Consider the following 69,375-nt stretch of genomic DNA (forward strand, 5'->3'; position numbering starts at 1 on the left):
TTTTGCATTGCATTTTATTCATTCATAATCATATATATCATAAATATCAGCGATAACAAAATGACTTTGTGACAGAGTAATACTGAAAAATCCCAATCATATCTACAGAACCAGGAAGAAAGTTATGGAAGATAAACTTGCCCAAATTGATAAGGCTCAGTTGGAGTTACAAGATAATATCAAGAAAATGCAAGAAGATATGATGAATGCCCAAAAAGAGATGTTTGCTAAGTTTGCGAGTATGTTAGAAGGAAGAAATCCATAACATGGGAAAAGCCCTATGCCAGAAGGTGTAACTGAGGACCCACTTCATCATCCAGGGTTAACCCCAGAACAATCTCATAACGTTCAAGTGACCCCTGTTCATGTTGGGAATGTGCACATTAATCCAGTCGGTGCTTCTGTTAACGTACATCATGGATCTAGTTCATATCAGGAAGAACATCAAAATTATCAAGTTCCGGACCTTGATGAAGAAGCCAAGAAGGACCAAAACAATCTGTTGGAAGAGAAATAGAAACAGCTAGAAAGAGAAGTCAGAGCCATGAAATAAGATACTAGTGTCTATGGATTCGACGCAAAGGAATTAAGTCTACTTCCGGATTTGGTTTTACCTCCAAAATTCAAAGTTCCTGACTTTGAGAAGTTTGATGGTACTAGGTGTCCCTCTGCGCATATCATAATGTTTTGTAGGAAGATGACCGGATACATAGGGGACGATCAATTGTTGATACACTGCTTTCAGGAAAGCTTAACTGGCTCGGCAATCCGGTGGTATAACCAGCTAAGTAGAGCTAATATTAAATCATAGAAAGACTTGGATAAGTCCTTTCTTGAGCAATACAAACATGTAAAAGATGTTAGACCTAACAGGATGATGTTGCAAGGAATGGAAAAGAAGTCTAACGAGAGTTTTAGACAATATGCTCAAAGATGGAGAGATGTAGCGGTGCAAGTCCACCCGCCATTGGAAGATGAGGAAACAAATATGCTTTTTGTCAACACCTTAAAGGCTCATTTTTTCTCGCATCTTATCGGTAATCCTTATCGAAGTTTTGCTGATGTAGTTACGACATGAGAAATGATTGAAATGGCAGTTAAGAGTGGAAAGCTCGAGGGAGGAGAGTCTAGTAAGAGGCCACCAACGAGGAAAAAGGAAAATGAAGTCAGTAATGTGAGGCAGTACGATTCTAATTGTAGATGCTCATTTCTGTCCGGGGCTAAGTCAGAGCAGACCCGAAGCAGAGCAGCCCGAAGCAGAACAGTTGGAGGCCCAATTCAGCGACCCAGTTCAAGCCCAATGACCCAACAACATTATCATCTAAGCCAGTCCACGTGAAGTCCGGGAAAACCGAAAAAATGATTATTGGGAGTTAACCAAAACAAAGTGGGGGAGGGTCAGTTTTTACTGGAAATTAACCACTGAAAACGTGGGAGGAGAGAGCACAGGAGAATAAGGGGGCTCAGTTTTGAAACGAGAGGGGGCAGGAACCATTAGCAAGAATTAACAGAACAAAAGACTGAAAACAAGAAAAAGGGGGGGAAGAAAAAAAAAGAAAAGGAGAGCGTATTGTAAATGATCTCCAGAACATTCAAGAGAAAAAAACAAATTTTTGTATCTTCGTCGATTGGAAACAAAAAAAACGAAATAGGTTTGAAAGCTTGCTAAGAAACAGCAGATTAGAAAAACGAGGGCCATCTGAATCAACAAGGTTTCAAGCACCAAAACAAAAATACAAGAACAAATCATCAATCATCATCCAAAGTGCATAGCAATACAACAACGGGAAAGAGAAGTTTTCAAAGGTATCAATTTTAATCTTTCGTTTTCCGTATTTTTATATGTTCAAATCAAAACAGTAAAGAGAGAAAGACAGAGTGAAGATCTTTTACCTTTGTGTTGAACCCTCATCAGTGTTAGTACTTAGGAGGAATTGGTCGAGAGAACTAGGCTTTGGTGTCGGGTGAAAAACAAAATGAAGAGAAGGTGAGGCTGGAGTTGTAAAGGGGTTCGGGTTCGTCAGTTTGGGTCACCGGACCGCCAGTTGTAGTGGTCATAGGAGTGGTTGAAGATTGATTCACGACCAAGGATTGGTGGCCGGTGAGGAACCTTGTTTTTTTTGTGTATTGCGATGCGAGGAAGAAAAGAGGCAGGGAGAGATTGTAGAGAAGTGAGAGGCGCCAGATTTGTTCAATTGGGATTAGATTTAGGTTTATTTTAGTTAATTAGATTCTATGTTAAAATTGTTGGGATAATTAATTTTTGGCCATCAAATTTGTTTAGTAAAATCAGAATTCCAGTCCCTAAGAAATTGCATGTTTTCACGTTTAAATTACGGAGTTGTGTTTTTTATATTATTTGAACATTAGTTCGTTAGTGTTATATGTGTTTACATTGAATATGTTTTAATTATTATGTAATGCATGTTTTTATTTGAACAATTGTTCGTAAGTATTATATACATATTTATATTGAATATGCTTTAGCTATTATATTATACACTATTTCTATGTATCCTAAATTACATGTGTTTAACTTATATATTATATTATTAATAGGTGTATATAATTTTTGTATGAATTTGTTACTTTGCATGATAGCTCTTTGTGTAATCTTTAATTTATATGTGATCATATGACATTTTTACATGAATTGCATGGTAACCTCATTAGCATAACTCGACATATTGCATAATTTAACTAAGGGTAATATCCTTTTAATTTAAAATTGTTGAAGTGGGCAGTCATAACTGATTTGAGGTCCGCTTTTAATGATTTTAAAATAAAAGTGTATCCCGAAAGTGAAACCAAAAAATTGATTCGTCACCTAAAATTTGGGAATGAGAGAAAAAGAAATGTTCGTTTATTTAAATATATCGAGAAAAGGTTGTTATATCTTTAAGATCTAGTCTCGATATTTGTAAATAATCGAACATTCTTTATCTTTCTAAAACGACTTGGTAATTTTAATTTAATTTGTTCGAGTGTTTTTGAATGTTTTTAAATTTACGTCATTGTTTTATGGGATCAAAAATCAAATAAAGTTCGAATTTGTAAAATTCAATGCAAAGACGTTAATTAATCGATTAGGTACCGATTTAGGGCGTTGTGGGGGTGCTAATCCTTCCCCATACGTAACCGACTCTTGAACTCGGATTTTGGTAATGCAGACCTCCATTTGTTGTTTTAATTAAAATTAATTTTTATTTAAAATGACAAAGCATTTTTGGGTGCCCAATCATACCCTAATCAAAGATTGGTGGCGACTCTTCGAACCGTATTTTTCGATTGTAAAGGAAATTCAAATATTTTCGAAACGAGAGGTCTTTTAAGTCGCATATGTTTTTAAATTAAAAAGAGATAATTAAGAATTAATGTGGTTTTCAAAATCTCACATTTTCACCTTTTGAGAAAAAAATCATTTCGACAGCTTGGCGACTCCGCTGGGGAACTTTTTTAGAGAGTCAAGCCGATAGTCGATTAATTAATTGTCTTTGCAATTGAAAATTACAAATTCGTTTTAATTTGATTTTTGATCTATTGTTTGGTTTTTAATAATTTTTGTTTGTTTGTATTTTGATTTCTTTAATTTAATTCGATTAACAATTAAATAGTTGTACTAATCTGTTTGCTAATGGTTTCAGAATAATTATTTGTTTTAGGAATTGATTTTGAGTGTTTTTATTGATTGTTTTTTCGCTTTTCCTCACACACTGCACAGCTGCATTATCATAACATGAGCTAAAACCCCGCTCCGTCCTATTTAAGTAGGAGTGAGAGACTATGCCCTCGTGTGGTTTTCACCTCCGCATGGGATAGTGGATCGCTCCTGGAGCTCACGCCTTATGGTCCTCGTGATGGTAATCACCTCCGCATGGACATAAGGAGGTGTGTTCCCTCGAAATTGAACTCGATCCCCTAAAGCCTGTGATGGGCCAGGATTGAGGGTTCGGCAGCCCAATGGAGCACCGACAAGGACAATTCGAGAACCTATTACTTTAGAACATAATCCAGCATATAGTGAACGTAGAGCCTGAACTTAGGTTGAACCAAACCCGAACCTTAAGAATCCCGTGAGGAGGGTACACAAGGAAAAGCGTTTTTGAGTCATTTATTTTCGTTTTTTTCGAATAAATGCATGCGAATTAGATATCATGCGGTTAGGATTTCTTTTTGTGGATAACAAAGCCTGGGGGTAGATATCATGTTGGGTAGGATCTGATAAAGCATGATGGGGTAGTCAGCATATGTGGGTAGGATTTTTTATCTTGAATTAATTGCTTCATGTTTACTAACCGATCTTTTGTTGTTTTTGCCTTGTTTCTTTTCTGTTTTGCATTGCATTGTCCATTACATGGTGTTGATTTGGGGTCGATGTCCATATAGAAGGCCAGTAATATGGAACGAACGGTTCAGAAAGAGGTTGAGGATAATGCAGATATTCTGAGGTGGTTGGAACAGTCCCAATTGACCAATGGAGACAGCGTGATGCCTGGATCTGTGTCAGAGTTATTTGGTTACACTCACATCAACGTGCGTCAGAATGATCTAAGTGAGCTAAAAGAGATATGGGGAAGATGGACAGCAGCCGATAAGGAGATGTTTTATCAGTTGTACGGCGATATTCCTTATCTTCTGGATGTTTCTATTGACCGAAATCTGTTTAGAGCGTTGGCACAATTCTGGAATCCGGCTTATAGCTGTTTCACATTCGGTAGAGTGGATATGACACCAACAATAGAGGAGTATCAAGAATTGGTCCGTTGTCCGAGGTCCCAGATAGATAGAATATATACCAAGCTGCCAGTCACTCCTTCATTTAAGAAGAAATTACTATTGATGACCGGAATGAGTGAAGATTGGGTAATCAGAAACATTAAGAAGAAGGGAGACAGTGAATGCATCTCTTGGGCTGCTCTGAAAGAAGTAATTGCTCATCATCCTGATAAGAGAAAGAAGCTTGACTTGTTTTCTTTAGGGATTTATGGGCTCGTTATTTTTCCAAAGGTGCTAGGATATGTTGACGTATCAGTCGTTGACCTGTTTGAAAGATTAGACAAGCACGTGGATCCTGTTCCAACTATTCTAGCTGAGACGTTCCGGTCTTTGAGTTCTTGTAGGCGCGAGGGAGAAGGACGCTTTATAGGATGTGCGCCTTTGCTGCTAGTGTGGATTCTGAATCATTTTAAACATGTTGAAAGAGCACCAGGATGAGTGTTTCTAGAGGGGTTTTCGCCTTTGAAAGATTTTCTTTCTAAAGAGTGGCCTGGGGGTTTCACTGAAGAAAAATGGATGGTCATCTTCAAGGATATCAGAGATGGAGATATTTTGTGGCGAGCTTCGTGGAATACTTCTTCGGATATACTTTACCGATGTGGAGAGCGAGATTGGGTTCCTTTGCCAGGTATATGGGTTTCTGTTGGGTATGCACCGCTACTAGTTTCCAGACAGTATGGGTCAAGGCAGTTCATTCCAGCCACATGGGACTTGGTAGGGTCGGATTTTACATTCAAAGGAGATCAGTATAAGGGTAAAGTTAAAGGGGTTGCTGAGGCCTGGAAGCAAACTCGTCGCATGAATTTGTTTACCTATGATCTCGAGTTGTCTCAAGAGTACGAGCAGTGGAGAAGCGGTCGAGTAAATGACAATATCCCGATGGTGAATCTTGAAAATATTCAGCCGGTGGAGGAACAGTTAAGAGTGGTGCCATCTCCATTAGAGTTAGCCAAGCGCGATTTCGAAGCAGAACGGAGACAATGGAGAATGACTTTGCAGAAGCTAAAAGATGAAGTATATCAAAAGGGATTGGAGATCGACATTCAGAAGAGTAGAGCAGATCGAATTGAAAAAGTAGAGAAACAACTTCGGCAAGACTTTGACGATCTTCGGTCAACTTATCAGCGAATGGTAAAAGCTCAGGCAGGTTCTAGCTCGAGTAAGTCTGTCGAATTGAGGCAAGAGGTGGCGAGCCTCAAAAGAGTATCCGGAGAGAGTCAAGAAGAGCTCAAGCAAAGCAGGCACCAAGTGAAAATTTTATCGAAAGAAAAGGATTCTTTAGAGCAGCGGTTACAAAAGAGTCAAGCCCAGAATGAGAAGTTGAAGGAGAAAATTTCAAGTTTAGAGACTGTATTACGACGATACCGAAACAAGGAAGGTAGCTCGAGCCAGGGAGAGGTTGAAAGTCTGAAAAAACAAGTGAGTGAGCTTGAAGCCATGGTTCAAGAGTTTCAGAGGCAAGCAAGTGAGCTATCGATAGTTCCTTATGAGGGGGATATACAGTGGTGTTTTCGATGGGAGCGAGCTCAGGCGAGAGTTAAGCAAATAGAGGACTTTATTGCTTGTGACCTAGAACACGCGCGGCGAATAGCTCAATATTTGGTCATTCTATCTGAGGAAGCCGCTGATGTGACTGAAGAACTAGATCCTAAGGCTGAAGAAAACCAGAAGATTGTAGAGTTACTAGCACACGTACAAGAAATAGGAGAGATGGTGCAAATTTATTTGTGATATATTTCAACTTTGTAATTGAACGTCGTTGTAATATAAAGAGTTGTTCTAAGGAGTCGTTCCAAGATCAACACCCTGCATTTTGCATATGCATTTTTTTAATGCATTTAATTTTTGCACCGCATTTTATTCATTCATAATCATTTATCTCATATTCAATAATAAATATCAGTGATAACAAAATGACTCTGTGACAGAGTAATACTGGAAAATCCCAAGCATATCTACAGAACCAGGAAGAAAGTTATGGAAGACAAACTTGCCCAAATTGAGAAGGCTCAGTCGGAGTTACAAGATAATATCAAGAAAATGCAAGAAGATATGATGAATGTCCAAAAGGAGATGTTTGCCAAGTTTGCGAGTATGTTGGATGGAAGAAATCCAGAACATGGGAAAAGCCCTATGCCAGAAGGTGTAACTGAAGACCCACTTCATCATCCAGGGTTAACCCCAGAACAATCTCAGAATGTTCAAGTGACCCCTGTTCATGTCGGGAAGGTGCACATTAATCCAGTCGGTGCTTCTGTTAACGTACAGCCTGGATCTAGTTCGTATCAGGAAGAACATCAATATCATCAAGTTCCGGACCTTGATGAAGAAGCCAAGAAGGACCAAAACAATCTGTTGGAAGAGAAATGGAAGCAGTTAGAAAGAGAGGTCAGAGCCATGAAGGAAGATACCAGTGTCTATAGATTCGACGCAAAGGAGTTAAGTCTAGTTCCTGATCTGGTCTTGCCTCCAAAGTTTAAAGTTCCTGACTTTGAAAAGTTTGATGGTACCAGGTGCCCCTCTGCACATATCACAATGTTTTGTAGGAAGATGACCGGATACATAGGGGACGATCAATTGTTGATACACTGCTTTTAGGAAAGCTTAACTGGCTCGGCAATCCGATGGTATAACCAGCTGAGTAGAGCTAATATTAAATCGTGGAAAGACTTGGCTAAGTCATTTCTTGAGCAATACAAACATGTGAAGGACGTTAGGCCCAACAGGATGATGTTGCAAGGAATGGAAAAGAAGTCTAACGAGAGTTTTAGACAATATGCTCAAAGATGGAGAGATGTAGCAGTGCAAGTCCACCCGCCATTGGAAGAGGAGGAAACAAATATGCTTTTTGTCAACACCTTAAAGGCTCTTTTTTTCTCGCATCTTATCGGTAATCCTTATCGAAGTTTTGCTGATGTAGTTACGGCAGGAGAAATGATTGAAATGGCTGTTAAGAGTAGGAAGCTCGAGGGAGGAGAGTCTAGTAAGAGGCCACCAACGAGGAAAAAGGAAAACGAAGTCAGTAATGTGAGGCAGTACGATTCTAATAACATCACTGTTTCCCGTCTTCAAGGAGCAGGGTCATCAACACAAAATGACAATAGACAAGGGGTAAGGGACCAAAGGAGAGAGAGGCCTCAATTTGATCCAATTCCGATGACTTATAAGGAATTGTTTCAGATTTTGTATGATCGACATATGGTTTCGCCGTATCACGTGACACCAATGCAACCTCCTTTTCCCAAATGGTATGATGCTAGTGCTCAGTGTGAGTACCATGCAGGGAACCCTGGGCATTCCATTGAGAATTGTACTGCTTTTAAGAAGGTTGTCCAAGCTTTGAGAACGAGGAATGTCATCAAATTTGGTGACAGTGAGCAGCCAAATATAGCTCAGAATCCGTTGCCAAGCCATGCAGGGGCAGGAGTTAACGCGATTACTGAAGAGAAATGAAAGAGAATTGTAAAGAATGTTAGTGAGGTGGTATCACCCATGAGTTGGGTGTGGTGCCAGATGGTCAAGGTAGGATTGTTGAAGCCCAGTTTGATGGGTGAACAGTTTAACAGTGGAGAAGTATGTCTGTATCATAACAGTGAGGGACACAATATTCAGCAATGTCCTGACTTCCTATCTTTGGTACAAGACATGATGGACAATAAAGAAATTGAGTTCTTTAGAGAGATTGCTGAAGAAGAGGAAGCATAAGTTTGCGCTTCAGAAGGATCGTCTAAAGGGGTATACAATGCCAGTTGTCCTCTAATTATTACTTCCAAAAATCGAGTTGCTGAGAAGGTAGCCCCGAAAGTGGTTATTACACCTCCATCTCTATTCCCATATCGGGATAATAAACAAGTGCCTTGGAGATATGATTGCCAGATGGGAGATGTAACAAAAGCGAATGAGGAAGTAGATGAGGTGGGACGCTTTACTAGAAGCGGTAGGTGTTATTCTCTTAATCCACCTAAAGAGTCTGAGAAGAAGGTTGCAGTTGATAAAGGGAAAAAAGTGGATGTGCATATAGAAGAGGATAAGCATGTTATTAATGAACCAGTAACCGAGAATGAAGCGGTAGAATTTTTGAAGTTTCTGAAACACAGTGAATACAGTGTTGTGGAACAATTACACAAGTTGCCTGCCCGTATTTCTGTTTTATCATTACTTTTGAGTTCAGAGGCCCATAGGAATGCTCTGTTAAAGGTTTTGAACCAGACTTTTGTTCTGAAAGAGTTGCCCATTGAAAAGTTGGATCAGTTAGTTTCCAATATACAAGCTGATAATTTTTTATCTTTTTCTGAGGATGAGATCCCTTCTGGGATGATTGGTAGTCAGAAGGCTTTGCATATTACAGTTAAATGTAAAGGGTATGTGTTATCCCGGGTCTTGGTTGATAATGGTTCAGCTTTGAATGTGATGCCCTTAGTGACTCTGAAGAAGCTTCCATTAGATAGTACACTTATGAGAACCTGTCAAAGTGTGGTTCGAGCTTTCGATGGGACTAAAAGAGAAGTGTTGGGCAAGATTGATGTTCCTCTGAATATTGGTCTAGCAACTTATGAAGTGGAATTTCTTGTAATGGACATTATGCCTACGTACAATTGTTTGTTGGGAAGGCCTTGGATTCATCAGGCCGGTGCAGTTCCGTCCACATTACACCAGAGACTGAAATTTGTGATTGATGGAAGGTTGGTATGTATTCATGCTGAAGAGGACATTATTGCTTCTGTTTTTACTACTGCTCCGTATATTGAAGTTGATGAGCAAGCCGTCGAGTGTTCTTTCAGATCGTTGGAGTTTGTCAATGCTACGTTTGTGGCCGAAGGCAAGAAGATACCAAAGGCTCGATTGTCAAACTGTACCAAGATGGGGCTTAAATTGACTCTTGGAAGAGGAGCAAAAGTTGGAAAGGGTTTAGGCCGACAGTTGCAAGGACCGGTGAATCCCATATGCCCTATTACTAAAAAAGATCGATTTGGTTTGGGATATCAGCCAACTTTGAGAGATAAGATGAGGGGAATTAAGAAGGGCCAAGAAATCAGAAAGGCCAGATTGGCTGGTGAAGACCTTAGCTGGGAACCCATGACCTTCTCGCCGTTGAGTAGCATTTTCATGTCTGGGGGCATATGTTTCAAGGGAATTCAAGGAACACTGAGACGATGGTTGAGAATGCCTTGGGAGATTTAGGCATTAATGTTATAACTAATGATGAATCCGAGGAAATGAGAGCTATGGGCATTTATCCTGCACCACCGAGCTTCGTGTTGAACAATTGGACTGCGGAAGAACTGCATGTAGTTTACAAATCTGTTACAGAGTAATGCACTGGAACTTTCTCCCTGTTGTTCATACCCTGGGGCAATAGGTGATTTTATGTAAAGGGTTAAGCTGTTTGTTTTTTCTTGCTTTCAATAAAGGATGCATTCTGTTAGTTCCAAATGGCAAACATTCTCCAATGCATTTCATTCATTCATTCTTTGTTGTATATATGTATGTATTTATTTCTTTTTATTTATTTATATGGGAAAAGATCCTCCCATATGTATATATGTATATATATCTTCTCTTTCATTATTTTTTCAGGAGCTCAGATATCAATAATATGAATGCCAATGACTCTGACCCGGAGATTGATTTCGATAAGCCTATATGTCAAGGGGAAATCGAAGATTGTGATGATGATGAGGGATGTGAATTACCTTCTGAATTGATGAAAATGGTGGAGAATGAAGATAAGCAGATTCTACCTCATAAAGAGCATACTGAGATTTTGAATCTAGGGACAGATGAGGATAAGAGAGAAGTAAAGATTGGTACCACTCTATCAGTTGGAGGTCGATATGATTTGATAGAATTGCTTCAAGAATACAAGAATGTGTTTGCTTGGTCATACGAAGATATGCCGGGTTTAGATACAGAGTTGGTTATTCACAAACTGCCAATAAAGCCTGAATGTAAACCGGTACAACAAAAACTGAGAAGAATGAGACCTGAGATGCTTCTCAAGATTAAAGAGGAAGTAAAAAAACAATTTGATACCGGGTTTCTTAAAGTGGCCAAATATCCTGAATGGGTAGCTAATATTGTCCCAGTACCGAAGAAGGATGGGAAAGTTCGAATGTGTGTTGACTATAGGGATCTCAACCGAGCTAGTCCAAAAGATAATTTTCCTTTGCCACATATAGACACTCTAGTGGATAATACTGCTGGAAATTCTTTGTTCTCTTTTATGGATGGTTTCTCTGGCTATAATCAAATTAAGATGAACCCTGAAGATATGGAAAAAAATGACATTTGTTACCATGTGGGGAACGTTTTGCTATAAAGTAATACCGTTTGGACTGAAGAATGCAGGGGCAACATATCAAAGGGCCATGGTGACGTTATTTCACGACATGATGCATAAAGAGATAGAAGTTTATGTCGATGATATGATAGTCAAAGCCAAGACAGAGGAAGAACATATTGTGAATTTGAGAAAGCTTTTTAAAAGACTAAGAAGATGCCAACTAAAACTCAACCCAAATAAATGTACTTTTGGGGTGACATCTGGGAAGCTGTTGGGATTTGTAGTAAGCCAAAAAGGAATTGAAATAGACCCAGATAAAGTAAAGGCTATTCAAGACTTGCCAGCCCCACGAACACAAAAAGAAGTCAGAGGATTTTTTAGGAGATTGAATTATATAGCTCGGTTTATTTCACAGCTGACGGAAAAGTGTGATCCCATATTCCGCCTTCTTCGCAAGAATAACTCAGGGGAATGGAGTAAGGATTGTCAAAGAGCTTTTGAAGCAGTGAAAAGATATTTGTCGAGCACTCCAATTTTAGCGCCACCCATCTCAGGCAAACCCTTGGTTCTGTATTTGTCAGTTTATGAAAATTCAATGGGGTGTGTGCTGGGGCAACGTGACCAAACTGAGAAGAAAGAAAGGGCTATCTATTATCTCAGCAAGAAGTTCACTGAATGTGAGACAAGATACTCACCCATTGAAAAGTTGTGTTGCGCTTTAGTGTGGGCTACCCGAAGGCTTAGGCAATATATGTTGTATCATACTACTTGGCTTATATCCAAGCTTGATCCCTTGAAATATCTAATGGGTGTGCCTGCATTATCTGGAAGATTAGCTCGTTGGCAGATCTTATTGTCCGAATTTGACATCCAATATGTAAACCAGACGACAATTAAAGGAAGTGCTATAGCGGAATTCATTGCAAGCAGGGCTTCGGAAGAATATGAGTCGTTGAGCTTTGATTTCCCAGATGAAGATTTAATGGCTATTTCGGTAGAAGAAGCAGTTGCATCCACTAGCAAATATTGGAAATTGAACTTCGATGGTGCTTCAAATGCCATGGGACATGGAATCGGGGCAATTTTGGTCTCACCAGAGGGAGAGCATTATCGTTTCACCAGTCGGCTTAATTTTGATTGTACTAACAATATGGCTGAGTATGAAGCTTGTGTTCTGGGTCTTAGAGCTGCTGTGGAACGCGAAGTAAAAATGCTCAAGGTGTATGGAGATTCAGCTTTGGTAATATACCAGCTCAGAGGAGAATGGGAGACAAAAGATCCCAAGCTTGTAGAATACCGTAAGTTGGTTATGGAGCTTGTTGAAGAATTTGAAGAAGTAACTTTCAATTACCTCCCCAGAGAAGAGAATCAAATGGCAGATGCCTTAGCCACATTGGCAGCAGCGTTTAAGATGAACGAGCATTCAAATATGATGCCCATTGAAATTAAAGCTTATGAGTATCCAGCCCATTGTTTTAATATTGAAGAAGAAGAAGATGGAAACCCCTGGTATTATGATATCTTGCAATATATAAGGTATCAGAGTTATCCAGAACAGGCCACTGAGAATGATAAGGGAACCATTAGAAGAATGGCATCAGGGTATGTGCTTGATGGTGAGACTCTATACAAGAAAAGTCTGGATCAGGTCTTGTTAAGATGTGTGGACACGAAAGAGGCCAAAATGATTCTTGAAGAAGTGCATGAGGGAATATGTGGTACCCATGCTAATGGGCATACTATGGAAACAGACTGTATCAATTATGCCCGAAAATGTCACAAATGTCAGATTTATGGAGATAGGATACATACTCCTCCTCATTCGTTGCATGTAATGACAGCTCCGTGGCCATTCTCAATGTGGGGCATGGATGTTATTGGACAAATTTCGCCCAAAGCTTCAAATGGTCATCGCTTCATTCTGGTAGCCATAGATTATTCCACCAAGTGGGTAGAAGCAGCTTCTTACGCAAATGTTACCCAGTCTACAATATACAAATTTTTGAAGAAGGAGATCATTTGTAAATATGGTTTGCCCGAGAGGATTATCTCCGATAATGCGTTGAATTTAAATAATAAGATGATGGACTCGATCTGTAAACAGTTCAAAATAAAGCATCATAATTCCACCACTTATCGCCCAAAGATGAATGGGGCAGTAGAGGCGGCCAATAAGAACATCAAAAGGCTCATAGAGAAAATGACTGAGACTTATAAGGATTGGCATGAGAAGTTGCCCTTTGCTCTATTTGCTTATCGAACTTCAGTACGGACTTCAACTGGGGCAACTCCGTTTTCTTTGGTTTATGGGATGGAAGCTGTCTTACCTATTGAGGTGGAAATTCCCTCACTTCGGATTTTGTCAGAGGTAAAGCTTGATGAGGCAGAATGGGTCCAAGCTAGGTATGACCAGTTGAATTTGATTGAAGAAAAGAGATTGAAAGCTATTTGTCATGGTCAGATGTACCAAAAACGTATGATAAGGGCACATGGTAAGAAAGTTCGCCTTCGAGAATTCCATGAGGGAGATTTGGTGCTTAAAAGGATTTTGCCTATTCAGAAGGATTTCAGAGGAAAATGGATGCCCAATTGGGAAGGACCTTATGTTGTCAAGAATGCCTTTTCTGGGGGAGCTCTAGTCCTAACTGAAATGGACGGATCAGAATTACCATATCCAGTGAATTCCGACGCTGTTAAGAGATATTTTGCTTGAAGAAGAAATAAATGAGAAAAAATGAGAAAAATGAGAAAAAAGAAAAATGATGGAAAAAATAAAAAGAAAAAATGGAAAAGGGAAGAAAAAATGAAAAATGAAAAAAAGAAAAATGAAAAAAAGAGAAAAATGAAAGAAAAAAATAAAAGGAGGGTTCAGGATGAAAACCCGAAAAGGGCGTCTTGGAACCAAATGAGGTCTCAAGTTGAAAACCCGCAAAGGGCGACTTGAGTTGAATTTGAAATTCAGAATTTGTGCATAGTGGAAGGTTCTGAATTAATTTTGGAAGTGGAAAGAGCTCCTGATATGGATAGTAACAATGACAGTTGGTGATCAGGGATGAGACTAAAGATTAATGAGTCTCGGTTGAAATAACCAGGAGAGATATTGAATGCACATGAGATTCAATACTGGTTTAGGGCATCCAATGATAGAGATTTGGGAGTTTAGAAGTAGTTTCATACTCTTAAGCATCATAATTTTGGAGATATTTTTGACAGAAGCTACATTTGAGACATTCTAACGGCGTGCCAGTTCAAAAGCATTTGCATTATTGATATTTGAAGACGCCTACTCTTTTGTTCTTTTGCTTTTTCCAGTTAAAAGTTTGCCATTTAGTTGCCAAAAGTGCTCTGTATTTATATAAATAAAGAGATGTCTTTTATTGTTCGTTTCCCTTTTGTAAGCATCTTATTTTGAAAAGTTAAAACATATAGCTTAACTTGAAGTACATGAGATCACTTTGTATTATTGTGCAAAAGATTTTGGAAAATGCAGGTATTCTGAAGTTGACAATGGTTTAAACATGTAAGCTTGTGTGGCTACGGGAAGCTAAAACTTTGGAGTTCGTAGAAAATTTCAGCCATTAAAAGATGACCCTAAGAGATTGTTGTTTGTCTAGAAGTTGGTCATGGATACTGGCGAGTTTCAAGAAAGAAAGGAGTCAGGGTCATGTTAAGCCAAGAGATATGGAATTGAGATTGTCAACTGGGGTGAACTGGTCAAACGTTCCGTGCCCAAGATGAAGCCGAGTTCCATCAAGATCAAAAGGAGATAGAGTTCCTTCGAAGAAGAAAATGCATCAAATTGCATATTTGCATACATTTAGACATGAATAGGATCATGACACTCATAATTGTATGATGACTTAAGCATTTTGCAGGTTTCTCAATGATAGTTGAAGATTGAAGATATTGAAGCATCGAGATGAAGATATTTGGTTTGGAGATTTTGAAAAGAATGATGTTTATACCAAAACTGAGCTAAAGCAGATTCACGTATCCAATGGTTTCCAGACAAGTTTTCGCGATGGAGATGGATTTTCAGAAATTTTATCAAATTCTAAATTTTTGAATATAATATTTTCAAACATATGTTCATGAGTGATAATGTTTGATTTTCAGGTTTGACCTTCAAAATAAGTAAATTTAAGCCTTCACGAAAGAGCAGTGAAGCAATTAAATCTATAAGCCTTCACGAAAGAGTAGTGAAGCAAATTCGTTGGTTGAAGATCGAGTCCTATACTCTCTGAAGGAATAGGGAGCGGACAAGTTCGTTGAAGATTGAGTCCTATACTCTCTGAAGGAATAGGGAGCGGACAAGTTCGTTGAAGATTGAGTCCTATACTCTCTGAAGGAATAGGGAGCGGACAAGTTCGTTGAAGATTGAATCCTATACTCTCTGAAGGAATAGGGAGCGGACACGTTTATTGAAGATCGAGTCTTATACTCTCTGAAGGAATAGGGAGCGGACCTGTTTGTTGAAGATTATTCGAGTCTTATACTCCCTGAACGAATAGGGAGCAGACACGTTTGTTGAAGATTGTTCAAGTCTTATACTCTCTGAATGAATAGAGAGCAGACACATTTTATGAAGATTGTTCGAGTCTTGTACTTCCTGAAGGAATAGGGAGCAGGCTCGTCATTTGAAGATTTTTCAAGTTTCATTTATCCCGAAGTAACAATGGAGTGCTTTAATCTTTTAAAGTTCTCGTGACCGGACAAATTTGACCATCTTTTGATCTTTGTTCTATTCTCGTTACACGATAATGAACAAAGAGGGGCATCTGTAGATGCTCGTTTATGTCCGGGGCTAAGTCAGAGCATACCCGAAGCAGAGCAGCCCGAAGCAGAACAGTTGAGGCCCAATTCAGCGACCCAGTTCAAGCCCAATGACCCAACAACATTATCATCTAAGCCAGTCCACGTGAAGTCCGGGAAAATCGAAAAAAATGATTATTGGGAGTTAACCAAAACAAAGTGGGGGAGGGTCAGTTTTTACTGGAAATTAACCACTAAAAACGTGAGAGGAGAGAGCACAGGAGAATAAGGGGGCTCAGTTTTGAAACGAGAGGGGGCAGGAACCATTAGCAAGAATTAACAGAACAAATGACTGAAAACAAGAAAAAGGGGGGGAAGAAAAAAAAGAAAAGGAGAGCGTATTGTAAATGATCTCCAGAACATTCAAGAGAAATAAAACAAATTTTTGTATCTTCGTCGATTGGAAACAAAAAAAAAACGAAATAGGTTTGAAAGCTTGCTAAGAAACAGCAGATTAGAAAAACGAGGGCCATCTGAATCAACAAGGTTTCAAGCACCAAAACAAAAATACAAGAACAAATCATCAATCATCATCCAAAGTGCATAGCAATACAACAATGGGAAAGAGAAGTTTTCAAAGGTATCAATTTTAATCTTTCGTTTTCCGTATTTTTATATGTTCAAATCAAAACAGTAAAGAGAGAAAGAGAGAGTGAAGATATTTTACCTTTGTGTTGAACCCTCATCAGTGTTAGTACTTAGGAGGAATCGATCGAGAGAACTAGGCTTTGGTGTCGGGTGAAAAACAAAATGAAGAGAAGGTGAGGCTGAAGTTGTAAAGGGGTTCGGGTTCGTCAGTTTGGGTCACCGGACCGCCGGTTGTAGTGGTCATAGGAGTGGTTGAAGATTGATTCACGACCAAGGATTGGTGGCCGGTGAGGAACCTTGTTTTTTTTGTGTGTTGCGATGCGAGGAAGAAAAGAGGCAGGGAGAGATTGTAGAGAAGTGAGAGGCGCCAGATTTGTTCAATTGGGATTAGATTTAGGTTTATTTTATTTAATTAGATTCTATGTTAAAATTGTTGGGATAATTAATTTTTGGCCATCAAATTTGTTTAGTAAAATCAGAATTTCAGTCCCTCAGAAATTGCATGTTTTCACGTTTAAATTACGGAGTTGTGTTTTTTATATTATTTGAACATTAGTTCGTTAGTGTTATATGTGTTTACATTGAATATGTTTTAATTATTATGTAATGCATGTTTTTATTTGAACAATTGTTCGTAAGTATTATATACATATTTATATTGAATATGCTTTAGCTATTATATTATACACTATTTCTATGTATCCTATATTACATGTGTTTAACTTATATATTATATTATTAATAGGTGTATATAATTTTTATATGAATTTGTTACTTTGCATGATAGCTCTTTGTGTAATCTTTAATTTATATGTGATCATATGACATTTTTACATGAATTGCATGGTAACCTCATTAGCATAACTCGACATATTACATAATTTAACTAAGGGTAATATCCTTTTAATTTAAAATTGTTGAAGTGGGCAGTCATAACTGATTTGAGGTCCGCTTTTAATGATTTTAAAATAAAAGTGTATCCCGAAAGTGAAACCAAAAAATTGATTCGTCACCTAAAATTTGGGAATGAGAGAAAAAGAAATGTTCGTTTATTTAAATATATCGAGAAAAGGTTGTTATATCTTTAAGATATGGTCTCGATATTTGTAAATAATCGAACATTCTTTATCTTTCTAAAACGACTTGGTAATTTTAATTTAATTTGTTCGAGTGTTTTTGAATGTTTTTAAATTTACGTCATTGTTTTATGGGATCAAAAATCAAATAAAGTTCGAATTTGTAAAATTCAATGCAAAGACGTTAATTAATCGATTAGGTACCGATTTAGGGCGTTGTGGGGGTGCTAATCCTTCCCCATACGTAACCGACTCCCGAACTCGGATTTTGGTAACGCAGACCTCCATTTGTTGTTTTAATTAAAATTAATTTTTATTTAAAATGACAAAGCATTTTTGGGTGCCCAATCACACCCTAATCAAAGATTGGTGGCGACTCTTCGAACCGTATTTTTCGATTGTAAAGGAAATTCAAATATTTTCGAAACAAGAGGTCTTTTAAGTCGCATATGTTTTTAAATTAAAAAGAGATAATTAAGAATTAATGTGGTTTTCAAAATCTCACATTTTCACCTTTTGAGAAAAAAATCGTTTCGACACTAATAACATCACTATTTCCCGTCCTCAAGGAGCAGGGTCATCAACACAAAATGACACTAGACAAAGAGCAAGGGATCAGAGGAGAGAGAGGTCTCAATTTGATCCAATTCCGATGACTTATAAGGAATTGTTTCAGATTTTGTATGATTGGCATGTGGTTTCGCCGTATCACGTGACACCAATGCAACCTCTTTTTCCCAAATGGTATGATGCTAGTGCTCAGTGTGAGTACCATGCAGGGAACCCCGGGCATTCCATTGAGAATTGTACTGCTTTTAAGAAGGTTGTCCAAGCTTTGAGAACGAGGAATGTCATCAACTTTGGTGACAGTGAGTAGCCAAATATAGCTCAGAATCCGTTGCCAAGCCATGCAGAGGCAGGAGTTAACGCGATTACTGAAGAGAAAGGAAAGAGAATTGTAAGGAATGTTAGTGAGGTGGTATCACCCATGAGTTGGGTGTGGTGCCAGATGGTCAAGGTAGGATTGTTGAAGCCCAGTTTGATGGGTGAACAGTTTAACAGTGGAGAGGTGTATCAGTATCATAACAGTGAAGGACACAATATTCAGCAATGTCCTGACTTCCTATCTTTGGTATAAGACATGATGGACAGTAAAGAAATTAAGTTCTTTAGAGAGATTGTTGAAGAAGAGGAAGCGGAAGTTTGCGCTTCAGAAGGATCGTCTAAAGGGGTATACAATGCCAGTTGTCCCCTAATTATTACTCCCAAGAATCGAGTTGTTGAGAAGGTAGCCTCGAAAATGGTTATTACACCTCCATCTCCATTCCCATATCGGGATAATAAACAAGTGCCTTGGAGATATGATTGCCAGATGGGAGATGTAATAAAAGAGAATGAGGAAGTAGATGAGGTGGGACGCTTTACTAGAAGCGGTAGGTGTTATTCTCTTAATCCACCTAAAGAGTCTGAGAAGAAGGTTGCAGTTGATAAGGGGAAAAAGGTTGATGTGCAGATAGAAGAAGATAAGCCTGTTATCAATGAACCAGTAACCGAGAGTGAAGCGGTAGAATTTTTGAAGTTTCTGAAACACAGTGAGTACAGTGTTGTTGAATAGTTACACAAGTTGCCTGCCCGTATTTCTGTTTTATCATTACTTTTGAGTTCAGAGGCCCATAGGAATGCTCTGTTAAAGGTTTTGAACCAGACTTTTGTTCCAAAAGAGTTGCCCATTGAAAAGTTGGACCAGTTAGTTTCCAATATACAAGCTGATAATTTTTTTTCTTTTTCTGATGCTGAGATCCCTTCTGGGATGATTGGTAGTCAGAAGGCTTTGCACATCACAGTTAAATGTAAAGGGCATGTGTTGTCCCGGGTCTTGGTTGATAATGGTTCAGCTTTGAATGTGATGCCCTTAGTGACTCTACAGAAGCTTCCATTAGATAGTACACTTATGAGAACCTGTCAAAGTGTGGTTCGAGCTTTTGATGGGACTAAAAGAGAAGTGTTGGGCAAGATTGATGTTCCTCTGAATATTGGTCTAGCAACTTATGAAGTGGAATTTCTCGTAATGGACATTATGCCTACGTATAATTGTTTGTTGGGAAGGCCTTGGATTCATCAGGCCGGTGCAGTTCCGTCCACATTGCACCAGAGACTGAAATTTATGATTGATGGAAGGTTGGTATGTATTCATGCTGAAGAGGACATTATTGCTTCTGTTTCTACTACTGCTCTGTACATTGAAGTGGATGAGCAAGCGGTCGAGTGTTCTTTCAGATCGTTGGAGTTTGTCAATGCTACCTTTTTGGCTGAAGGCAGAAAGATACCAAAGCCTAGACTGTCAAATTGTACCAAAATGGGACTCAAGCTGACCCTTGAAAGAGGAGCAAAAGTTAGAAAGGGGTTAGGTTGACAGTTGCAAGGACCGGTGAATCCAATATGCCCTGTTACTAAAAGAGATCGATTTGGTTTGGGGTATCAGCCAACTCCGAGGGATAAGTTGAGGGGAATTAAGAAGGGTCAGGAAATGAGAAAGGCCAGACTAGCTGGTGAAGACCTTAGCTGGGAACCCATGATCTTCCCGCCGTTGAGTAGCATTTTCATATCTGGGGGACATATGTTTCAAGGGAATTCAAGGAACACTGAGGTGATGGTTGAGAATTCCTTGGGAGATTTAGGCATTAACGTTATAACTGATGATGAATTTGAGGAAATGAGAGTTATGGGCATTTATCCTGTACCGCCGGGCTTCGTGTTGGACAATTAGACCGCGGAAGAACAGCCTGTAGTTTTCAAATCTTTTACAGAGTAATGCACTGGAACTTTCTCCCTGTTGTTCATACCCTGGGGTAATAGGTGATTTTATGTAAAGGGTTAAGCTGTTTGTTTTTTCTTGCTTTCAATAAAAGATGCATTCTGTTAGTTCCAAATGGCAAACATTCTCTCATGCATTTCATTCATTCATTCTTTGTTGTATATATGTATGTATGTATTTATTTATTTCTATTTATTTATATGGGAAAAGATCCTCCCATATGTATATATGTATATATATCTTCTCTTTCATTATTTTTTTCAGGAGCTCAGATATCAATAATATGAATGCCAATGACTCTAACCCGGAGATTGATTTCGAGAAGCCTATATGTCAAGGAGAAATCGAGGATTGTGATGATGATGAGGGATGTGAACTACCTTCTGAATTGCTGAAAATGGTGGAGAATGAAGATAAGCAGATTCTGCCTCATAAAGAGTCTATAAAGATTTTGAATTTGGGGACAAATGAGGATAAGAGAGAAGTAAAGATTGGTACCACTCTGTCAGTTGGAGGTCGACAAGATCTGATAGAATTGCTTCAAGAATACAAGGATGTGTTTGCTTGGTCATACGAAGATATGTCGGTTTAGATACAGAACTGGTTGTTCACAAACTGTCAATAAAGCCTGAATGTAAACCGGTACAACAAAAACTGAGAAGAATGAGACTTGAGATGCTGCTCAAGATTAAAGAGGAAGTAAAAAAACAATTTGATGCCGGATTTCTTAAAGTGGCTAAATATCCTGAATGGGTGGCGAATATTGTCCCAGTACTGAAGAAGGATGGGAAAGTTCGAATGTGTGTTGACTACAGGGATCTCAACCGAGCTAGTCCAAAAGATAATTTTCCTTTGCCACATATAGACACACTAGTGGATAATACGGCTGGAAATTCTTTGTTCTCTTTTATGGATGGTTTCTCTGGCTACAATCAAATTAAGATGAACCTTGACGATATGGAAAAAACGACGTTCGTTACCATGTGGGGAATGTTTTGTTATAAAGTAATGTTGTTTGGATTGAAGAACGTCGGGGCAACATATCAAAGGGCCATGGTGACGTTATTTCATGACATGATGCATAAATAGATAGAAGTTTATGTCGATGATATGATTGTCAAAGCAAAGACAGAGGAAGAACATATTGGGAATTTGAGAAATCTTTTTAAAAGACTAAGAAGATGCAAGTTAAAACTCAACCCAAATAAATGTACTTTTGGGATGACATCTGGAAAGCTGTTGGGTTTCGTAGTAAGCCACAAAGATATTGAAATAGACCCAGATAAAGTAAAGGCTATTCAAGACTTGCCACCCCCACGAACACAAAAAGAAGTCAGAGGATTTTTGGGGAGATTGAATTATATAGCTCGGTTTATTTCACAGCTGACGGAAAAGTGTGATCCAATATTCCGCATTCTTCGCAAGAATAACTCAGGGGAATGGAGTGAGGATTGTCAAAAAGCTTTTGAAGCAGTGAAAAGATATTTGTCGAGCACTCCAATCTTGGCGCCACCTATCTCAGACAAACCATTGATTCTGTATTTGTCGATTTATGAAAATTCAATGGGGTGTGTGTTGGGGCAACGTGACCAAACTGAGAAGAAAGAAAGGGCTATTTATTATCTCAGCAAGAAGTTCACTGAATGTGAGATAATATACTCACCCATTGAAAAGTTGTGTTGCGCTTTAGTATGGGCTACCCGAAGGCTTAGGCAATATATGTTGTATCATACTACTTAGCTTATATCGAAGCTTGATCCCTTGAAATATCTAATGGGTGTGCCTGCATTATCTGGAAGATTAGCTCGTTGGCAGATCTTATTGTCCGAATTTGACATACAGTATATAAACCAGACGGCAATCAAAGGAAGTGCTATAGCGGAATTCATTGCAAGTAGGGCTTCGGAAGAATATGAGCCGTTGAGCTTTGATTTCCCAGATGAAGATTTAATGGCTATTTCGGTAGAAGAAGCAGTTGCATCCACTAGCAAATATTGGAAGTTGAACTTCGATGGTGCTTCAAATGCCTTGGGACATGGAATCGGGGCAATTTTGGTCTCACCAGAGGGAGAGCATTATCCTTTCACCAGTTGGCTTAATTTTGATTGTACAAACAATATGGCCGAGTATGAAGCTTGTGTTCTGGGTCTTAGAGCTGCCGTTGATCGCAAAGTAAAAATGCTTAAGGTGTATGGGGATTTAGCTTTGGTAATATACCAGCTCAGAGGAGAATGGGAGACAAAAGATCACAAGCTTGTAGAATACCATAAGTTAGTTATGGAACTTGTTAAAGAATTTGAAGAAGTAACTTTCAATTACCTCCCCAAAGAAGAGAATCAAATGGCAGATGCCTTAGCCACACTGGCAGCAGCGTTTAAGATGAGTGAGCATTCAAATATGATGCCCATTGAAATAAAGGCTTATGAGTATCCATCCCATTGTTTTAATATTGAAGAAGAAGAAGATGGAAACACTTGGTATTATGATATCTTGCAATATATAAGGTATCAGAGTTATCCAGAAAATGCCACTGAGAATGATAAGAGAACCATTAGAAGAATGGCATTAGGGTATGTGCTTGATGGTGAGACTCTACACAAGAAAAGTCTGGATTAGGTCTTGTTAAGATGTGTGGATGCGAAAGAAGCCAAATTGATTCTTGAAGAAGTGCATGAGGGAATATGTGGTACCCATGCTAATGGGCATGCTATGGCCAGGCAGATTATGAGATTTGGGTATTATTGGTCAACTATGGAAACAAACTGTATCAATTATGCCCGAAAATATCACAAATGTCAGATTTATAGAGATAAGATGCATACTCCTCCTCACCCATTGCATGTAATGACAGCTCCGTGGCCATTCTCAATGTGGGGCATGGATGTTATTGGACAAATTTCACCCAAAGCTTCAAATGGTCATCGCTTTATCCTGGTAGCCATAGATTACTTCACCAAGTGGGTAGAAGCAGCTTCTTACGCAAATGTTACCCAGTCTACAATATGCAAATTCTTAAAGAAGGAGATCATTTGTAGATATGGTTTACCAGAGAGGATTATCTCTAATAATGCGTTGAATTTAAACAATAAGATGATGGACTCGGTCTGTAAACAGTTCAAAATATAGCATCATAATTCCACCACTTATCGCCCAAAGATGAATGGGGCAGTAGAGGCGGCTAATAAGAACATCAAAAGGCTCATAGAGAAGATGACTGAGACCTATAAGGATTGGCATGAGAAGTTGCCATTTGCTCTGTTTGCTTACCGAACTTCTGTACGAACGTCAACTGGGGCAACTCCATTTTCTCTGGTATATAGGATGGAAGCTGTCTTACCTATTGAGGTGGAAATTCCCTCACTTCGGATTTTGTCAGAGGTGAAGCTGAATGAGGCAGAATGGGTACAGGCTAGGTATGACCAATTGAATCTGATTGAGGAAAAAAGATTGAAAGCTATTTGTCATGGTCAGATGTACCAGAAACCTATGATACGAGCACATGGTAAGAAAGTTCACCTTCGAGAATTCCATGAAGGAGATTTGGTGCTTAGAAGGGTTTTGCCTATTCAGAAAGATTTTCGAGGAAAGTGGATGCCCAACTGGGAAGGACCTTATGTTGTCAAGAAAGCCTTTTCTGGAGGAGCTCTAGTCTTAACTGAAATGGACGGGTCAGAATTACCCTATCCAGTAAATTCTGACGCAGTAAAGAGATATTTTGCTTGAAGAAGAAATGAAAACTGAAAAAGAGAAAAAAGAGAAAAAAATGAAAAAGAGAAAAAGAGAAATGAAAAAAAGAGAAATGAAAAAAAATGAAGAAATGAAAAATAAAAAAATAAAAAATGAAAAAATGAAAATGAAAATGAAAAAATGATGGAAAAGAAAAAAAATGATGAAAAGAAAAAGAAAAATGGAATAAAAGGGGGGTTCAAGATGAAAATCCGCAAAGGGCGTCTTGGAACCAAAGGAGGTCTCAAGTTGAAAACCCGCAAAGGGCGACTTGAGTTGAGTTTGAAATTCAGAATTCGTGCATGGTGGAGGTTCTGAATCAATTTTGGAAGTGGAAAGAGCTCCTGATATGGATAGTAACAATGACAGTTGGTGATCAGGAATGAGACTAAATATTATTGAGTCTCGATTGAAATAACCAGGAGAAATTGAATGCATATGAGATTCAATACTGGTTTAGGGCATCCAATGATAGAGATTTGGGAATTTAGAAGTAGCTTCATACTCCTAAGTATCATAATTTTGGAGATCTTTTTTACAGAAGCTACACTCGAGACATTCTAACGGCGTGCCAGTTCAAAAGCATTTGCATTATTGATATTTGAAGACGCCTACTCTTTTGTTCTTTTACTTCTTCCAGTTAAAAGTTTGCCATGTAGTTACCTGAAAATTCTCGGTATTTATATAAATAAATAGATGTCTTTCCTTATTCGTTTCCCTTTTATAAGCATCTTATTTTGAAAAGTTAAAACATATAGCTTAACTTGAAGTACATGAGATCACTTTGTATTATTGTGCAAAAGGTTTTGGAAAATGCAGGTATTCTGAAGTTGACAATGGTTTAAACATGTAAGCTTGTGTGGCTACGGGAAGCTAAAACCTTGAAATTCATAGAAAATCTCAGCCATGATAAGAAGACCCAAAGAGATTGTCATTGGTCAAGAAGTTGGTCATGGGTACTGGCGGGTTTCAAGAAAGGAAAGAGTCAAAGGTCATGTTAAGCCGAGAGATATGGAAATGAGATTATTAGCTGGGGTGAACTGGTCAAATGTTCTGTGCCCAAGATGAAACCGAGTTCCATCGAGATCAAAAGGAAATGGAGTTCATTCGAAGAAGAAAACGCATTAAATTGCATAATTGCATACATTTAGGCATGAATAGGATCATGACATTCATAATTGCTTGATGATTTAAATATCTACAGGTTTCTCAGGGATAGTTGAAGATGGAAGATATGAAAGCATCAAGATGAGGATAACTAGTTTTGAAATCTTGAAAAGAATGACATTTAAACGACAATTGAGCCAAAGTAGATTCACATATCCAATGGCTTCCAGACAAGTTTTCACGATGGAGATGGATTTTCAGAAATTTTCTCAAATTTTAAATTTTTGAGTATAATATTTTCAAGCATATGTTCATGATTGATAATTTGAAGATGGAAGATATGAAAGCATCAAGATGAGGATAACTAGTTTTGAAATCTTGAAAAGAATGACGTTTAAACAACAATTGAGCCAAAGTAGATTCACATATCCAATGGCTTCCAGACAAGTTTTCACGATGGAGATGGATTTTCAGAAATTTTCTCAAATTTTAAATTTTTGAGTATAATATTTTCAAGCATATGTTCATGGTTGATAATGTTTGATTTTCAGGTTTGACCTTTGAAGCAAATCATCTATAAGCATTCACGGAAGAATAGTGAAGCAAACTCATTTTATGAAGATCGAGTCTTATACTCTCTGGTAGAATAGGGAGCGGACTCGTTTGGTGAAGATTGTTCGAGTTCTATACTCTCTGGTAGAATAGGGAGCAGACTCGTTTGTTGAAGATTATTCGAGTTCTATACTCTCTGGTAGAATAGAGAGCGGACCCATTTTATGAAGATTGTTTGAGTTTTATACTCCCTGAATGAATAGGGAGCGGACCCGTTTATTGAAGATTGATTGAGTCTTATACTCCCTAAATGAATAGGGAGCAGACACGCTTGTTGAAGATTGATCGAGTCTTATACTCCCTGAATGAATAGGGAGCAGACACGTTTGCTAAAGATTGGTCGAGTCTTATACTCCCTGAAGGGATAGGGAGCAGACCCATCATTCGAAGATTTTTCAAGTCTTGCTTATCCTGAAGTAATAGAGAAGATGATTAATCTTTTGAAGTTCTAATGGCCGGACAAACTTGATCATCTATTGATCTTTGCCCTATTCTCGTTATACGACAATGAGCAAAGAGGGGCAGCTGTAGATGCTCGTTTTTGTCCGAGGTCCAATACAAGATTCAAAGTGGATTGCAGGACTAAAATAAGTATAACAGTTTGTAACACCCAGCGAATAACCAAGTCATATTTTTTTTGGAGCCACGTAATAAGCAATGAGGCAAACAGTTATGGAAAAAGAGAGTAAAAACTGAAGAAAACAGTTTGTAAGTGGGGGGGGGCACGACTTAAAGAGCAGTTTTTGGGAAGAGTTAAAGAAAAAGGGGGGGTCAGTTTTTTAATGGGGATGAACCACTGAAAACGAAAAAAAAACACGATCAAACAACTAGAGATCACAGAGCAGAAAGGAGAGGGAACACGAACAGAGAAAAATTTGGAATCGAGAGAGTCAGAGGGGATTTTTCACACCAGAAGCGAAGAAAACAACAATTAGGGACTACCAGCCGAAGACTCCATTAGTCATCAACAATTCCACATTGTAGAAGAATACAAAGAGAGACAACAGTGTATCCTTACAATTCCAAACCAGAGAAAGCAATAAAATACAAGGAATTTTAAGGTATTCTGATTTTGCTTTCTTTTCGTTTTCTAGTTCTTCTTTGTGTGTTTGCATCATTTCAAAAATAGTAAAAGAAAGAAATCATCCATCAACATTGTAAAAAAAGTGGCTATTCTTAAAATCGACCACACAGTCGAATCAACAAGAAGTGACGAGCAGAATCATTCTTTCTCACTGTTACTTTTCTAAGACAGAAATCATAGCAAAGCAAGAGATTTCAAGAGATTTTCATTTTCCCCTTTCGTTTTATAGAGTTTCCATAAGTAACATGGTGTAAAGGGAATGGTAGCGTTACCTTAGTTGTCAGGGTCGTATCGTCGGAGTTCTTGGCCAATCTTCGAGCTTGTTTTCTCTCTTTTGAGGCTTGGTTTAGAGTTCATCGAGAGAGAGACGAGAAGGAACGTCGCTGTAAATGAAGGAGATGGGTGAGAGGTGTTGTTTGAGAATATGGGGGTTACGGCTGGAAAGAGGAAAGGAATTTAAGGTTTTTTTTAAAACTTGAAATTATATGCATAATGGCTTAATGAAACGGCAGCGTTCAGTGGAGCTGGAGTGTCCATTTTGCGTGTGGGTATCCATTGTAGGGGCCATCCGAACTTTCAGAGTCTTGCGTTTTGATCCTTAAATCATGGTTTTAGAGTTTCTGATTGTGTCTCTATATTTTTCCCGTATTTAATTTAAGTCCCAAGTAGTAGTTTATTTAATTTTTTGTTGTTTTAGACATTTGAACCTCATGTTGTTGCATGTTTCATTTTAATCCTGGAATTCACTTACTTTGATATTTTATTTGTTTGACGTGCTTCTTTTGAGGATTACAGTTTAGTCCTGCATACATTTGTGATTTTATTTTGATTTTAGTATATGAAATGTAATTATTAGTGTTCTATGACTTGAACTTTGTCTATTCTATGACTTTAGCCTTAAGAGTTATGTGTTTATTCATTTAGGTCATTATGTTGTTTCTTCATATTTTCATGATAACATGTAAATATTATGTATAATTTAATTACTAATGTTAAAATGGTCTGAATTTGTGTAGTATACTGAATTTTACATTTCTTCAAATTTAGTCACTACATTTATGTATATACTTTTTAAATTTTTAGTTTAGCATGTTATGTTTTTGTTTTTATATTTGATTCATATTTGTACATTGTATGTTAATAGGCATAGTTTATAATTTGTAATTAAAATATACGTATGTAATTTTTTTTTGTATGTCACGTTGTATGATATTTTTAATTTAGTTTAATTAATTTTGGCATGACATCCACTTTTTGCATAATTTGCATGATAGCCTCACATGCATAACTCGACTTATTACATAATCGGACTAAGGGTAATACCCTTTTAATTTAAAATTATTTTAAGTGGGCAGTCATAACTGATTTGAGGTCCGCTTTTAATGATTATAAAATAAAAGTGTATCCTATTAGTGACGCCTAAAAATTGATTCATCACTCTAAAATTTGGGAACGAAAGAAAAGGAAATGTTCGTTTATTTAAATTTATCGAGAAAAGGTTGTTATAACTTTTAAGATCTGGTCTCGATATTTGTAAATAATCGAACATTTTTTATCTTTCTAAAACGATTTGGTAATTTTAATTTAATTATTTTGAGTGCTTTTGAATGTTTTAAATTTACATTTTTATTTTATGGGATCAAAAATCAAAATAAATTCAAATTTGTAAAGTTCATTGCAAAGACGTTAATTAATCGACTAGGTACCGATTTAGGGCGTTGTGGGGGTGCTAATCCTTCCTCACACGTAACCGACTCCCGAACTCGGATTTTGGTAATGCAGACCTCAATTTGTTGTTTTAATTAAAATTAATTTTTATTTAAAATGATAAAACATTTTTGGGTGCCCAATCACACCCTAATCAAAGATTGATGTCGACTCTTTGAACAATATGTTTTTAACGTAAAGAGAATTTCAAAATTTTCGAAACGAGAGGTTTTTAAATCGCATTTATTTTTAAATTAAAAATCAATTGAAAGAGATAAGTTAAAAATTGATGTGGTTTTCAAAATCTAACATTTTTTCACCTATTGAAGAAAAAATCGTTTCAACACTAATTATTTAGAGTTTAACTCATAAAAGCTAATTAAAAGTCATTTTTGTTAAACAAGGAAACTTAATTCGATGAAGCTTGCACCAACTTCATTCTGCACCAGTACAACCAGCAAGGGGGTGTATGGAAAATCTGTCGCCGCGTAAGTTTATTATGACCCATTTTACTAGCACGTAAACCACTGCATTTTCTTGACACAACACATGTTGAAACTTCATCTGCTACTCATGTTTCAAAAGATGATGGCTCGTGGTTACATGAATGCCCTAACAAGCCCTTGATGTCTTTGACAGTTTTTGTAATAGAATGCTAAATCCAGCCGCATTTCCTTCACAACCATCATCCCCGGAACTTTTCTTCATCATTCTAAATCTGTAGCGGTTACATGGCAGTTGGTCGGTGTTCAGATCCTCTATTCTCATGAGGAGAGAAAGGAGTAGAGATGATGGTTGTTTAGTCTTATCTCTTAGTCTTGACTGAGAGATTTTATAGTGACCATTAGTATTGGTATGAGACATAAAATTGTATGGTTAGTCATAGAATAGTATGCCTAATATATACGACTGATTAACAATATATTTAATTTTAACAAATCATGTGAGTCCGTCAAAGGAGATGTTAAGAGATAATGGTTGGCCTGAGAATATCAAACTTCAAAGGTTTTGGTTTACTAAATAACGTATTCAAAGATTCGCCAGGGTATTATAATGGGTGGAGAATTGCCCCCGAGGTACAACAAGTCTAGATCACATGAGTCATGGCCTCATGGGTTTGCTCTGTTAGGCCTCATGGAGTGGGGCTCCAAGAAAGCAAAGTAAGACCTTTGGATCTCTGATCAACAGAGTTGACCACTTTGAATTGGTGCTTTCGAGTCACGACGGTTTAATAGGTACGTGTCTACAAGGTCTTGCGAAGAGGAAGTATAACGATGTTCAATGACATTTGAATTTCTTTTGGTGCTAGGATGATGATCCAACTCTGCATGCTTACGAGCATTACATTTAAGTTGGCTTTATAATAGCCTTGATGCCATCGTGCTGGTTTGAAATAATCCTAGTTGCCATTGAGTAGGCTTTAAAGAAGCTTTGAGGCGATGGTGTTGGCTCAAAATTTGTCTCTTGATGCATGTGTGGTGTTTGCGCGTAAATATCAAATTTTAATCTATTAATTGATTAATTTATATCGAATACTGTAAAGTACATTATAGGAGTGACTCCCAATCTAATTTTTCCATTAATAATATCAGAATTCAAATCATTGATATTGCTTAATTGATTTAGAGTCTTATCCACTAGACCCACTGTCCCACTGATTGTTAGGTGTACAAATATAATTTAATTAAACTTATGGTAATATACACCACCTCTTAAGAAAAATCTATCTGGCATAGAAAATCATCTGCTGCTGCATGCTACAGCGTTGTAATGACGCTGCAGCTACAGGCGTGGTTTTTCTGGAACCCTAAACCGTAACATAAGCACACATCTGGCGTGTTCGATCGAAACAACTGATAGGCGACTCGTTGTTGCTGCTGCGATTGATTTAAGTTGACAGATGAAAATCGAGACCGGTGGCAGCTGGGAAACGGAAGCCCAATAGAGAGTTCAAGATTGATTTGTAGGAAAACTTCTTCACTACTTAATCCACTGCTGCCGTTTGAATCTTCCGACGAGTCTGCTCCATTGTCTACGTTGGCAGGCACTTGCATCAATGGCACCACTGACTCTTTTGTTTCTAATCGTAATCTATTAACGTTGATCTTATTGTTGTTACTGCAATTGCTGCTGTTGATGTTAGTTGTTTTGTTTGTGCTGGAAACCGAACCGAGTGGACGGTGGGTTTGAGGATCGATCCCTCGGCTATACAGCTTTCTTTTGATATGAGTGTTCCAGTAGTTCTTGATCTCATTATCCGTTCTCCCTGGCAATCTTGCAGCAATCAATGACCATCTGAAACCAACAAAAAAGGCAACCCAGTTGAGATTTTAATGTTATTTACTCGAATCGATTAAAAAAATGAGAAAAGAACATACTTGTTACCAAGTAAGCTGTGAAGATTAATGATGAGTTCATCTTCTTCTTCAGTGAAGTTTCCTCTTTTGAGATCAGGCCTCAAGTAGTTTATCCACCTAAGCCTACAACTCTTCCCACATCGAAGCAAACCTGGAAAAAAACCAACACAAAACAATCAGAAAAACAAGTTCAAAAACGCTCTACTGCAATTCAACACATCATGATAATGAAAAACCAGCAGACCAGCAGCTTTGGGGAGAGATCTCCAACAGCCTTCTCCATGAAGTTTGATGTAGTTAATGAGACGCTCGTCTTCTTCCCTTGTCCATGCACCTTTGTTGGTATGTTCTTTCTCACAACAAGGAGATCTACCCATGAGGAATCTATTGGTTTTTGCTGTGTTTTTGAGTATGGAAGAAGATGGAGATGAATGAAGAAAGGAAGTGGTGGGGGAATATAAACAAAGGAGATGGATGCCTGTAATTGAATCAGGGCCCTCTTTGTTGTGATACTTTTTGTTATATGCAAAGGTTTTTGACCGAGTTGGTGAGGAGTGGTTGCAATTAAGTTGGTGCTGGATTTGGTAGATAGCTCTACTTTTCATTGTACTTTTTTTTTTACCATTTCGTCCTTTTTCTTTTCTTTTCTTTTCTTCTCTTCTCCGTTCTTTCATTCTTATCAGTTTCGTTTTTTGCACTGTATTTTTTTCTTGTATTTTCTCTACAATTTCTGAATATTCCAACTTAAAAATATAAATTATATTAGATTTTTTCATATGCACAATATAAATAAAAAATATTATAGAGATGGAATGATATAATAATCATATGGATGGAGTGATAAAAAACTTATACATAAATTCATTAATTTTATGTTTAATTATTAAATTTTTTAAATTATTTTATTTAACGATCCTCTAATAAATAAAATACGTTTTTATTATATTTAAAAAAACTGTTTTTAATCATTTCTATTCATCACATAAATTGAATGATCGAATTAATAACAACATATTATTTTATAACTTTACATTTAGTTATTTTTTTTTACCTTTTTATCATATTTCTTACAAATAAAAACTATTATTTATAATTTTTGTAATAAATTTTCACGTTATTTTTTCTCTTCTCATCAACAACCTACGTGTTACTTTTTATTTCTCTATGTTCATATTAGTTAAATAAAATATTTAAAAAATAATACGCGAGTTATTGATGAGGAAATAAAAAATAACGTAAATTTTTTTTTAAAAAATGTTATGTCATCGATATGTCAACGTCGTTGTTAAATTTTTAATATTCAGTTATTAAAATAGATAAAAACAATATCAATGATATTTTATAAAAGATAATTTGATGATCAATATATATATACCTATTGATTTTTATCCTAAATTATTTATAAAATTATAACACCGTCTTAACCACATATCTTAATTTATTAAATAAAATAAATAAGTTATCCCTATACTATTAAAAATCAATAATAAAAATATTTTTCCCATCCCTAAAAAATGTTTATAAAACCTTCCATTTCCATCTAAACCCTTGACTTGTGAAATCTCTTTGTAAAACAAAGACTCAATTGGACGTAAAAGTGAAAGAATAAATGTTTGGGCCAATAATTGTAAAATTTCAAAATAATTGTCCTGGTTGTGCAAAAGGACACTAAACACAGTTAGTGTTCTTTTTCTATATTCTTCCTCCGATATAGTCTTACTTTCCACTCTTTTCTATTTTTTAAAAAAATTCATTTATAATCAATCTTTAAAAAGGCTTCTAGAAGACCATATCAACTTCTCCCCCTCATACATATCAATTCCGGTAGGTAGTTTTTTTAATATTCTATTAGAAATATTAATATTTTTTTAAATATTTTTGGTAAAATATTATCTAAAATATTATTTTTTATCATAAATGTTAATTTCGTTATCTAATTTCAGGTATAAAAAATAACAATTTAAGTAGCGCACAATATTAACATTTTCGGTAGAAAAATAATGTTTTAGATAGCGTTTCACTGGAAATGTTAAATATTTTAAGTAACATCCAATATTAATATTATCGGTAAAAAATATATTTTAATTAACGTTTTACAGAAAATGTTAAAAAAATTAACATTTCCGATAATGTCTTTCATTAATCATATAGTAAATTTGTCGTACTTTAGACATTTCCAAATTGACTGGTAACTCTTTCTATTTAAATTAGTTTTGCTAAATCTCCGCTAACTTCCTAAGTTTTAGTATATTTATTTAATATTTAATTTTAAAATAAAAATAATTCTATTAAAACTACGAAGGGTTGGAGAATAATTCTATTAAGTTATTTATTTATTTATTATAGGGATGGTTGGTCAGATATGCCCGTCTCCTTTTCTATTCATTCTAACCTTCTAGAAACATTTTCAATTTTTAGAATAATTTGTTAGTCTAAGGAGAAAAAAAACTAATTTTTGGAGAATCCTTTTGGGTTTGGTCATATATCCTCAAGCTTTCCTTATTTTTTTGTTTATTTAAAATATAATTGCTTAATACACATTCAATAACTTTTTATTTTTAAAATTATAAATAGAGTTGAAGATTTGTTTTACTTCATTTAAATAATTTTATCATTATAATTTAATTTCAGTGATAAAAAAGTGTTTTTCTTTTTGGAAGATATGAGTTCACACGACCGTGTTTGTAGTATGTATGCATTATCAATGGATAAGAGAGATTATGAATATGTACTATCTTATAATAATCACAAACTATTTAGAAGATATTATCACTTATATATCATATAATAATAAGATAATACTTATAATCAATTTAGTGAGAATGATAATAAAATAATTTAGCTCCACGTCACTTTTAATCAACTTGTGACTAGTGATAACGATAACTGGGCGGGTACACCCTAAAATATTTTTTATCTAATAACATGAATAATTGAAAAAGCAAATAATGTGAAACACTCGATTTTGAAAGAATGGCTTACAATCAAATTTGTAATAAGAATAAATATTAATTTTTTTAATCCTTTATGTCTATTTTAGCATTTATATTTCAAATTGTATTATATATTAAAGAAATTTGGCATTCACGTGTAGTCCTGGTCCTAGTCAGCTATGGTATGCATTTAGAATGCTACCTACCCTAACATTTAAAATAAGAGAAATGGGAAGAAAAGTATTAAATAATGTAGTAGTGGACTAGACTGGACATGTTTGAAGATTGGCTCAATTGTTCTTTTGAGTTCAAGGGGCCCATGTCCTCACCAACAACTATATTTCCATTGAATCAAGTTTTTTGTTTGCACTAATCTGTGCAGAGTAGGCTACTTGTCCAGTTCTTTCAACCGTGCATATAGATGGGTTCAACTTCACTTATATAAAATTTAATCATATATATATATATATATATATATATAGCTATAGTGTCCGGTCAAATTGAGTCGGATTTTCGATCACTCCAACACGATCTAGAAAGCATATATGTTCATCTGAATCTATTTCGACTTGTTTAAAGGTACAATGTCAAAATTAGTCCTCATACGTTTATTGAAATGATTATTTTATTTCATATTATTCTTCTTCTTTTTAATATTTTGCCCCCCAACATTTTATTTTAGGACAAAAAGTCCCTAATGTTTAATCGAATTCTTACCTTGATCCTTATTCATTTTTTAGAGCATTTTGACCCTCAAAATTTCATTTTAGGATAAAAAGATATATATTTTAGAGTGATAATCATTTGCTAACCATCAATTTCCAACCACAGAGGAATCTTTGTATTTGAAAATGAAACGTTAAGAGTCAAAATACTCTAAAAAAAGAATAGTGATCAAAATAATAATTTAAGGGATTTTTTTGACATGACACCTTATTTAAAATATGATACAAGGGGAAAAATTAAGGATAGATATGAAATTCGAACCCGGCGAGTTTCGACTTGATCCGATCGAGTCTAATTTTTTTTAAAAAAAATTAGATTTGGGTCGAAATCGGATTTAGGGTTAAAATAATCTTACCCGACCTAAACAGTAAACCAATTATTTTTTTTACTTTCCCGTGCTTTACCGCTTTACTTTATTTTACTCCTTTTATGTCCCAAACAATTATAGTTTTTTTTTTTTGCTTTACTTTACTCTCCATTAAAATCTCTGACTGTGAATTCAAAAATTTTTACGTGAATTTATTTACTTGTTTATGTCCCAAAAAAAATTATAGTTTTTTTTTGCTTTACTCTCCATTAAAATCTCTGTTTATATTGATCTTATCAACTGAGCCTCACTGAATTGTGAAACTAAGCTCACACTCTATATTTATATAGTGTTTTGTTTTACTCTCCATTAAAACCTCTTCATTATTCAACCTTTGTAGGCTGTTCTTCGGAGCTTAAGGTCTCTTTTCACTCTCTTGTTTCTCTCTTCGCTTGTCGTTTTATTCTTGAATTTTGCTTTTATCTGTTTGGTTACAGAGAAAAAATGGAGTAAACTAAATTGAATCTGATTTTTTTTTTCAACGTTTGAATAGTGTATTTCTCATGTCTTTATTTGCTTCGGCTTTTTTGGTATCGTCTCTTCTTTGTAATTGTTGTTGTTATTTGTTAGATCTGTGGTGAGTTATTAATGAAATGAGAAAAAATTAATTAAATATTGTTGTTGATACTTTATAATGCATTTCTTTTGCTCTTAAAACTCGAGAAATTGTTTATTTCTTCAGTAAGTTTTATTGTTTTCTTTGAAAGCAAAATAGTGTTTTCTTCAGTAAGTTATTTTCAATCTTTGAAAGCAAAAATTGAAGTTTGTAGTGTTGGTTGGTTCGAGTCGGGTCGGGTTTTTAGTAAATAAAAAATAAATCAGATATAGTCGGGTCGGGTTTTTAGTAAATAAAAAATAAATCAGATATGGTTGGGTCGGATTTTTAAGTTATGTATCGGATCGAGTTTGAGTCGGGTGAAATTTTATTTCGGTCAGATCGGGTCTCAGGTGAAGGACCCCTTGTTCTCGGGTCGGATGATCCAAAAACCCGACCCATGACCATCCAATAAACCCAAGAAATAGAAAATAAGCGTGGCGTCGACAATAAGTAATGATGACAAAAGTGAATCACTAACAAGATTAAATAAGCTACTAATATAGTGATTTTTTAAGGCAAAGATCATCAATACAAGAAATGTAAATCAATTATTATAGAAGCAGCATCGTAGGCAAATGCAACCAACAATCAAACAATACCATGGGAGAAGTATTTTTAATGGCATTTTTCTTGGCTAATTTTGACATCCGTCCATCTCAGTTGAGTGGCGTGACAAAACAACCTTTAAAGGCAACAATGTTCATAGGCCCATGCCAACAAGTAATTGATTCAAGGGTAAACTACATATTTAGTACATAAACTATTATTTTTGTTATATTTTGATACTGAAATTTTATTTTTTTCAAAATCACACCTAACGTTTAGTTTAGGTTTCAATTTGGTACTCGCCGTTAAAAATTAATATAAATAATGATGTGATATTATTTTATGGTGACACGTCAATATCACTATTAAGTTTTTAACGACAGGGTATAAAAAAAACGTTAAGTATGATTTTGAAAAAAATTGTATCAAAATATAACAAAAGTAATAGTTTAAGTGTTAAACGTGTAATTTACTAGCATGAAATGATGGGGTGACCAAATTGCTTTAGTGAATAGTGGTGATGTATATTGAAAGCTAAGCAGAAACAACTCAATAGTAGTAAGTCAAAATCAACATTCAACTCTTTAAAGAATTACTAATTTTCAATCTAAACGAATGAAAAACGTCTACAAACGTTTAACGATAAATTCAATGAACTCAGCAAGAAAGTTATTAAAAAATAATATGGAAGCGTTGCTCTTCTTCATACACATGCAAAATAATACTTTGTCGTATCGTAATTTTAATAATTTGTAGTTTTTAAAAATTTAATGATTAAAATGATTTTTTATATATAATTCAATAACTTTTAATATACTTTAACTAAAATATTCTGGGCACTTAAAATGGGTTGAGGATCAAGTCATGGACTAGGCCTAGTACTGAATTTGTTCAGTTAGTTCGGTTTGTCGATTATATGTTGTGAAATGTGCAAAATTCTATTGTAATCGACCAGAATAATTGATCGAGTAGTTTAAATTGTCATAATCAGGTACAATGCATGACCATTATAATATTAAGTTCAGTTTTTTTAGGTTAAAAAGTTTGGGGAACCACAACCAGCCCCATATAAAAACAATGACTAGGTGTAATTGAGCTGAGACAATTTGTTTCGAATAAGAACTTTATAGCTATCTTTAATAACAACAATAATCCTTTGCAAAGTCTAACAATTTAGAAGAAGTGAATTTGTAATGCGCAAGATCATGTGCAATACCATTGGTGGATCGTCGGATGCGAATATGAGATTGCTCAATCAATAAACGGTGTGTATCAACTAAATGAAAGTCGATCATGTAAATACCTGTATGAGGAGTCTTCAACTGTGGAATACCATTAGCGTAATCACTTTCAGTAAGAGCATGTGGATACTCCAATTCGATCGCTAACCGAACTCCTTGAGTGAGAGCATGTGGTTGATGATTTCAATATCGCGAGATCCTTGGAACATAATAGCACAACCAATAATAATGCTACCGTGAGGATCCCGAGCAAGGGCACTAATCATCAGTGATCCTGCTTCCATCAGATAAGCACCATCAACATTAATCATGATAGTATGTGTAGGGGAACTTCCAATACATGAAGACTGCCATTCTGACACGACAGGAAAGAAACACATGCTAGGGGCACTCGGAAATGAACATTAAAATTATAGAGCCCTCGTATTCACTACCTACACAGAAGCCTCCTCAAACCATGCAGAAGGTTACGGCCATAGTAACGCACAACGAACAAAACTCGACATAGTTTCCCATCTACGAACGTAGTTATAGATATCGAAGACAAGTGATACACTAAAGGAAACTGAAAAACCAAACATGCACCGTAGGCCAAACGAGACTATCGATAACCATGACACCCTCCAACCAACAGAGGGCCGTGAGAGATCAAAACCAAAACCATTGTTTTCTATTTGACACTTTTTTTATATATAATTGTAAGTTTAATCTTGACGGCAATATTTGAAGCTTGACGTTTGATTAGATTTCGATTAAATATAAAAATTTAAATTTAAATTTGATTAAAGATATAAATGAGCTATTTGAGTTTTAGTTTTATTATTAAACTTTATTTTAAGTCAATTACCTGAGTTTGATAAAATACATTTATATCTAAGTAAGTTTAAATTAAAAATTCATTAATAAAGTAAAATAATATAATATATGATTTATATTATTTTATTTTATTTTCGTATGAAATGATGGATGAGTTTGATGTTATTGTAGCACGTTTTTTTAATTAGATTATATTTTATGTCGTCTCCGTCTCCCCGGTTAAAATGTAGTGTTTTATTATATGTGTGATGTAACTTATTCTATCATAGTTCATGGCAAATATGGCATCCACGACAAAAGGGCCAAAAGCCCAAATCAATCGCATTCGCAACCTTTATTGACCTCATGGTAATAGCGTGTCTGTTGTTATTTCGGCTAGCTTCAAAGTCGGACAGACCATGGCATAATGCTGCTTCATTCTCTTGCTTCTCCAGCTTGGTTGTGTAAGAGTTCCTTTTCTTCCCAATTCAATTTTATTTCTTCTTCCGAGCTACGGGCTACTTCCTCTTCTGCCCGTAGCTCCTCCTCCCCGCTGACGCTCTCAATCTTCAGTTTCCCTCGTCACTATCCCATCTGACCGGTGTGTTCTCTTCTCTTTGCGATGGATGCTTTCTATTTTTTATTTTTTTATTTTTGCTTTCTGTTTTGATTTCGATTTCAGTTCTTTATTTTCTTGTACAAATGAATCTTCGAATACCTTGAGTTTGCGAATTAGATATCCAACAATCCTTGTCCTGGATCGTGCTATTCAATTCGGTAATAGAATTCAGGAATCTCTCTTATTTGCCTAATGATTGCGTGGATTTTGTTTCGTTTATGTTGTCTCAGGTATCGTTTTGCTAGGGAGCTGCCGTGCCGTATTGATATCTGGTTATATGATATGAGCCTATTCTGGCTTGAAATTATAGTTTGCTGCATGAGTAGGTAATGAAGGGTTTTCATGAGAGGAATGATTTTCTGAAATTCTCTTCTAAAACTTCTATTGATAGCTCACCTACCTCTGGAACTGGATTAGAACCAGGTCCCAGCGACGCTAAGTTCTCGAAGACTTCTATTTGGTCAAATTTATTTGCTTCTGCTTTCTCAGTCTTTGACGCAATCAGTGAGTCATTGACGTCATCTTCATCAATTGCGGCTTGTGAAAAGAAGGCCTCGTCTTCTCAAACCAATGGGTGGACAGCAGCTGTGAAGAGGGCTGTCTCCGGTGGCTCAATGAGGAGAATTCACGAGCGTGTTATGGGGCCAAGCAAGGTTGGAATGTCTAGCTCAACTAGCGACATATGGCTTCTAGGCCTGTGCTATAAAATTTCACAGGAGTCATATGGAGATGTAGATGCCACTAATGGATTAGCTGCATTCAAACATGACTTTTATTCTCGAATACTGATGACATATCGTAAAGGTATTTATCATCAAGTTTTCTCTTCACATGATGCACAATTATAGCTAGTTTTCTAAGTTGTTCATTTACAGGTTTTGATGCTATTAGCGGCACAAAAATCACAAGTGATGCCAACTGGGGTTGCATGCTCCGAAGTAGCCAGATGCTTGTTGCACAGGTATATTTTCGTTTTATTTTATTTTTCTCTTGAAAATGTTCAAACAAGTACCAGGGTATGAGTATGACTTTTCATGAAAAGTTGCATTGCCTGTTATATTGGGTTTATTTTAGCGAGTTCATGTAGTGGTTTTCATCCTTTGCAGGCATTGCTTTTTCATAGATTAGGGAGATCTTGGCGAAAACTTCCGCAAAAGGTGGTTTGATTTATTCTCGGTGCCAGTTCTTGTCTATCTCTTCTTACTCATCTAGGATTTAGATTATAATTCTAATTGAACAAAGAGTAGAGTGTTTTCTTCTTTGACACCTTGTTGCCTATGCAGCCATTTGACCAAGTATATATTGAGATATTGCATCAGTTTGGTGATTCTGAGGTTTCAGCATTCTCCATCCACAATCTTGTTGAAGCTGGAAAGACTTATGGACTTGCTGCTGGGTCATGGGTAGGCCCATATGCCATGTGTCGTTCATGGGAATCTCTTGCTCACGGTAAGACAGGGGAAAAAGACCTGGAACGCCAGGTACTTCCTATGGCTGTTTATGTTGTATCTGGTGATGAAGATGGTGAGAGAGGAGGAGCTCCAGTTGTCTGCATTGAAGATGCTTCTAGACATTGTTTTGAATTTTCACGGCACCAAGCTGACTGGACTCCTATTATTTTACTTGTACCCTTGGTTCTTGGACTTGACAAAGTAAATCCCAGGTTTGTGATGTTATGCCATTTCTTCATTTTATTGTTTCTTGTTTGATTGAATCATCAGGCATGATCCTGTGTAAATTGACCTATCATGCTTGTGTCAAGTAGTTTTCTATCACTGAATTTTTCTTCAGTCCAGTGCAATCTCCAGGACACCTATGATTGCTATAATCGAGACCTCCTCTTCAAGTATTATTCCATACTTCACTAATCCACTGAGTAGTGAGAAGATAAGATTTCTTACACACCTAGTTGTTGCTAATTAATCTAACTGGCACATTTATAAATTCCTTAGGTAACAGCATTGGATCAATTCTAGGTCAGTTTATCATAAAATGGGTGCTGTCTCCTCCTGAGCTGCGACTATTTTGAAGATGATGAGTGCATTTATTTAGTGAAATTTAGAGAAGGAATTAAGTGGGGAATTATGGACCGAATAGGAACTTTTCCAAAGGAGAAGTTTAAGACTAAGGAAACCTTTACACTATTTTGAACCCCCTCTGTTGCCTACTGCAAAAGATGGATTGAAAAGTGTCTTGAATGGGTTTTCAACTTTTAATGCTACACATATTTGCCAGAATTGGTTGTAACAAAGTAAGTAATCCATTTCATTCCAAAATATGATGAGTAAAAGTTTCTATGGATGCAATTATTATTTACTTCATTCACTGGTAAGTTACGCAGAACTGAAAGAATATTATTTACGACCACCAGTGACTACAGCTATTTTATCATTTATGATCACATCCACAATATATCTTTTTTTTTTATAGGAATCCACAATATATCTGATGTCTCTTAGAATTTGGTTGTGATTTCTCTTTTTCTAAACGAACGCTGTAGTTGCTTTTAGCTTTCAGGAAAGACTTTTATGCTTTTTTGTTTCTTGCAAGTAGTCTTCATTTTCAATTTATAGTGTAATGGCCATCTTACTTTGTATGTATCTGTGTTCATTTTGTACAAATGAAAGTCCATCAGTTTTAGCTATACCAAGGGGGGTCGTTCTCTCTCATTCAGTAATCTAATCCCATCCTACTCTCCCCTAGATTGACCTGACGTGTCTAGGAAGAATTCTCAGTTCAACGTAGTGTGCATGCCTGCATTTCTTCATACACGTGCTGCTTACTACATGTTGATAAGATGGATTCGGGTGCTTTTGTTAAGATAAGAAAGTCTTCTATTCACATTATTCAGGAACTGAAGGTTTCTAGTATGTCACTTTCTTTACCTATTTTCAAATACATATTCCCTTCATTCCAAAATTGGTGGTCTCATTTCTATTTTCAACTTTTAAAAATATGTACCCCCTCCGCCCAACCCACAGACACAAAAAAAGAATGTTGAGAATATTTTCTATCAAACTTCCAGCTTCACCGCTGCCATTATGGTATTTATACTCTTCATTTTCCTTGAAGTGTTCTTGTTACACATTTTTGGATATGACATATGAGGTTATGATGCTTCAAATATTTTAAAATTTGGAAAGATATTGTCAAATCCTTGTCGGACACATCTATATTTAATAATTAATACTCATCTCCTAGTCCTAGTAACATGGCATCAATAAGATCTTAAAGAAGAAGAAAAACAGTAACTGTTAAATGTGCAAGTGGTGTTATCCATGTGAGTGCATTACATTTTTCCTCCCTTTGAGCTGATAAAAAAGTGGCTGCTTACTTGGAGTTGGTAAAACATTTGTTATTCTTCAGGTTAAGTGAGAAGAACAGATTAGTACTCGTTGGCCCTCACAGAAACAAGTAGCATTACTGTAATCAATTATAAATTTGAACTCAAACTGCTATATTTCTAATCACTTGGAATTTTCTTAATTTTTTTTTATCAGGAATGTTCCATCACTGCAAGCTACATTCACCTTTTGAAACTGCCATATTTCTAATCACTTGGAATTTCCTAATTTTTATTTCAGGTATATTCCATCACTGCAAGCAACATTCACCTTTCCGCAATGCCTTGGCATTTTGGGCGGGAAACCTGGTGCCTCGACTTACATCGTTGGTGTTCAAGAAGAAAATGTTTTCTACCTTGATCCACATGATGTTCAACCGGTAAATTCCTTGTTGCTTTAATTTACCACTCGTTTCACTCTCTTGTTCTTTTAAATGTGATCTAGATTGATAGACTTGTCTGTGAAATTGGTTATTTTAAATCCTGAAGCCAGTCATTCATCATCCATAGGCATTATAATGAAGGGGATCTGAAACATTGTTTTTTAAAGCTTCCACAACCCCTTTAGTGATGTAGCGCTGAAATATAAAATATACAGTGAAAACCTGAACCATGGGTAAAAGATTACTTGGAATAGAAGTCGGGAGAATAGAATGCTAAAATCTTTACATTTCCAATTATAAATGATTGTTGAATGTGTCTGGAAGACTATTTATACTTGAGTTACAATAGCTTTTACTGCTAACCTTCACATACTTATTTCTGGTTTCTCTTTCCTTTCAACCACTAAGTTTTCTGACAAATAATGGTTATAATTGCATAGACAATGTAGAATGTCACTCAGTCTCTAAAACAATGTTGAATATCACCATGTGATTTTTAATTATGGTTACTGGATCTTCCCAAAGGTTTTCAGTTAATGTAGAGTGGATCAAGCGTACAATATGACTTAAATTAGTATCAAGATTGTCTAACTTGGCTAGACTTAAGAGTTAATAAGAGACCAAGAAGCACTTTTTCATTTTTTTGCCAGTACTTTTATTTATATATTGTTGCTTTTTCCATTGATTTTACTTGGAATGGTTCTTGGTTTGCTTGACTATTGGTTGAGATAGTAAGAGAAGAAGGTTCTTATTGATTGAAGCCCGAATCTGAATTTAGCAGTGGCTTTATCAGTTTCAGTTGAACATTTGACAGACATCGTTTCTATCCCATTTGATGTTATGGTCATTTCTGGTCGCTGTCCTTTTATCTCCTTCCAAATAATACTGTCATGTTTGGAGTAAGATTTACATTCTCTTGCAGCCGTTTTGCCTAAGGAGGTTTTTGGCAGCTCATTTATATTGCCAAAAGGTGCTGTGGCCCCAAATGCAATGCCAAAACATACTGCTTTTGCTCTATGATTGCGTTTTGACAGAACGTTTGGAGCAATCCAAGGCACCTCTTAACGCAACTTTTGAAGATGATATGATCAAAAACCCCCTGGATTTATTTTTAATGACAAAATTACCCTGTTAAGTATTTAGATATTTCATCAAAATTGAAATATTTCTAATTTCTAGTTTGAACCTTTTTTTATAAAACCGAGAAGTCATATTGTGTAAATTCTTAAAATTGAACCTCACCATAATTTATGTTTTGGTGTGTCTTAACAATAATTACTTGAAGAAATGACTCGTGCTTTTCTTTTCGAAGTCATGTTCTTAGTTGCACGATAGTTTCTCAACAACTCTTTTCAAAAATGCATGACCAATCGCGAGCTTTTTTCCAATTGCAATAGCAATGCCAAATTAGAAAGCTTCTTGCATGACCATTTCCAAATGCGCCTTCGAGTTCAGATAGTATGTTTTCTGTAGCATCTTAGTTGGGTCAAAAGCAAATTTAGGAGTTCATGGTAGTTGTAGTGACACTGAATATTTTTTTTACAAGGTAGTTAATCTTATTCCGGATAATATGGAGGTGGATACATCATCTTATCACTGCGAGTAAGTATCTTTCTCTAATTAATTTACTTGTATGCTTTACATACATTGGTTCTTTTCCTCTTAATTTTCTGTCTATTATATGATCCAGCACCATAAGACACATTCCTCTGGATTCAATTGATCCATCCCTGGCAATCGGATTTTTCTGCCGAGATAAAGGTTTTGTTGTTTATCTTGTTGGTATTTATAATTTTTCATCACAGGGTTGGACCAGGCTACTTATCGACAATGAAACGAGGCTGTTCTATGTTTGTTATCTTGGCAGATGATTTTGACGATTTTTGTTCCCGGGCATCCAAACTAGCGGAGGAATCAAATGGCGCCCCCTTATTCACTGTTGGTCAAACGAATAGCGCTTTTAGGCGATTTCACCATGGCGATACCATGGCTGATGCCGGTGAGGTTCGAGCGGATGATTCCATCGGTGGAGTGGGTACAGGTGACATGGATGAAAACTGTAACGAAGATGACTGGCAGATCCTGTGATGGAATTTTCTAAATCTTTTACCGGATTGTTTATGTAATCTGAATGGAAGAACCATGACTACAGCATTTGTAGGTTGCAATGATTCTTTTCAAAAAATTTAAAAACTATTTGCCAAGCTGTTACTACGTAATTGACTAAGGTTGATTTCATTTCAACAAATTACTATTAAACTATTATTATATTAAGAAAATAGTATAATACCTCTAAAAGAAAACCGAATAATTTAGGACAAAAACAATGACTAAATTGATAGATTTTTAAATTATAAACTACTAAAATTTTATGATATTTTTTTAAAATTTGTAAATATAAACAATTAGTGTTAAATTAGGTTAGATATGTCTCTTCTTTGTATGAGTTAATTTTATGTTCATTATATTTTTTTGACTCACTTAATCTAACCTTTTTTTTATGCACGATATTTATATTCAAATTTTTATTCTATTTAAAGCATTTAGTTCTCATCGCACTATATAAGTGGATTCAAATAGGGACAAAAATAAAATTTTATGTTAGGAGTAAACTTCTAAAATTTAAGGGACAAATTTGTAAAATTTTATGAAGCTAAAAATAAATTTTTAATAATTTTTTTTAAAAAATCTAAAATATATGATTTAAATTTTCAAGGGACGATCGTTCCGCCGTCACTTTCATATATCCATAAATTCAAACACCAATAATAGAAACTTATCCTTTTAAGTATAAACCTCTAATTTTAAACTTGAATTAGGTACAAGTTGTTATGTACCTCAACCCTATTCTAAAAAGAGGTTGATTAAAAGAGTGCGGTGTTTATGATGTGCACTGTACCAGTAACTATTATGATAAAAACGTATTGTAAAAGCATTAGACTTGTTTGTTTGATGCATCAACAGCTCTGTTTTGAAAATCGGATCGGATCGGCCGGTTCTACCAGAAATAGTTGTTTATTTCGGTTCAATCTAAATCGGTTGAATCGTTATTAGTGAACCGGTTAGAACCGTTGAACCGTTCGAACCGGACCGGTTAAAAATCGGAAAAAATCAGAAAAACCGGGATTTTTGTTTTTTTAAAAAAAATTAAACCAAACAACGTCGTTTGTTAAACGAGCCAAGTCGAACTCGAGTATTGTTGAGCTCGACTCGAACTTGAAAACTTTAAAAGTAAGCTCAACTCAACTCAAACTCACAAGCTAAAAATTATCAAGTTCAACTCAAACTCGAAATATAATATTGAAACTTGAACTCAAAAAGGCTTGAACTCAAAAAAAAAATTAGAAGCTCGATTGAAGCCTAAAATTCGAGCTTGATTGAAGTGAAAGAATAACTCACTCAATGCTCACCAAAAGGCTCCATGATTTTGAATGTCAAATTACCTATATTATTTATAGAAGTTAGTTATGATGTGCTTCTATGTTTCTTAGCAATGTGAGATTGTTTTGTTATCATATTTTTACTCTTTAGACTTTTGGGATGCTCTTCTATGTTTCTTAATCATGTGAGATTATTTTTAAAAAAAAATTAAACCAAACAATATCATTTTGTTATGATTTTTTAACCCCAAATTTATTTTTTAATTATAGTTATATAATTATATTTATTATTTAATATGTTTTACCTTAAATATTATGTTGTAGTTAATTTGAATCATTTTGTTTCACTTAATTTTATAGTTTTTAATTTATATATGTTATGACTTGCTTTGAATATGACTTGTGATATAAAAAATTATTTTTTATTAAATATTTTTGATATTTTTATTTAATTTTTTAAATAATTATGACGTCGTCCGGTTCTTCCGACCGATCAAACTTATTGAACCAGTAAACCGATAGCATAACCGGTTCGTTAACCGGTCCGGAAAACCATGATCAACAGTATAAAAGTATTTGGTAAAAAAAAGTAGAGGATGCGCACGTTGAGCATGCGCTGTGAATGGAATAGCAGAAAAATGGTGACTGTGTTTGACTGCTACTTTGTCATTATTGTGGACAGGGATGGGGATAGGCTAAGGCATGTGCATAAATTGGGAAAATGCAGCAATAAGCCGAAGGGCTGCCCATTTCAGATTTGGCCTTTGTAAGTTTACCTTCTCTGACCAAACTTGTCAGTTTCCAATGTCACCTTCCCCTCCTCACCCAAATTTAGTTAACATTCAACCCTGCTTATTCCTATTCGCCTTATCTTTTTATCCTCTTTCACCCCTTCTCACTGTGGGAAGTTTGATATATGTATATATTGGTTTTTTTTTTGGGGGGTAAACCACTTTTATTTAATTTTTATTTTAATCACCTTATTATTTTTTAAAAATCATATTTAATGTTACGTTTTATTTTTATTTTAATCACTATAAAATAATAACCGTGATACACTTAGTATTGATGATATATTAATATTATTGTTAATTTTTTAATGATGAGTGATCGAAACATAATCAAAACATAATATTGGTTATAATTTGTTCCCTGTCGTTCGAGCTATCTTCTCGTTTTGTAGCCGCAACTATAATACGAAATTTCTTTGGACTCTTTGTGAAGGAAATATGGTTACCGACGAAATGGCCGAACTTCCTCTTCCACAGAACTATATACTGAACATTTTCTCTGCTCCCGCTCTCATCATGCCTTTGATTGAAAGAGAGATTCTAGGCCATCCTTAAGCCAAGTCTTTTGTAAAAGTAGTTAAGGCTTGTGCCTCTTTATCATTAAAAAAAGGTAAAAGTTGGAGTTAAATTATTTTTATTAATATTTATTTATCCTACTTTTAATAATAAGTATAAATTTATTCCTATTTGAAAATTAAAATTTTAAAATATTGAAGGAGAAGGAAAAAAAAAACTCATGGGATGTCTGTCTGTGTACGTACCAAATATTAAAGATAAGAATAAGTCACGATTGATGGATGTATTTGTACTAAATTCAGTTTCTGAAAGAAAAAAAAAAAAGTGTAAGTTTCTCGTGTTTTTTTCATCATTTTCTTGAAGGTTTAACGATCCTAATCTTGGGTTTAGATTGAGGAAAATTGCCACGACTAATTACATCAGATCAGATCTATGAGAAGAACCACCCTCTACGTTGCTGTTCTTCAACTGCGATTTCTTCTTTCTAATTTTCATCTGAAAACTCGACGGAATCTTCCTCTTCTTCTTCTTCTTCTCCGTCTCCTTTATCGTCTCCAGTTTCGGCTTCCAATGGCGCGACGAGCCCACCAGCAGCGCGTATTGCTTCTGTAATTGCGGGGTGCTGCACACTCTATTATTACTCTCACCGGCGCCTCTCTCTTCTGTTTCCTCTTTCATTCTCCCTTCTTCCATCAACTGCCGTATGAACTCACCGGACACGCGTATCCTCAAACACCCCGACGAACTCTTCTGGATAACGAAAGGTTGGCAAGCGGCGGCTTTCTTCAACACCGCGTTCCTCGACTGAGCGTCGTTGGCGAAGGAGGCAATGGAGACGAACGACAGCACCGACTGGAAGAACCGTTTGGGGAGGAGGAAGTAGTCGTGGCCGAGCTGGAGCTGGTGATGGACGGAGAGAGGAGGGACCTTCTGGCCGATGTAAAACGAATCGGAACGGCACACCATGTGGTTAGGGAACTCGGCCATGAGGTCGGAAACATTGATGGGACGGTCGTAGATCTTGACGACCCCATCGGAGTTGACGAGTTTGATGGTGGAAAGCGGTGGCTCCTGTCGCCGGGGGTGGTGGTGAAGACAGGAGATGTGGTTGCACAACAAATGGAAACGCCATGGAATTGTGTGTAGATTCAGGAGCTTGTTGATACCCATATTTGTTTTTTTGAAGATGATAAATCCTTTTTTCATAGATTCAGAGAAGGTATATGTGGAAATTGGAAAGAGAGAATCACGTGGGTGAAATTGCAAGTGGGGATTGGGAAGAACAGCGGATAGTGAAACTAAATTATAGACGGAGGGAAAAAAGAGACGTCTTTTGCTTACTTTTTTTTAGATTTTGTATTCTCAAAGTTTGACTTTGACACTCATGACTCAAAACCCAATTGGATCGATTGCATGTCATCCATTATTTCCTGCCACTTTGTTTTTTTTTTTCTTTCCAATCAGATCCCGCCTACTCTGTCCCCCACACTACTGTTTACTTGTTTTATATTAGCGTAAAGAATACAAATAGTTGATAATAGATTCTTGTTTTATTGATTATTTCTATTATTAAAAATTATAAAATAATTATTTAACTATTTGTATCTTCAAAACTTATTATTTTTGTTAAAAATTAATGATCGTTTGAATTAGATGTGAACTTGTTAGTTGAGATAAGATATATCTGATCTCAAAATTGTTTTAGATGTTTTTTGGATCGACTATACGTTTACATTATTTCCTTGAACTAGTGTTTGAAACATTAAAATATGGTTTTATCACAACTCAGTCAACATGTTAACATCCAGCTCAGATGACAACTAATTTTTTTAACGAAAAAAGGATGAGTTTGATACACATGAATAGTCAGATGATCATTTTGTAACATTTAATAATTAAAAGACTCAACAAAACATCCTATCAGGAAAAAAATATTCTATAACATTTAATAGTCGATGACTCAACAAAACAACAACTATAATCAATGAATCATTTGTATACTTTACACTTTATTTTATTTACATCCTATTATTTATTTTAAAATGGGGTAAATTAATATTAAGTCAAGAGTTTTTTTATCACTCGATTATTATTATTTTTCATAACCATAACTAATGTTTTATTTTTTAATATAATTTTTGACTTAATATTTTCTTTTCATTTTGGTTTTAGATGCATGGCATTAAAGAAACAATTTATGTGACTTGTCACGTAAGTAAAGATTTTTTTTTAAGGGAAAGCTTTTCAAACGTAGTTGTTATCTAGGCATACTTTCATATTATGTGGTTTAAATGAATGTCATTCTAAAAAATAATATTGTTATATATCATCTATCATGAAATTGTGCCCTACTGTATGAGGCGAGTATAGAGGCAATGAAAGCTTCCTTAGAATTTGGTGGGGTGATTTGATGGTAGTGTGTACATTCGGTAGCAATAAACGAGGGCATAACAATATCAATAGTATATTTGTTTTCTCAATCATGAATTTATTAAAAAAATATAAATATCGTCAGTGACCTCTAAAGTATATATTAAAAGTTCTCAGTTGCATAATTTTTTCATAAATTATAAGTTTAATATTTATTATGAGTATTTATTTTATTTTCTTAAATAGTAATTATTCAAAAATAATAATATAGATGTCGAATTTTATATTTCTCTGATAGGAATTTTTAAGTGTATTTATTAACAATTCAAAATGGAATTCATCTTATAATTTTTTATAAAAGTGTAAAGAATAATAAGTAAATAAGAATTTATTGATATTTAGGAGTAACGGTGAGTATTTGACCAAATGTAGTCAAATCAAGTGAAAAAATTGAGTTAGTCGAGTTTATAAGTATTATTTTATCATACAAAATTTATTTAAAATTTATTCAAGTTAAGTTGAATCAAATATATTTGTTTCAGTTTTTATTCAAATTAAAATATAACTATTCATAATATTATAGTACATATTGGTATATATTCATATTTTTTACATGTGTAAATAAGATTTATAACGTCATTTATTAAATCAAATACCCTCCAAATTATAAATATATTTATAATGTTATTGCTTAATGAAGGAATTTTGGAGATAAAGTATTGACGATAGTATAAAGGAGTGAATGAATCGATAATAAGAAATAATTCATAACATGCTATATAGTTAGAGGATCAAAATGAGTAAAATATAAAATTTAAGGACTAGATTAAAAATATTGTCACAAAGAAGAATTCAAGTTATACAACTATTCTACAATAATCGAAGAATATATAGTTTAAATTTGATAAAAAAATTATATTAAAATGAATAAAGAATTAAAATAAATAAATTAGAAACAAAATCTTAAAATATTCGAATTAACATTTTTGAGTTTAACTAAATATTTTTCACTCTTTACAATCTCCTGATTAGAAGTGAGATGCCTTATCCATTAGGCCATGGGTGCTTGTTGAAAGTGAAACCTATATATTCATTTTGATATTATTAAATAGTATTCTCTTAGAGACATCAAATTAATTAAATGTTACTTAAGATATGCTATTATTCGATTCATTTGATTAGAATGTTAAATTTTATTATTTTATTAATATAGATTACCTAAAAATATATTTTATTTTGGAATGAGTATTTAAATAAGTTGAGTCGATGATATATTTAAGTTAGTCGAATTTACGAATATCGTTTTATCATTCAAACTTTATTTATATTTTTTAGTCAATTTTTTTGAAATTTAAGTCAAATCAAAAATATTTTTTGAGTTTATATTCAAATTTAAATATAATTGTTTATAATATTATGATACTAATTGATTCCAATTTAAATGTCACTCTCTAACCTCATATATATATATATACATACATGTATAAGTAAAATTTGTAATATTATTTAAGAGAATAATATTGTCTAAAATTATATAATATGTTTATAATTTTATTATTTTTCAAAAAAAATTGAAGATAAATTACAAAGAGTCACGATTGGATTACCATATTAAATAAAATTAAGGAATTAAATTAATATAATAAATTTATTGTAAAAAATATTAATTGAATTTGTAAAAGTTTTCTATAATGATTGAAGAGTATGCTATTAAAGGTTGATAAAAAAAATATAATTGAAACGAAGGGAGAATTGAAGAAACGAGAAAAACATATTCCAAATCATAAAACAATCAAATTACTTAATTAAAGATTAATATTATATCATTTTAATTTTAATTTTTTGTTATTTTAATTTTATAGATTCAAACTCGAACTCCAAACTAAAAGTTGAGTTGGCTAAAAACAATCGTACATTTAGAATAGTTTAACTTAAATAACTTAGAAATTAGAAAATCGATTTTATTGAGTTGACTCAAATTTTGTCACTCCTACTTAGCTTTTGCAAAACCACGTGGTAATTGGATCTGAATGTAAATACGTGTTGAAACTACCATTGTAATTGTAAGTCTCGTTGAATTGAGAGTAAATGGGAGCCTTCAATTAGTCTCTTTTTATTTTTTTTTCATTCTTCAATTTTATAATTAATATTATTTTAAAATTTTATGTAATTATAATGTGTAGTATCAAACATGATAGAGAATTAAGACGCAATTATATTTTGGGAGTCAAACATGTCTATATAATTGGAATTCCTTGCAAATACACAAATTTTATGTAATTGTTATGATGGTAATTTTATGATTCGAATTTTTAATTTAAATTAAAGGTTAAATTCGTACTTGTCATTAGATCAAACAACAATATTTTATAATTATATAACCTATATTTGTTCCCAGAAATATTAATTAAACCAATGCATCGTAGAAGCAAAAATAGTATAACTTTAGTATTATCATGATGACAAATTCTTGAAATAAATTACATAAAAACATAGTTCATATGAATACAGAAGGCCACCCAACAACGAAGCTTGAAAGAAATGAATGAAAAGCACCCCAACATGATCCATCTCATGTACTTGCTTTTATATCATTATAGTACTGGAAATCATATGTTGATTTAGGGTTTTAAATTATAAATTTAGACGTCCCTGTCTCTCCTGCACTCGGGAGGCATGGTAGGGTATCGGCTCCTGTCGTTGCAATAGTTGTAGATGGTGTACTTGCTGCGGACCCAGGCCAGCCTCCTCCATTGGTACGAGTCCAGGTCCTGGAACTCCTTTTGGTCCCACCACCGCTTCCCCCGTGTGGCACAGAACTTGGCTTCCACGGATGACTCGCACCCATCGACGTGGAACCCCTTGTAGGCTGCTACGAATGGTGCTTTGGACCAATCTGTCTTCTCCAGACCACCCCTCGTGGCCCAGTCGTCGGCGTTCCACAGGCTCGAGTATATCTTCATCGGATGGTTGAATGGGAATCTCACCCCCAAATCTTTGCAGTTCTTGAACACTCTAATCGGCACGTCATCGACAAAGAATCTGTCCCATATGTTTCAAAAACATTACTTTAGAAAAAGATTCAACATAGATTGGAAAAATAAAGTGCATTTCCAGGAGCAATCAATTCCCCCATTGAAAGTCGTAAAAGTAAGCCAACTACTCCATGGCTAAAGTTAAACCTGAAAAATCACCAAATGTTGAAATTTAAACACGAGACTTACACAATCTGGTAGAGATTCCAGAGGACAGAGTAGGAGTGGTAGTCTTTGGTTGGGTCGAACCAAAGATAAATCCTTTGTTCTCTGTCACCCTTTCCTCCGGTGAACACATTGGTCTGCAGAATGTATGGCTGTCCTGTCCTGTTCCCCAGGAACTCGAAATCTATCTCGTCATGCTCCGAGTTTAGAGAAGATAACTGCGATGCCAGTAGTGACCGATCAGTAAACCTTAAGCATTATATGAAGAGATTTAGGCAATGGGATTGCTTTTTTTTTTACTCACATAAAAGGCAGTAACAGTTCCGGCAGAATCTCCGGGAACCATCTTGATTTGCATACTAAAATGACCAAACAAGTAAGACCCTTTTGACTGGAAACCAGTACCTTTCATAGCAGAAAATATAAGATACATTATAGGAAGAGAATAGAATAGAGGCAACAGACACTAGCTTGGTTATTATATTCATACATACCAGTATACTTGTCAAGGTGAAGCTCGATATTGGAGCCACCATTGTAGTACTTGATATGATCAAAAGCCCAAGTAGGCACATAGTTCCTCCCGAATGGGACCGCTACTGGCTTTCTAGGGGGGACTCCCATTGTTCCAGAGACCATAAACAACACGCCCACCAACAGAATCCATAGGGATGAAGCCATATTTCTGCACAAAATCTATCCAACACTTAGATAAAAAAAATGAGGGGAAGGAAGTTGAAGAAATTGCATACCCAAGAGAAAGGAGATGATTTGGAGGAAAAGGAAAGCCGCGGTGAGGGGCTTTATGTAGGCTTTGATTTCAATGTAGTTACTGTAAGGCTGTAACTGTGTACTGTTTATAATAATAATGCAAATGGCAGACATTTTTCCGATAAATCTCCGGTGATCGGTATATTTATCGATTTAACACCGATCAGATTATATTTCCCGATTTAATACCCGTAGTAGTAAAGCGCCCCTTGAACCGCGTTATATGTTGATTTGGCGCCACGTGGGTATAGTGTGCCTCTTGCCCCGCGATATACAGTGTTTTGGCGCCACGTGGGTATAGCGCGCCCCCTGATCCGCGCTATACTTGGATATCTGACACGTGAGGTATAGCGCGGTGCAGGGGCGCGCTATACCCCTAAACACCCGCCCCTCCACATCCCAATCCTCCCTATAAATACTTTCATCCTCAATCACTTTTATCACATCAAATTCTCTCAGATTCTCTAAATTTCTCTCAAATACTTTATCTTTTTAAGGTATATTTTATAATATTTTTACTATTATGTATTTAATTTATTTAAGTATTTTACTTTATTTAATATTTTACTAATATAATTATTTTACAGATATATAATGGAAGGCAGTCTACTTCGCTCGGATGGAAATCATATATCTCTACACTTTGCTGATACGATAACATTTTAACGTTTTAATTTAAATTATTAGTAATAATTAGTTGATTTATTTAATGCATGATTATTAGATTAAGAATTAAATATCTCGACACTTTGCTGATACAGTAACATTTTAACATTTTAATTTAATTTAAATTATTAGTAATAATTAGTTGATTTATTTAATGCATGATTATTAGATTAAGAATTAAATATCTCGACACTTTGCTGATACAGTAACATTTTAACGTTTTAATTTAATTTAAATTATTAGTAATAATTAGTTGATTTATTTAATGCATGATTATTAGATTAAGAATTAATTTTTGTAATTATTTATTTTTAGGAGAAGGACCGTGTATTAGATCATTTTATTAGGAATCTTAAGTTAGTGATACTCAGCCGTGTCTTGCCGTATTTAGTAGAGGTTGGATTCGGTTACATAGGTAGATATCAGAGTCACTGTAAGATAGAGCCATACCTGATTTCTGCCTTAGTAGAGCGGTGGAGGCCGGAGACCCACACATTCCATCTTCCGTGCGGAGAGTACACGATCACGCTTGAGGATGTTTCTATGCACCTGGGGCTTCCAGTGGATGGAGATGTGATATCGGGGATAGCTTTCGGTTCTTGGACTACTTTGTGTCAAGATAGTCTAGGACGTGTCCCGGAAAATTTTATCGGTGGTAGGATACCGTTAAATTGGTTAGATGCCAATTTTCGGTAGTTGAGTGCAGACGCCTCTGAGGATGAGGTTAAGATGTATGCACGGGCATGCATACTACAGCTGATAGGAGGGTTGCTGATGCCGGAAAAATCGCGCAACCTAGTTCACTGCATGTGGTTGCGACATCTTAGCGACTTTCGTCTCGCTGGATCATTCAGTTGGGGCTCGGCAGTTTTGGCTTTGCTGTACAGGGAGATGTGTGGAGCCACTGACTACAGACGTAATGCTATCGGCGGATGTCTCCTGCTGCTGCAGTCTTGGGCATGGTATCGATTGCCCTTTTTATGTCCCGTTGTGAAGAACCCATTCGTATTTTCACTACTTCTGAGGTAATTATAAAACTGATTTTGTATATTAATAATTTTATACTGCGTATAACAAATTTTTTTTTCTTGAATAGGTGGTCTACTGATAGGAAAAATCTTCAGGAGCTATCTGATGATTTAGAAAAAATTAGGGTGCTAATCGATCAGAAGGCTGACACACAGGTATGAATTTTAATGTTTAAAAATCGATTTTAGATTATAGTTATATAATTAGATTATTATTTTGATAAAAATTATATATTATTTGTTTTAGTTTGAATGGGTGCCATATTCTACTAATGATGTGAGGGCGGTGATCCCACCTGAGTTGAGGGATCCATCAGACGTTTGGATGGCGATGGTCCCTCTAATCTGTTATGCGACCGTCGAGTGGCACTCCACTGATCGCGTGCTCCGGTAGTTTGGTTGTTTTCAACCAATTTCGGAAGCACCTCGCAATATGGACGAGTTGCATAGCTTAGATAGACGCGACAAGACAGATACAGATTAGCTGGTGAGGCATCATGAGTGGGTCGTGTTGTGAGAGGATCGACATCGGCGCCTTCCCCGTAGAGAGCCCATTTTTTATGACCTCTTGATGTATGCTGACGGTTATTATGAGTGGTTCAACAGTAACGGGAAACCGTTTCTTCTTCCTGAGGATGCACGAGGGCAGACCTTTCCGCGACGTTGACAGAGACGTGATCCGACACAACACCATCGTCCCCCTACTCGTTGACGGAGAGCAGGTGCTTCCGGTTCATCCTCAGCTGCACCAGCAGGACCTTCCCAGCAGCCACCGCATCCATATATGATGCTGCAGCCATATATGATGTCTTCATCGCCTTTCCATTACCAGATGTCATCGATCTGGACCACATGCTTGCAGTATTTGGCAGCATTAACGCACTGTGGGTAACTCCAAAAAACCCGGTAGAATTGGCTCGATCGCGAAGAACTTGATCATTATGGTATGCATAGGAGGTTTCGAAGTCCACAATTACCCCAGGATTCAACGTCTGCACCAGCCTAAACCAACCTGAAAGTTCGTTGTAAGATGCATCACATTCGCCATGAAGTTTGACAATGGCATTTTGTTTTGCCAACCAAGTTTTTTTATAGGAGACAGTGTACCCATACTGCGATTGTATAGCTGAAATCAACACTGCAACAGCTATATGAGAGCTTGCTTTTACCATGGGCATGATGGCTTGGCATATCACTTCAGAGTCCAAGTTGGGATGGTCTTGGTTGACCTCTCAGCCACAACATGTGTGAGGACCGTTGTATACTGTTAGTTCTCATATGTTGTTTTTCCTCTTCATTTTCGATACGCGAACCATCTAATTGCATCCGTTTTCGCGTCGGGCACAGTAGCATACATATTTTTCGGTCGTGGATCGGTTGACTCTAGACTGAACATAATTACAGATATTGTAATTTTTTATAGCCATCACCGCTTCTTCTTTGCTTGAGAACTCCATGCTTAAAGATAACTCACCATTATTTATAGATGAGTAATAACCATAGTCACCGAGATGAGGCATATCCGCAAATTCTGGCTCGTACATTGCACCATAATCAGCTTCATACATGTGTGCAGGAGGGTCAGTTTGTGCCATATTTCCTGGAACTTCATCATCATCGGAGTTGAATTGTGGTGATTCTGGGTGAATGAATAGTCCAGTCTCAGCACCATCCGCACCAGGCTCACGAAGCGGTTCTTCTGGTGGAAATGATGGTTCCTCCATGCTCTCCACATTTAGGTCGAAGAACCTACTACTTGCACACCTTCCCCTTGAACTGGAAGGCATATCGACATTGAGATCGAAAAAGCTCGCAGTCGAATGCCTCCCCCTGAAGCTTGAAGCCATCGTGTCAAATGGAAACTGCACAGATGGTTGTGTCGATGGCATCTCTATATGGTCAAAGAAATTTGCAGATGAATGACTTCCCCTTAGACTGGACGCGGTGTTGCCATACGGATTATTCGTGGACCCACCTCGGTACATATCGTAAGGAGTTGCGGATGAATGTCTCCCCATTATGGCATTAAAATCATTACACATTACTGTAGTCGGGATGTCAACTTGTTCAACCAGTCCATAGTGTGAGCTTAAAGATTGACCCCAAACAGTACGCACTTGAACAAAATATGCATACATCTCAATAGCGGCGTCTGAATAATTACTTTGAGCTTCAACCATCATTTGAACATCATCATTGTTCGAAAGTTTGAACGTTGTATAAGTTAATGACAACAATGATGTTGGAAATCTGTTCTGCAACGACGACATTCTTCTTCTACTTCCAACATGAATCTTCCTCGAAATCTTCGTTATCAGCTCCTCAAGAGTTATGTTTCTCTTAAATGATATTTTAACACGCTCATTTGATACGAAAACAATGCCGGTTTCATCTTCTCAAATTTCACCATCATAATAAACAATAGCTAAAAGTCGCGCCATTCTTTGAGTTTAAAAGTGCGGTAATATTATATCTGCAAAAAAATAATTGAAACAAACCTGATTAAATAAATTATATATGAACGAAAATATAACACAAAATTTTTTTTACACATCAACGTAAATAATTTAAATAATATAATTTTATATTATTACCTGCATCGCAAAACTATTTCGACGTATGCTCATGCTTTTCAATTTTACAAACATAAAAATTAATTGAAAATAATTAGTATAATATTTTTTCAAATAACGATAATAAACAACAAGTATAATTAAAAAATTATAACAAAATTACCTTATAACGAAAAATCGCACGAACTTCTAAATCAAATATGAGAAGATTGACAGAATTATTACTCGTTGATGGAATTGTTGTATTAATTTATAAGTTGAGATGAAATATGCGAGGAGTTGTGAGAACCGGAGGAGTGTATTTATAAATATATAAGGCTCGGTACCTGCACTACGTTATATGTAATTATTATATAGCGCGGACCAGGGACCGCGTTAAATATAATTTTGGTACGACGTATAACATGACCCCTGATCCGCGCTATACCCCTACGTAGCGTATAGCGCAGAGCAGGGGGCGCGCTATATTCCACGTGGCGCCAAATCAGCATATAGCGCGATTCAGGGGGCACACTTTACTGCTACGGGTGTTAGATCGAGAAATATAATCTGACCGTTGTTATATCGGTAAATATATCGATCACCGGTGATTTTTCGGGAAAAATACCCAAATGGCAGTCAGTACAAATACAGCTAATATAATATATACTTCTTTTTGTATAGATCCAAATATGCCCATGCCTACATCTGATCTATGGCAATAGTGAGGAGATAAAATTTATCTGTTTGTAATTAGCAAAACATATGATTATAGAAATGAATATTCATTCTCAATATACGATCTCCCATTAACAGTATCTTATTAAAAATAGAGTTTATTGTATCTTACTTGAAGGTGTCTTTGAAAATCATCACGTAAGTATATAAAAATATAGTTAGTTAATTACTTTTAACTACATATCATTTTAAAGTTAAACATTTATGATTTCATCACCACAAGTCTTGTTTGGATATATTTAGATGATTAGTTGATATTCAAGTATCATCATCACTATAGAGTTATAAATATTACGAGATATATCATAAGTTATTCGAGTTTGATTCAATCAAATTTGGTTAATTTTTAATTTAAATAGACTCAGTCGAGCTCGAACTCGATTTAAGTTCTTAACGACCGAAACGAGCTATTTAATACTCAACTCAAAAATCTCGCAAGCTCAAAAAATAATATATTAAAAAAATTTAATTGATTTATTAATTATATTAACATTTATATGTTGTTGGTTTTAAAATACAATATAACATTTCCACGTATTTAATGTTAAATTTCAAATTTGAATAGAACTTAAGGTCAAGATTCAATCGAATTAAATCTAAAAATATTTTTAAGTCCAAATTTTTTCGAACATGAATCGAATTTCAAATTTAAACTGAATTTCACAACTTTAGACTCATAAATTTCTAAATTAAATTAAGCCTAATTCTTAATTTATTAAAATCAAATGAAATTCAACCATACTCAATCTCAAAGCTATTTACATCCTTCAATTCGTTAGGAAAGATGTTTGGCATATAAAAAAGAAGAAGAAAAAAAAGTAAAAGTGTAGGCCCCCAAAACAGGCTGACAGATTTGGTGCAGAAGGATAGATCGTGTAATTGAGTTAGGAGTGATGCATATAAATGTGAGTGACAGCGTTGTCCAACGAATTGTTTTTATTATTATTTTTTTCTAGGCTTTTTACCCATATTAGTTCATTCCAATCATCCATGCACTACTATGAAATTGACTCATGTGCTCTAAAAGACTTATTTTGACTCTTTAATTTCCAATCAAATGCTGCATGCATTCCGAGGTTTTTAAGATCAGGATATGATGCAAAATAGTGCTAGTATAATGACGGCATTGGATGCGGTATAATACAAAATGCATTAAGTCGTTGATTATGATATTATGTAAAAAATATGTATTAATTGTGATACAGCTAAGAGGAAAGAGGCGTGATTTGCTTGATTTAATACACTTGGAAGATACACCTAATATGCTGCTGCCTTATCAACTACCAGCATTTCCATGTAACTGACGCTCGACCTGATTCGATGCCTCACTCAATCTCATATGCGTATTTCAAATAATTTAGTGGATGAACAAATGCATATGCATGCAGCTGGAAGGCCTATTGTTGACAGGGTTGAAACACCCACCTGAGTCCCAACAGCATGTCAACATTTTAATGCATGCAAGCCTTATGTTTTGTCTTCAACCTCTCTCGTCCGTTGCTTACCTTTCTTCTTCCTCTGTTCAAACCCGGTGACTTGTGGACACTCTTTTCTTTTTTCCTTTTTGGAGTCTTCTTTTAAAGAAAAAACAAAAACAAAAACAAAATTACTGTTGAATATGAAGTAGAGAGGGAAGGGGTTTGAGTCAAAGACGAATGTAAAATTTTATACTTCAAAATGAATTTATGAAATTTTAAAGAATGAGAACCAATTAAGTGGTTTCAATAATAAAAAATAATCTTGATATTCTTAAAGGTAATGGGCTCGAGCAGTTGTGTCTGCACGATGTGTGTGCGTTGTCAATTAATTAATTTTTTTAATATATATTACATTGTAATCATCTCACACTATTAAAAAACACGTAAAGAATGATGAATTTATAAAATTTAAAAAAATAAAAATAAAATTTTAATTAAAAAAATTAAATTTAAAATTTTTAGGAAGCTATTACCTTCTTAAGCTTTCCTATCCATCCCTTGTTTAGGTTTAATTCACGTGATGTACAGAACTGAAAGGTTCAATCCCAGCTTGGTATTGATCATTTTACGAATTTCTAGATTAGCTGAGTTTGACATCAGCCAAATGCCAACTATATAATATATGATCCAATATTATTTGTCGTCGGTACCAATCGGTGCAGATGAGATCTTTCTCGGTTATATAAACATTGGTGTCAGCTAAGCCAAAAACTATACTTTAAAACTTCTGCAGATTAAAAACAATATATATAATATAATTAAATATTAATTCAATTAATATCATTACTACTTTAATATTTACAAATTATGAATTCAAACGCACTTAACACACAATAATAACACAAACTAAGTTGACACGAAACAACTTACTTCGGTGGTTAAACGAAATATTATTATTTTTAGAGATCACGTGTTTGAACACCAACAATTATAAATGTGACTGAACATTCTTGTCAAATGATTGAGAGTATTTAGATTATATATTACTTTATAATCACATTTAACTAAATAAAATAATAATAATAATAATAACACGAAATGGGTTAGAAAGTTATCAAATTTTCTTGTATTATATTAATTATTTAAAAACTATTAATTTTAAGTAATTGTTTTGGTCATTAAAATTTTCAAATAACTACAAAATTGTTATTAAATTTACCAAACCGTTATAAAATATCATTAAATTTCATTAAAATATTGTACTTTTATTAAATTTTTCAAATTTTTAAAACTTATTATAATAATAAAATAATCATTATATAATATTTTAATAAATTTAATAACGTTTAACTTTTGATAGTTAAGTAATCAATAGAATCATTTGAACATAATTCAATAACATGTGATACTATTTCACCCAAATCATTACAAATAAAACTAAAAAAAGTTATGATATTTCCTTTTCATACATATGTATATATATATATATATATATATATATATATATATTATATGATATTCTACGTCTATATTTTCTCCGCAAGTGATTTAAATTAATATTAGTATATTTTAAATATTTAAATATTAATTAAAAATTATTTAATTCCTATGGTTATTATTTTTATATTTAGAAAATCATAATTTACATAACAAATTATTTATTTAAATATTAATTAAAAACGATGTTTAAATATTAATGTAATTAATATTTATATAATTGTATTATTATTGAAGAATATGTTATGCATGTGCGCAGCTGCTCGTGTTGCTTCGCCACCTTTGCAGAGTTTCCCACAGTCCACATGGCCATGCCTCTCTTCCACCTGGAATTTTTAATGTTCTATTTTAATTTTTGTAAAACAATTATAATATAACTACAAAATATAAATATAATATTTATATTCGAATTTTTATATTATTTTAAAAAAATAATTTCTATGATGTTTATCATAACTTTCATATTTATTAAACAATTAATATTCTCAAAACAAATTTAAAATTGTATACTGCTAAAATATTTCAAATTCAATAATATAAACATTTAATGTTTTAATAGTGACAGTAGAACAAATAAATAAATTTAGAAAACGGGTTGATGAGTGATTGAGTATGAAATATGTGTGAACAGGTCAAAGAATGTTGAGCCTAACATAACAATATGATATGAATAAAAAACAATATAAATACGTGATACGATAAAATATAAAGCTGTAAATATACAAATAAAATATAAAGATATATGAATAAAAAGTTATATAGGCAGCCGTCTCTAGAATATGTGATTAAATTTTTTTTAATAGTTTCTTTAATCTTCTTTAGGTTGTAAGTAAGCAAAATCTACATTTTCCTCTTCTTAATAAGAATTGTTCAAAAAATAAAAAATTATATAGTGTCACATTGTTTTGGGAGATTCTAGAGTTGCAATTAGGCCCATCCTTGATGAAATTAACTAAAAGTTAAGCAGAATGAGTTTAGATTCTTCCCAATTAGGTCCTGAATGCATAATGTTGATCAGTAATTAGGTCTTGTAATTTTGATTCTTTTCAATTAGGTCCTAAATGCATATTCTTGATTAGTAATCAGGCCTTGCAATTTGATTCTTTCCAATTAGGCCCTAAATGCATAATCTCGATTAGTATCTAGGCCCTACAATTTTAATTCTTTCAAATTAGGTCCTATATGCACAATTTTGATTAGCAACTAAGTTTTGTAATTTTTATTCTTTTCAATCATGCCCTCAAAATTTAAAATAATCTTTAATTTGGTCCTTAATTTAAAATGGACTAATAAATTTGGCTTAGTTCTTGAACTAAATTTCACTTTAGCCCTAATAATTAGGTTTAAAAAAAATTGTGGCCCCTAGCCACATAATTTATTATAATCTGATCGTAATTTGTAAGATAAAAAAATGCGGCCCTTGATTTTTTATTAGCTTTAATTTGAACCTAATAAGTTTCCAATGTTTTAAATTATTTGCGAATTCAACCATATTTTACTTTGTTGGCACGAGTTATTTATTTATTTATCATTTTTTTGTTAGATGCATACCAAATTTAACTCGGGCTAAAATTAAAGATATTCGATCGTACGTAGTCAAAAATAATTGATGACGACTTCATCTTTTGACGAGTATTTTAAGAATTCAATATTTTCGGACCATCACAATATAATTCTGATAATTTTAAATGTTGAAAGTCTTTCTATATAATTTTTGATATTTTATCAAATACACAATAAATTAAATGTTGAAATGTCAAATAAAGATATTTTTAGAAAAAATAAAAAATAAAATACGTTTAGAAAGAGGATTTTTTTGGGTATCATATGAAAGATTAATCAAAAGCATAACCCATGTCAACAAAATCCTTTTGAAGGTTAAATTATCAAAGTAAAAAGGAAAACAAGAAGAAACGATCTTTTACGTCTAAGATTAATCTTCTTATCGATAATATGTTCTTATTGGCAAGGAGAAGATTTTTGAGAATATGCTATTCTAATATAATTTTAATAATTTTTATATTTTTATTGATAATTTTAAAACACATTTACTAATACAGAAATATTAACAAATGAAAATCTTTGAATACCTCATTTCAGTATTATAAAAGATAAAAAAGAAAGAATGGGTCAGCGCAAAACTTCCACGATAAAGCTGCTTGGAATGTTTAATTCCTAAAATAATCCACTCAACCGATTATTTCCCCAAATGGGGCGTTTTACACAGTGAATATGTTATCCTAGCGTCTTTACCAGTGTTGTTGGATTCATTATAGAACTCTTGGCGTCTTCAGTGGTGAGCTGTGCATGTGTGATTAATCTCACGGCGTCTTCAGTTTATAGGAAATCTCGGCGTCTTCAGTGGTGTGGAATATGTGGGACTGGACGTGAGAAATCACGGGTTGAGCAGGATATGTTGTTCCATGTCCCAGGGTGAGCACAGAGAGCACGGGTTTAGCAGGGAGATGTTGTTGCATGTCCCAGGGTGAGCACAGAACGCTGTATGTGGGAGGGGGGCCTGCACGTCTGCATGTGGGGGGGCCCTGCACGTCTGTATCATGCATTCAATTGTTGGATTTATTGCAGGATATCTCGGCGTCTTTTTCACATTAGGGTAAGGGTGTCTCAGCGTCTTCTTCATGGGATGTGGAAATCTCGGCGTCTTCTTCACAAATAAGTCCAATAATATATGCACGGGATGAGTTCCGAATGTGTTTATAAAAGTGCTCGGGGCTTAGGCAATTCATTGTGAGCTTTCAATTACAGAAGAAGTGAGAGGGAGATATCAATCACCAGAAGAAAGATCATAGAGCATAGCCATCATCTTTGTCGAAAACTTGAGGTAATTTAAACTCAAGCCCGATATCTCATTTTATTCTTGTTTTAAAGGTTTAGGGTTTCATATTTATCTCATAATTTTAGTTTAATAAGTTTATTAATTTTGTGATTATATGTTGTTACACACTGAAATAATGATTTATATGTTGTTACATAATTTGAAATAAGTTTTGGATCATTTTGGAACATTGTAAAGTTTTAGGGACTGTTTTGTAAAATTTGAGGAGTTTAAGGAATAAGAGTAAATTATAAAAAGTTGGTATACTATGCTGGAATTTAGTATTAGTATGCTTAATTGGTTAAATTTGAAAGAATTTATAAATTTAGGGATTAAATTACAAAATTTGAAAATGTTGATAACCAAATAGTAATTAGGGATCGTTTTATATTTGATGTTTTTTTTATTAAAGTATATAACATGCAATTGATTATTTGAATAAAACAATGTAATAATTGAGTGTAATATTTAAATTTTTTTGTCTAGATTTGTTGAAACATGGCAGAAGAAAATGTTCTTTTGAGGCTAGATGGTCGACACATTTCGAGTCATTTGGGAGAACTGATAATATGATCGAGTTATTTTTTTTTATTTGAGAACGGCGTATTAATTCTAATTACATTGATTAACAAATTGCAGGATGACGAACAACGAGTCCTTCATCCTCGACTTATCAACTGTGAGATGCCAGACCAACGTACTGTTGATACTTTGAAAATAGTTGGTTTTTATGATGTTGCTTTTGTAAGAGAATTTCGGTTGGTACCCGGTTTGATAAGTGCATTAATTGAAAGGTGGAGACCAGAAACTCATACTTTTCATCTTCCATGAGGTGAATGTACGATCACTTTGGAGGATGTGGCTTTACAACTAGGGCTTCCTACAAATGGAATGACAGTGGTGGGAAATACCGATCTTAACGTTTTTGCAATATGTGAGCGTTACCTTGGGAAGGTACCAGACAAAGATATAGCAAAAGGGTCACGGCTGAGATTATCTTGGTTGGCAAATTAGTTTAAGCTCGATCCACAATGTAGTGAGCAAGACATTATATATGCAACTCGAGCATATATATTACGTTTGATCGGAAAAATCTTGATGCCAGATAAATCCAATAATCTTGTCCATATACAATATCTTCAGTTTTTGGAGAACTTCTTTATGATCTGTCAGTATAGCTGGGGATCGGTAATATTGGCATTCTTGTATCGCGAGATGTGCAAGGCATCATTACTTGTTAATGATGTGTATACGACTGAAATCGATGGATGCACAATGTTATTACAATCGTGGGCGTGGTACAGAATTCCATGGTTAACACCGATTAGCCGAACTGCAGTTGACTTTCCTCTTGCCGGAAGGTAACTTTATTGATTTAAAATATTTTATCTTAAATTAAATAAAGAATATTTTGTAAATGATAAATAATTACAGAATTTTATTTTGATTGGTATACAGATGGAGGCATAAATGTAACATCCCAAAATACGGGTTAGACAATTGTAAAATTTCAGAATATGATGATTAAAGTATAATAGTTTAATAGTTTAATGATTTGTTCGGAAATATTTCCTAAAAGTTTATAGTAATTATCCAAAGAATTAAAGGGCAAAATGGTCATTAGACTTGAAAATTATAATTAAATGATATATATATATGGATAAGGATGGGAGATTTTCCAGAAAAATCTCTTCTCTCTTTTCTTCTTCATTTTCTCTTCTCCACGTGTGAAGCCAAGCAAAGGTGAGTTTTCTTTTGAGCTGATTATGTGCTGAAATTTAAGTTTAGTTTTGATTATTAGATGCTAAGTAAGATTAAGGAAGGATTAATTTGCTTTAAAACAACAAAATGAAGAGTTTATGAGGATTTAAAGATTTGGAGTTTTTGAATGAAATATCGAAATAAAGTTTATATTGAGAATTGAAAGTTGAATTTGACTTGTCATCAAGTTAATTAAGGGATAGGAAGTGTTAGAATAGGAATTTGAACATGTTGCAAAACTAGTATAATTTTTGAGATTACATAGGAATGACTAGATTTGAAGTTAAAGAAGTGATTATGGAATAGAAATAAGTTTAAGTATGTGTATTAAAGTTAGGAGTATTAAAGGAAGTGAAATAGGAAGGTTTGAGTTGAAAATTGATGATTTTCGAGCTTAGAATACAATTTCTGGGTAGAGGGAACCGATACCCTATGAATGGGAATCGATTCCCCCTCTTGAACGAAAAATTCCAGTATGTTCAGGGGGTATCGATTCCCCTGGGGGGGTATCGATTCCCCCCTAAATGAAAATATAGAATTGATTCATTAAATCGGTTTAAGTTATTAACATCAAGTTTAAAGTTTAGGCTTCTGATAGTTGTTTTGAAATGATATATTTATGTAGATATTGAGCCTAAATAAGTTCCGGAATAATCAAAGAATTATAATCGAATCAAAGCAAGGCTAAGGTGAGTGCAATTTAAATTGTACTTATGTGATTGATCAAACATTGGCTTGCGATGAGTCAATGATAGAGTTACTATGGTAAGAGGTAAATTATATAATGTTATGTGATTACTCTGTGTGCATTAGTACATAGAAATGGATGTATGTTTATATGTTACATGATTTACATGCTTACATGAAAATGCAACATATGATATTAGATATGTGCTTACACATACATTTGATATGTGATAGAAGAGAAGGAATATGTGATTATGATATCAAGGATTACACGTACATGTGATACGTGACTGAAAAGAAAAGATATGTGTTTATAAGAGAAAGAATATGAATAAGTAATGTGAACGGTCATAAATGATAATGCCCATGTTATGTGATATGAGAGCTAGGGGTATAGTTGGCATGCCAAGGGTCGAGGGTTACCTATGTTCTTCGGGACATATGGACTGTTTACCTATGTTCTTCGGGACATATGGACTGTTTACCTATGTTCTTCGGGACATATGGACTGTTTACCTATGTTCTTCGGGACATATGGACTGTTTACCTAGGTTCTACGGAATCTATGGACTGGTCCTTCGGGACATTGATCGAGCTGTGGTGACAGCATATGTGTGCACAACCTCAATGTACTCACATACCTTAAGTTCTCAAAAGTATACATGGGCGAATACATGGTCCTTACCGAGAGTAAATAAATAAATTGATTTGTTACTATGTATGTTTGGTTGTGAAGTAGTATATGTGTTCCATGGTATGTAGAGAAAGGTTCGATATATGTATTTATATGATAAAAAGGTACTAAAAGTACATGTATTATCTCATGTTATCATGTATACTGAATTATATGCGACTCGATTGAATGTTTATATTTATGAGAAATGCATTATTATTATGTTTTTGCTTCACTAAGTCTATGACTTAGCGTGTAAGTGATTTACACGTAGGTACTGAGAAGCAGAAGGATCAAAGCTAAGTTCATAGTAACAACAAATCTCTGCTCAAAGACCAGATCAGAAGTAAATTACACAGTATGTATTATTATGTGATAAATAGGTTGGCATGTAAATAAAGTAGGTAAATTAGGTATTTATGCTCTGATCGAGTTTTGTAATATTCTAAACATATTTATATAAGTACAAATGCAAAGAAATGAACTGTTAAATTTTTACGAGTGTTATGTACAATTTACGAAAATCACTGTAGCAGGTTACTGTATTACTGTTCATATAGTATTTCACCGTTCATAAACACGTTTTTATCTCCAAATCTTATACCAAACATAATTGAATAATACATGATTGTATTTTCTTAACATCAATTCAAATGTCCAGTTATTTTACAAGAATAAAGGTTTTGAAAATGTCAATGTGACATCTCGGACTCGTATCCAGGTCGGGTATGGGTTGGGGTGTTACAATAAAATAGAAAGAACGGGGTTGGCGCACAATAACGTGAAAAAGTTTAGGTTTAAGATTGACATCAAATGCAAAGTTGAGGTATATATAAAATTATTTAGCGAATTTATTTGTTATTATGTTTATATTATAATATTATTCTTTAATTATTTAGTTGATTATTATAATTTTGTTTTATAGTTTATTTGGAGGTCGTACGCTGATGAAGAAATTATGGCGTGTGTACCGCAACATGTCTGGGAGGGTTGTCAATATTGGTGTGTTGTTACACCATTGATCCATTTCGCATTTGTGGAGTTCCAATTTGCCGATAGAGTGTTGAGGCAGTTCGGCTTCCACCAACATATTCCAGTCATTCCAGAAAATCATGATGCTCTATATCGATTAGATGGGCGGGGTAGGGTCGGTGAGGCATGCCAACCATATCAATTATTGGAACAACAGGGGTTCATACTTGCCAATGCTCACTCCCATACAAGCGGATGACTTTGACTTCTAGAGTTCGGATTACCTGAATTTTTTTTGGGAACATGGAAAGCCGTTCTTGACAACGAACAGATAAAGACGACAATTTATAAAGTATACGAAAAAATTTGGTAAACCCGAGAAGTCAAGAAGGACTGGGAGTGGAGGTGGCAATTCTTCTAACCGTGAAGCAGAACAAGAGGCAATGTATAATATTCCACCAGAGCATAGTGGTGGTGGGCATATATTTACAACATTGGAGCCTATGCCTCCGATGAATGAGCAGGTTGGTTATGATGAACAAACTCCTGAACAAGTGCAACGACCACAATGAAACCGACGTGCGCCTCGACATTATTACTCAACAACACCCTGCACCGTCAAGAGTTGTAATATTTATTCAAATTATTTGTATCAAATTGATGTAATTGAATCGAATATCATTACTATTATTAAAACATTATTATTAAATAATTAAAGTTAAATTATTATTATTAAATCATTAAATTTAATTCATAATTATTAAATCATTAAAGTTAATCATTAAATTTAACTAATAATTAGTATCAAATAATTAAACTTAAATCATTAAAGTTAACTACTAATTATTATTAAATCATTAAAGTTAAATACTAATTATTATTAAATCATTAAAGTTAACTAATAATTATTATCAAATCATTAAAGTTAGCTAATAATTAGTATCAAATCATTAAAGTTAAATCATTAAAGTTAACTACTAATTATTATTAAATCATTAAAGTTATCTATTAATTATTATCAAATC

General features: G+C 34.8%; 4 protein-coding genes across 6 annotated transcripts; 1 reads left to right on the forward strand and 3 right to left on the reverse strand.

Annotated features, from left to right (window-relative positions):
• Window positions 1-30,282: 30,282 nt before the first annotated feature.
• Window positions 30,283-31,412, reverse strand: LOC120147599 (myb-related protein 308-like). The gene is made up of 3 exons (XM_039160930.1): window positions 31,188-31,412; window positions 30,965-31,094; window positions 30,283-30,881 (listed from the first exon to the last, which is right to left on the reverse strand). Exons 1-3 carry the CDS (start codon window positions 31,318-31,320, stop codon window positions 30,344-30,346), a joined length of 801 nt encoding a protein of 266 aa, XP_039016861.1. The 5' UTR covers window positions 31,321-31,412; the 3' UTR covers window positions 30,283-30,343.
• A 7,108-nt stretch (window positions 31,413-38,520) lies between these two features.
• Window positions 38,521-44,713, forward strand: LOC120147689 (cysteine protease ATG4-like). 3 transcript variants are annotated; one of them, XM_039160998.1, is made up of 9 exons: window positions 38,521-38,613; window positions 38,999-39,572; window positions 39,644-39,729; window positions 39,875-39,925; window positions 40,052-40,431; window positions 42,353-42,491; window positions 44,041-44,096; window positions 44,185-44,255; window positions 44,362-44,713. In XM_039160998.1, the coding sequence occupies exons 2-9, from the start codon at window positions 39,098-39,100 to the stop codon at window positions 44,580-44,582; spliced, it is 1,479 nt and encodes a 492-aa protein (XP_039016929.1). In that variant the 5' UTR covers window positions 38,521-38,613; window positions 38,999-39,097; the 3' UTR covers window positions 44,583-44,713. The 3 variants fall into 3 exon arrangements, with proteins under 3 accessions (XP_039016929.1, XP_039016931.1, XP_039016930.1); XM_039160999.1 differs by lacking the exon at window positions 38,521-38,613 and adding an exon at window positions 38,626-38,750; XM_039161000.1 differs by lacking the exon at window positions 44,185-44,255 and having other exon boundaries at window positions 44,300-44,713.
• A 2,866-nt stretch (window positions 44,714-47,579) lies between these two features.
• Window positions 47,580-48,360, reverse strand: LOC120147644. The gene is made up of 2 exons (XM_039160961.1): window positions 48,286-48,360; window positions 47,580-48,254 (listed from the first exon to the last, which is right to left on the reverse strand). Exons 1-2 carry the CDS (start codon window positions 48,311-48,313, stop codon window positions 47,596-47,598), a joined length of 687 nt encoding a protein of 228 aa, XP_039016892.1. The 5' UTR covers window positions 48,314-48,360; the 3' UTR covers window positions 47,580-47,595.
• Window positions 48,361-52,002: 3,642 nt separating this feature from the next.
• LOC120147588 (probable xyloglucan endotransglucosylase/hydrolase protein B) lies at window positions 52,003-53,566 on the reverse strand. The gene is made up of 5 exons (XM_039160923.1): window positions 53,504-53,566; window positions 53,246-53,436; window positions 53,056-53,156; window positions 52,776-52,969; window positions 52,003-52,593 (listed from the first exon to the last, which is right to left on the reverse strand). The coding sequence occupies exons 2-5, from the start codon at window positions 53,430-53,432 to the stop codon at window positions 52,194-52,196; spliced, it is 882 nt and encodes a 293-aa protein (XP_039016854.1). The 5' UTR covers window positions 53,433-53,436; window positions 53,504-53,566; the 3' UTR covers window positions 52,003-52,193.
• Between the last annotated feature and the right edge of the window lie 15,809 nt (window positions 53,567-69,375).

Source organism: Hibiscus syriacus, unplaced genomic scaffold, assembly GCF_006381635.1.
Source record: "Hibiscus syriacus cultivar Baekdansim isolate YM2019G1 unplaced genomic scaffold, ASM638163v2 tig00110940_pilon, whole genome shotgun sequence".
NCBI lineage: Eukaryota > Viridiplantae > Streptophyta > Magnoliopsida > Malvales > Malvaceae > Hibiscus > Hibiscus syriacus.

Bases quoted from the DNA above. Each gene is read 5' to 3' on its own strand.
- LOC120147599 (XM_039160930.1), bottom strand. From the start codon at position 31,320: ATGGGTAGATCTCCTTGTTGTGAGAAAGAACATACCAACAAAGGTGCA. The intron at 31,095-31,187 runs GTCTGCTGGTTT...GTTTTTTTCCAG, and splicing joins ATCTCTCCCCAAAGCTGCTG to GTTTGCTTCGATGTGGGAAG. The intron at 30,882-30,964 runs GTATGTTCTTTT...TGTTGGTTTCAG, and splicing joins CACAGCTTACTTGGTAACAA to ATGGTCATTGATTGCTGCAA.
- LOC120147689 (XM_039160998.1), top strand. From the start codon at position 39,098: ATGAAGGGTTTTCATGAGAGGAATGATTTTCTGAAATTCTCTTCTAAA. The intron at 39,926-40,051 runs GTGGTTTGATTT...TTGCCTATGCAG, and splicing joins GGCGAAAACTTCCGCAAAAG to CCATTTGACCAAGTATATAT. The intron at 40,432-42,352 runs GTTTGTGATGTT...TTTTTATTTCAG, and splicing joins CTTGACAAAGTAAATCCCAG to GTATATTCCATCACTGCAAG.
- LOC120147644 (XM_039160961.1), bottom strand. From the start codon at position 48,313: ATGGCGTTTCCATTTGTTGTGCAACCAC. The intron at 48,255-48,285 runs ATCTCCTGTCTT...ACCCCCGGCGAC, and splicing joins TCCATTTGTTGTGCAACCAC to AGGAGCCACCGCTTTCCACC.
- LOC120147588 (XM_039160923.1), bottom strand. From the start codon at position 53,432: ATGGCTTCATCCCTATGGATTCTGTTGGTGGGCGTGTTGTTTATGGTC. The intron at 53,157-53,245 runs GTATGTATGAAT...CTGCTATGAAAG, and splicing joins TCACCTTGACAAGTATACTG to GTACTGGTTTCCAGTCAAAA. The intron at 52,970-53,055 runs GTGAGTAAAAAA...CTGGCATCGCAG, and splicing joins GAACTGTTACTGCCTTTTAT to TTATCTTCTCTAAACTCGGA.